This window comes from Vipera berus (genome assembly GCF_964194415.1).
Source record: "Vipera berus genome assembly, chromosome: 13".
Classification (NCBI taxonomy): domain Eukaryota; kingdom Metazoa; phylum Chordata; class Lepidosauria; order Squamata; family Viperidae; genus Vipera; species Vipera berus.
The window spans coordinates 10257094-10327483 of record NC_138216.1 but is presented as its reverse complement, the minus strand read 5'-3'; the positions used below and the strand labels follow the sequence as shown (position 1 = coordinate 10327483).

At 47.3% G+C, this 70390-nt stretch overlaps 4 protein-coding genes across 5 annotated transcripts in view; 3 read left to right on the top strand and 1 right to left on the bottom strand.

Annotated features, from left to right (window-relative positions):
• The window catches only part of RHOT2 (ras homolog family member T2), a 41025-nt gene extending 32929 nt beyond the window's left edge, over positions 1–8096 (top strand). For both annotated transcript variants that reach the window (XM_081337912.1, XM_081337911.1), the window contains one exon: positions 4838–8096. In XM_081337912.1, coding sequence (XP_081194038.1) covers positions 4838–4955 — 118 coding nt within the window. In that variant the 3' untranslated portion in view covers positions 4956–8096. The remainder of the gene's footprint in view (positions 1–4837) is intronic.
• A 9335-nt stretch (positions 8097–17431) lies between these two features.
• On the top strand, positions 17432–40727 carry RHBDL1 (rhomboid like 1; the record flags this gene model as incomplete). The annotated part of the gene is made up of 8 exons (XM_081337914.1): positions 17432–17470; positions 26130–26288; positions 28964–29188; positions 30629–30777; positions 35598–35710; positions 38435–38535; positions 38948–39008; positions 40413–40727. 8 exons carry the CDS (start codon positions 17432–17434, stop codon positions 40682–40684), a joined length of 1119 nt encoding a protein of 372 aa, XP_081194040.1. The 3' UTR covers positions 40685–40727.
• A 16948-nt stretch (positions 40728–57675) lies between these two features.
• LOC308674093 (uncharacterized protein) lies at positions 57676–69373 on the bottom strand. Its single transcript, XM_081338293.1, has 6 exons — positions 69317–69373; positions 66704–66844; positions 65985–66078; positions 62058–62217; positions 60556–60708; positions 57676–58847 (listed from the first exon to the last, which is right to left on the bottom strand). Exons 2-6 carry the CDS (start codon positions 66829–66831, stop codon positions 58678–58680), a joined length of 705 nt encoding a protein of 234 aa, XP_081194419.1. The 5' UTR covers positions 66832–66844; positions 69317–69373; the 3' UTR covers positions 57676–58677.
• A 175-nt stretch (positions 69374–69548) lies between these two features.
• Positions 69549–70390, top strand: part of STUB1 (STIP1 homology and U-box containing protein 1) — a 15591-nt gene continuing 14749 nt past the window's right edge. The window contains exon 1 of the mRNA XM_081338610.1: positions 69549–69847. Within this exon, the coding sequence (XP_081194736.1) occupies positions 69656–69847 (192 nt within the window). The 5' untranslated portion in view covers positions 69549–69655. The remainder of the gene's footprint in view (positions 69848–70390) is intronic.

The window sequence follows — 70390 nt, the reverse complement described above, 5'->3', positions numbered from 1 at the left end:
GTGGAAACATATCACAGCTTGGGCAGTAACATCCGCACAGATGCCAAAAGCGAGGTGGTCCATAAAGACCACACAGGTAGTCCTCGACTTACGGCCACAACTGAGCCCAAAATTTCTGCTGCTAAGGGAGGCATTGGCTGAGTGAATTTTGTCCCATTTTACGACCTTTCTTGCCACAGTTCTTAAGTTAGTTGACACAGTTGTTAGATGAAACTGGCTTCTCCGTTGACTCTGCTCATCAGAAAGTCACAAAAGGGGAAATCGTGTGTCCCCGGGACACTGCGACCGTCGTAAATACGAGCCAAGCTTCTGAATTTTGATCACTGACCATAAGGGGTGCTGCCACGGTCGTAAGTGTGAAAAACGATCTTAAATCACTTTCCTCAGGGCCGTCGTAACTTCAGTGGATCACAGGGCTTTCCCCCTCCCCACAAACCTAATGATTTTTGATCCAAAATCTCAGGGATCTAGTCTGTCTCCTTGGGTTGGTGCTTGAGATAGGGAGCAGACCCTGTAGGCGGGAAAGTGCCGTCCAGAGAAATGGCAGCCAGTGAGACATAGAAGCCATCCTTTCCCATTTCACCTACTGTAAATAAAATATAAAATATAAGGGACGCGGTAGCTCAGTGGGTTAGGACGCTGAGCTTGTCGATCGGCAGTTTGGTGGGTCGAATCCCGAGTGCCGCGTAACAGAGTGAGCGCCTGTTACTCATCCCAGCTTCTGCCAACCTAGCAGTTCGAAAGCATGTAAAAAATGCAAGAAGAAAAATAGGGACCATTACGGTGGGAAGGTAACAGCGTTCCGTGCGCCTTTGGCGTCTAGTCATGCCGGCCACATGACCATGGAGACGTCCTCGGACAAGCGCTGGCTCTTCGGCTTTGAAACGGAGATGAGCACCAGCCGCTAGAGTTGGAAACGACTAGCACGCTTGTACGGGGGAACCTTTACCTTTTTAAAATAAAATATCCTTATTTAGAGGAGACACGGCCTCCAGATACAAATGCTCTATTTGGCTCTCATTTTCCATTTCCATCCAGTGGACCCAGTCTTTTCTAGTCCTCCTTGCCTTTGTCTGTTCTTTTAAGGCCATTAAGCGTCACAAAACAGGGCATTGACCTGAATAAGTTACAAAGCTTGGAAGTGAATAAAATCCTGGAGACAAAGATCTGCAGGAACGCTGCTTTTCCATTGCTGCTGGGGTCTTCTGAACAAGGGCAGTGAGTCACCTCTTTACCATTAAGTTGGTTGCCTCAAAGGTGCTATTTTGGGGGGGGGGGTTAATTCAAAAGGCAACCAGACTGTTTTTTCTTGAGGAAGAAGAAGAAATTGTTTCGCTTCTCATCCAAGAAGCTTCATTAGTTCTGACGGTGGGGAGATGGAAGGATAGGTACTGACAGTTGAGACTGGGTGGTAGGGGGATGGAAGGATTGTAAATCTTTGCAGTCATCTGGTCGTTAGTACTCTCTGAGAGCTGTTGAGGCCACTTGGGGGTCTATCTGTGTCCTTAGGGTCATTGAATCGGGTCCAATTGCTTGTGGAATCTTCTTGGAACTGCTTCAAGGGCTGCGTTGTAAACTGGAGATGTTGTTGTTGTTGTTGTTGTTAGCTGCGAAGTCGTGTCCGACCCATCGCGACCCTATGGACAACGTTCCTCCAGGCCTTCCTGTCCTCTACCATCTTCTGGAGTCCATTTAGGCTCACGCCTACTGCTTCAGGGACTCCATCCAGCCACCTCATTCTCTGTCATCCCCTTCTTCTCTTGCCTTCAATCTTTCCCAGCATTAGGCTCTTCTCCAGTGAGTCCTTCCTTCTCATTAGGTGGCCAAAGTATTTGAGTTTCAACTTCAGGATCTGGCCTTCTAAAGAGCAGTCAGGGTTGATCTCCTCTAGGACTGACCGGTTTGATCGCCTTGCGGTCCAAGGGACTCGCAAGAGTCTTCTCCAGCACCAGAGTTCAAAGGCCTCAATTTTTTGGCACTTAGCCAACTTTCACAGCCATACATTGCAACTGGGAAGACCATGGCCTTGACTATATGCACTTTTGTTGACAGGGTGATATCTCTGCTTTAAACCCTAGGGAGAGTACCAAAAGGCAAAACTGGAAATAGGCAGTGTCTTATTCTTCCCTCTCTGTTGAGGGAGGAGGGCTGTTCAGTTCTAGCATCGATGGATTCTTTTACCCCTCTTTCAAACGAATGGTCCGCTTTCTCCAAAATGTGGGCATTGCTGGCTTCAAAAGCTGTCTTTCAAAAGTTGGTTGCCTTTAAAGTGGGATGAGATAAATTCATGGAGGACAGGTTTGTCAAGGACTACGGGTTTTGAAGTCTTAATGCTATGTCTGGGTCAGAGGCCCTCGCCTCCAAAGAGAGCCTGTAGGGGACCTGTAGTAAAAGAGGAGGTCTGGATCTTCTGCTGGTGTCCCCAGAGACCTGTGGGACCAAGATGGGGGGGCCTGATCCAGCATAGACGTTCTAATGCGTTGAAGATGTGAAGGCCACTAACCTTTCAAAGTAGGCTAGCTCAGGTAAATAGCTTCCACCAGGTCTACTAAAACTCTTACTTCATTGGTGTCGGGTGTAATACAGAACAAGGAAAGCCGACCAGAGTTTCTTACACTAAACAGAATCAACAGAAGACAGTCATCTTGTTTCTTTCTCATACTTCCCACTTTTCCTTGGACCAGGGGTAGGCAACCTCGGCTCTTTTATGACTCATGGTCTTCAACTCCCAGAATTCCTGAGCCAGCTTGGCTGGCTCAGGAATTCTGGGAGTTGAAGTCCATGAGTCATAAAAGAGCCGAGGTTGCCTACCCCTGCCTTGGACCATACTGCGTTTCTTTCCTTAGCAGGTCCTCCATTCCTTCATCAAGGTGGACTCTTACATTCCTTTCAAAGGGGGCTGGATAACTTAAGGGTCTTAAGACGCCCAGGGTCTTAAGACGCCCAGGTCTTAAGACGCCCAGGGTCTTCAGAGTCAGGTTAACCCTGAGTTGCAGCAACTTGGCTCCAAATGCCAGTTGCAGGAAGCAGTAGTAAGGAAGGAGGAGGTGCCGGTCTTTTGCTTCTGCCATGTTTCCCCAAAAATAATAATAATATTTCCCAACCGGAAAATAAGCCCTAGCATGGTTTTTCAGGCTGCTCCTAATACAAGCCCTACCCCCAAAATAAGCCCCAGTTTACATTAGTGTTGTGGTTGCCGGGGGTGTGCGTGACCAGCTCGATGTTGCTCACGTTGGGAGGTGCCTGTGGGGGCCTGGGCAGGGCTGGGGGGTGATCCAGAGGTCCCCAGCGGAGGGCGGTGGGACCAGAGCGGGCTTCCCTGGGTGGTGGGTGCCTGGCCCAGTCCAGCCCTCGAGCTTCTGGGGTGCTGGGATTCCCCCCACCTAGCAACCATAATACTAACATATGCGCCCATCGGCCCCCTGCGCTGGCTGCCGCCTCTACATGAAAACATAAGACATCGCCCCAAAATAAGCCTTAATGGTTCTTTTAGAGCAAAAAATAAATATAAGACCCGGTCTTATTTTTGGGGAAACAACAGTAGTGTCCTTTATTGGCTTTCCTCAGTCACTTTGTTTGACAAGATCTTTTCTTACAGTTTTGTGTTCAAAAAAATCCCACAACACTTAACCTGTGCCTCAGATCCGCTCCGAGGTTCCCCTTCAGAAACAAAGAGTGGTATGAGGGATCGAGTTCTTTTTATTATTATTATTATAGGTAAAGGTAAAGGTTCCCCCGCACATGCGTGCTAGTCGTTTCCGACTCTAGGGGCCGGTGCTCATCTCCGTTTCAAAGCCGAAGAGCCAGCGCTTGTCCGAGGACGTCTCGGTGGTCATGTGGCCGGCATGACTAGACGCCAAAGGCGCATGGAACGCTGTTACCTTCCCACCGTAGTGGTCCCTATTTTTCTACTTGCATTTTTACATGCTTTCGAACTGCTAGGTTGGCAGAAGCTGGGACGAGTAACAGGCGCTCAGTCTGTTACGCGGCACTCGGGATTCGACCCGCCAAACTGCCGACCTTCTGATCGACAAGCTCAGCGTCCTAACCCACTGAGCCACCGCGTCCCTTTAATCTCTTATTATTATAAGTTTTACTAATTTTATACTGTTTCCATTCCATTCAAATATTTGTGAAGCAATATGGTGGTTGGGTAATCAAAAGTAAACAATATCAAATAACAGGTTATTTGTACATAGCTCAAGTTACATCCACAAAAATTCCCTCTCCGCTTCCCTTAGTTATAACATAGTCAAATTAATCAAATTAATACGTTTCTAATTGTGGTAGATCGAGTTCTTGACAGGCTCCGTCAGGCTGCCCCCAACTTGCTCCCAGAGCAAGGACGACCTTTGACCCCATAGCTGTTAGAAAAGGTACTTTTACTAGGGGCGTTTGGAGGGCAGCCTGAGCGAGGCAGGCTCTGAAGGTGAACCACACAAAAATCGTATCTTGAAAGCAAACCCCAATGTCCCTCCTGGGGGAGCAGTGCAATCGGGTCCCATTCCGATGTTTTGGAAACGTGGTGCCTCCGGCACCGCCGTAGCAGATTCCTTTCCCAGGGCCATTGTCCTTGAAAAGGAGGAAGACGGGTTGGTTTAGCACCTCCAGTTCCTGTCAATGTCCTTATAACACACACACACACACACACACACACACACACACACCCAATTTCCCACAAGATTCCTTCACACCTCCAGCTCTCTTCCCATCCCCCGTTGGTTATGGCAGTTGCTCCCGGCCTTCTTAATTGTGACCTTGGATGTCACAGTTAGGATGTGGAAGGCGTAATTCCCTCCCAGGTCCTCAAGCCACATCTCCTCCCTTTCTCTTGCAGGCATCTGAACGACATCGAGTTGGGTGCTTCGTCCTTCTGGATCCGGATTGCCTTGGGAGCTGCAGTAGCCACCCTAGTGGGAATCAGTCTCTACAAAGCAGTGATGAAGAACAAGTAGAGGACGGCGAGGACGTGGCGCTCTCTCTTTTGTGTCCCTCCTCTCTGCTCTAGGTTTTGTTTTGTTTTTTCCACCCGTGTCCAGGAAACCAACTTCATTTGCCCCGAGCGTGTTGCAAGGCAAGACCCGAAAGAAGTGTGCCAGGGGAAGACAGGAGGCCATCTGAAGGACATTCCACCCCTCTTGGCTTCTCCCGGTTGGGTGGGTGGGTGTTGCAGATGGGGCTGGACGACCAGCGTTGCACCAGCATCAGCAGAAACCCATCACAGTCACCTAGCTGGCATGGACAAGACTTGCATTTTTCTCACTCAGGGAATGTCCCCAGTCCTGCAAGCCATAGCGTCAGATATCTTCTGGGACGTTCAGCTCCTACAAATATCTTACTTTCCCCCCAGGTTTTTCTTTTGTTTGTTTGTTTGTTAATTTTTAACCCCTTTTGGCTGTTCGTCAGAAGCTGAAGCTCCTGCAGTCTGGTCAGTGTTTTTAAATAGACGTGTCTTGGGGAGAGCTGAGACTGCTGGCCCTCTGCGGTGCCACTGGACCTTCTACTTCATCTGCTTGGAAGGATGCCTTTGAGCTCCTGGGGGGCGCGGGGGGACACTACGAAGGTTTCTGGGACTTCCTGAACCCTTTTTCTAAAACGGAATTTCACCCAGGTCCTCTTCTCGGGGGCGGATCAAACACGGAAGGAAGGCATCTCCATGGATAGGGAAGGATGGAGGACTATGATTGACCTTCTCTCTTGATAACGAACATTAATCTTATTGCACACCCGTGGTAAGGCACCTGTGTGGTCAGCTTGGGAACTTCTTTCTGTCACTCACACTGACTAGTTCGGGATCTGGGGAGTCGTGGGAGGTTGTCTGCTCCAGCAGCGGGAGCCAGTTGAGGAAGCAACCGGGACCTGCCTCCCTTACCACAAGTATTCTTGGATCCATTATAGGAACACCCCCTCTTCATGTCTTCAGCAGTGCAGCACATGGGAAAGTAATAGGCGATGGGGGTGGGTTTTTTTCCCCCCTACCACTTCTTTTCCACACTCCAGGATTCTTCCTGTATCTTAAATTCTTGCTTGGAGATAGGAGGGGAGGGGTATCAATGAGCACCCCCCCCCCTCTGCTAATGGATCTCTGCCATGGTGGTCTAGCAGGTTAGGGCTCCCTCAGAGCCATCTTCCAAACTTTTTAACTTTGCTTTTGGCTCCAAAACTGAGCTGGATAAATATGTTCACAATTCAAAAGGGTGGGTGGGTGGGTGGTGTGTGAAACCCAGGTTTTACGCCGTCCCATAAACATCTCAGAAAGGACTTAAAAAGAGAAAAGTTTTCACTTTGCAATTCTTGCACACTTTAACAATTGGTCCTTTTTTGTGTGTGTGATGGGTGGGGTTTGTTTTTTTTTTCTCTTTTCTTTCTTCTGAATCCCTTCTCTGCGCTTGCAACCTGGAGCTTCCCATTCTCGGCCAGACCGTCGTTGGTTTTAAGATGGCCGCCTTCTGTTGCTTTGATGGAGCTCTGTTAAGTCCAGGCTGCCCCACGGTAGATTCCTTCTGCAGGCCAGAAATGCGGGGGGTGGGGTGGGGGTGGGCTACTATGCAGCAGACCACGTGTGGGGAAGCAGAAGGCATCCACGTCCACGGTCGTGGCTTCTGCCGCCAAGTCTGTGAACTGAAATAAATCGAAAACTTTGCAGCTCGGGTTGCATCTCTTATAATCCCTAAGCTCATGTTCACTTTTCCTTGGAGGGTGGTTTTAAGGTAGGTTAATGTACTTAAGGGAAGCTCTGCTATCGGTCTTAATGCCAAGGAAATAAGTCCCATCAGTATTCTGCTCCCATTCTTGACCTCGTGTTTTTCTACATAACTTAAAAGAAGTATCTACCCTGCCACTGTTTTTAGATCCTCACCTTTCCCCTCTCTACAGGGATCAATAATTCAGGTAGTTGCATAAAAGACTTGGAATGGGACGCAATCAAAATATGCTTTGGGAATTCTTGTTTGCATTTATTGTCCTTTTTTAAAAAAAAAAAAGCTTTTCACGTTGCCAGCAGCTGGAAAGTCTAAACCAGGGGTGTCCAACCTTGGCCAGTTGAAAACCTGTGGACTTTTTAACTCCCAGAATTCCCCAGCCAGCCACCCTGGCTGGGGAATTCTGGAAATTGAAGTCCACAAGTCTTCAACTGGCGAAGATGGGATGCCTCTGGTCTAAACCATTGTTCAACCAGTACGTCATGTAACCAATGGAGAAAAAAACTGTGGAAACAGAACTGGAGGCCCCCCCCCCCCCCGTGGGCAGCCTCTCTGGGTGGTTACTAGCCTTGAATCTTGCTTTTTGAAAAAGACCTGATCTTAATGCTTTTTAAAAAGGATCTAATCTGGATCTTTCATTCTGATGAGCAGAAAGATAACCAGATAGGGACCGTGAAACAAGGTGTTGAATATTTATGGTAAATATTGGTAGGGTGGGGACGGCCACACCTGGAAAGCCAGCACATTAGGAGAGACTTAGAGCGTCTTCTGCAGAGCATTAAAATAAAAATTGGGTGGGGGGTCCCTCAAATATTTACCTCTTGCACTGGAAAGTGGCCTGGACTAGGCCAACATTATGACCTTTGGCTCTGGGACCTCAACTCTTAACATATAGCCAGTTTCAAAACAAAGGGTCCTTAACCCTCGCTGACCTGAGTGGCATAGTCTAGTTCAGGGGTAGGCAACCTCGGCTCTTTTATGACTCATGGACTTCAACTCCCAGAATTCCTGAGCCAGCAGCATTGCTCAGCTTGGAAACCTCTCCCTTTCCCCTCAGCATAGCTGACTCAGGAATTCTGGGAGTTGAAGTCCACGAGTCATAAAAGAACCAAGGTTGCCTACCCCTGGTCTAGTTGTATGCAGAGATGAACTCGAGGTAAATTTTAATATTTTCATCTTTTCCTCCTCCATCACCACCACCGCATTTGTGGATTCACTACCTGGAGTAAATCCTCAACAGCTAGCTTTGCAGGGAAAGCCCCTTCACCGAGCGATGGGGGGTGTGGGGTTCTCCCCCAAGGGGTCCCCTTAACCTACATCTCCATTCAGTCGTACGAGTTTCAACTCGCTGCTGTGAACCTGAATAAATTTTTATGCACCAGATGGTTGCAGACAAAAGACAAATCTTCGTGTCTGCTTTCTTGGGGGCTTTTGGTTTGGTGGGAGGGGGGGAAGACGAGGAAAGGGCTGTCTCAGGATATTTACAGCTTTCATAAATAATGCCCATCTGTACCGGCCAGCCTGCTGTTCTATGTCTAAAATGGAGCGTGGATTCAGTGGAATTCAAATTCCAAGCCCGTTAAGGATTTAAAAATAGAAAACTCAAAATGGATAGCTTTACCGTTAGCTTTCTTGAAAGGAAGACGACCTTTTTAAGAGACGCATGTAGGCCAATCAAGGATTTGAAGACCAAGCAGCCTGACCCACCAGGTCACGATAAAAGCGAAAGGGAGAGCTTTTATGTCTTTGCGTTCCTAAGTTTGAAATGTGTTTTGAGGTTTTCGTTTGGATCAAAAAGCGCTGGTGGAAAGACATATGCCCAGATTTAAAACAGCATCTAAAATTAAGTGGCTCTAGGCAGATTAAAAAACCAATGAGTTGTTTTGCTCTGGTGAATCCATCCATGGTTTTACGCTGGCAAAGATCCAAGAGAGGAGAGAAAGTAGAGAAAAATCAAGCAGAGGTTGAGACAGCCATTTTTCTTAGAGCTACTTTGAGAAAAGAGATGTATAGGTACACAAACTCACTTTAGAGTAGGGGTGTCCACCCTTGACAACTTTAAGACCTGTGGACTTCAACTCCCAGACTCCTGAGAGTTGCAAGTCCACAAGTCTTAAAAGTTGCCAAGGTTGCTTTCAAATTGTTCTTAAGCCATGGGTTCTTGAAACCAAGACTTGTAACGTAAGGTATAATGGCTTAGTGTGCTGTGCTAAATCAACCTATGATTTCCACACCAGTCCCTACTGTATGCAAAGCCTCTAAAGCTTGCAGCTTAGTGGGATCCCTGAATGGAACCTTAGATTAAATTAAATCTTAAATGAAGGAGGCTCTTAAATAAGGATCACCTCTTTTTTTGATCATACTTGCTTACATGTTTGATTGGGAGTTGCCCAGAGTTGATTAGAGATGGGCAGCTATGTAAATAGTTTTTTAAATCACGCCTTCCTTTTCAACAACCAGCTCATGGTGGCTTTTCAACTGCGTCTTTTCTCTACCAACTATTTTGGGGGGTTTCTGTCTCTATAACCACTCACTTGAATAGAAATTGTCCAGTGTGGACAAATTAGCTTGGCAAGATTTGCATTCCAGGTGGAACCAAGGCAAAAACCTCTCTCTGCCTTCCTTAATCCCATTAAAGTGCAATTCAAAGGACCTAAATTAAACACAGCTCGCGTTCTCGCGCCCTCTCTTTAATTCTCCCTTGTATTGCATAGTGGGATTCAGGAGTGACACTCAAAGAGGTTTTGAAGGCCGCCTCAAAAGCTTTTGAGCCTGGTGCGTATTCCATCCAGTTTTTAATACAAAGGTGCCACTTTGTTGTGCGGTTACAAATGTCACAAAAGCTCCAACTTGCATTTTAAAAAAAATTGCCTCCAGATTTCTGGGTGAAAGTTGTAATTACTCTTGCTCTGCTTAATGATTCTTGCTCTGCGTAATGATTCTTTTTTTTTCTGGGCATAAACTTGGTAGAGGGAGGAGAGGAAAGCACAGATTTATTTCAGATTTTACTTTGAGATGTGAACTGGGTTTAGGACTTCCTGAACTCTAAACTTTGGCTAACAAAAGTCAGTTGAAATAAATTGATGTAGGCTGCTAGACTGTATGGGGTTGGGTTAATAATACAACATAGAAGAGAAAGAACTGGAGAAAATCACAAAATACAAAGATCTGCAAATAGAAATGGAACAACTGTGGCAAAAAAGCAAATATAGTGCCAGTAGTAATAGGCACCTTGGGACCAATCCCAAAACATCTGGAACAGTCCTTGAGCACCTTCGGCACTGGCAAAATCCTCATCAGTCACTTGCAGAAGGCAGCTTGACTTGGAATAGATTACATCCTGCGATGATACCTTTAATATTCTTAAAACAACATCTGCCTGTCCCAGGTCCTTGGGAAGGACACGATAGGTGGACAAAAATGCCAAATCCAGTCTAAACATCTGGCTGACCTTGCAACAAACAACAACAATAATAACTAAAAAAGAACTAAATAATAATAACTAATAATAAATAAGAATTAAAAGCAATGTATAGGAAGACCAGAAAAATAATGACAATGAATCATGCCCTTCATCCACACAGTGACATTGACAGACTCTTATCTACCAAGGCAAATAGGTGGGCGTGGAACATTGCAAGTACATCAGATGGTTGAAGAAAAAATGGCTTTGGAAGAATATCTGAAGGACAATGATGAAGATGCACTGAAGTTAGTATATCAGGAAGACTTACTGACTACTGGAGAGACCAAACTGGCCTACAAGAAAGACCAAATGAAGAACAGAATAGAGGCATGGGAAGACAAAGCACTACATGGCCAGTACATTAAAAAAAATAGCTGGGAAAGCAGATAATAACAAGACCTGGCAATGGCTAAGAGCAGGAAAGTTGAAGAAAGAGACCGAGGGACTAATTTTGGCTGCACAAGACCAAGCCTTAAGGACAAATGCATACAAAGTCAAAATTGAGAAGACAGCAACAGACAGTAAGTTCCACCTATGCAAAGAAGCTGAAGAAATAGTGGACAACCTGGTAAGCTGCTGCAAGAAGATCGCACAGACTGTCTACAAGCAGCAGCATGACAAAGTAGCAACAATGGTGTGTTGGAAGATCTGCAAGAAATATCATTTGCCTGTAAGCAAGAACTGATGGGATCATAAAATAGAGAAAGTCATAGAAAATGATAAAGTTAAACTGCTCTGGGACTTCAGAATTCAAACAAACAAACACCTGCAACATAACACTTCGGACTTAACAGTTGTCGATAAGAAAGACAAAAAAGTCTGGATAGTGGACGTGGCAGTGCCTGGAGATAGACGAGAAAGAATTGGAGAAGATAACAAAATACAAAGACCTACAAATAGAAATAGAAAGACTGTGGCAAAGGCAAGCAAGGGTAGTACAAATAGTAATAGGCGTCTTGGGTGCAATCCCAAAACAACTGGAGCACCACTTGGACACCATTACAGGCATCGACAAATTCGCCATCAGTCAATTGCAAAAGGCGGCCTTGCTAGGAACTGCTTCCATCCTGCGACGAGATCTGTAATACCATCAAACATCCACATCTGCCTATCTCAGGTCCTTGGTAAGGATTCGACAGGTAGACTAAAATGCCAAATCCAGTCTGAGCATCTGGCTGACTGTGTGATGATCAACAACAATACAATTGCATCAATAAACATCCCAACCCATGGGTTATATAGCAATGTACTGTTGTCAGCTGTGTAACAAAATAGCAAACAATAATTAATCAGCGTAATTTAAAATTGAGCAAATTATTGCATCATTTGTAATACCATCCGTTGTAAGGAAACAGCATCTCCAGGTGTTTGCATCATTTTTAATATTGTTAGCTGCCCAGGGTCATGTATATGAGGTTAGTGGCCAAATAAATATGATAGACGATAGATGACTTAGCCAGTTAGATGAACCAAGCTATCATATTCAGCCATTACATGGTTTCTTTCCTTAGGTTATCATACATTGTACAGTATTTGATCCCATAAATTATACTTGCTAAAGTAGCCTTAAGATAGAGTGTGTTGTAGGATGCCAGAGATTGTATCACGTCTTCATCCTTTGGTCCCCACCAAAGTGGCTGCTTTCCTCATAGCTCAAAAATGAGAATATCCAGAAACTGATGGTATCAAGCTCTGTGACCAGTCAGGTTCCTTCACCTGGGCCTTCACACCCCATCCCACTAAGTCCTAGGAAAGTGTTCTGAGATGCCTCCAGTGATCCAGAGATTTTTGAAGGCCATTTCAACCAACATCTCTAAAGTTAGAGGCAGGAGCAGAGAGACCTGTCCTCTTAAAGAAATCTAACCCAAACTTGAACAGAAGAACCCTTTTCTGACCAAATTATGACAGCTTCCCAGTAACTCCAGTTTAGAAATGAGGTTGCTTCTCTTGGCTCTGAAGGCCAGCAGAAGTCGTGTGGTCTCTCTCCAAGGTCCTGAATCTGCCCTAAGTCGGTTCTTATCCGAGCCTTTCTTATTAAAGGACAATGGCAGAGTCAGGAAGCACGGTAATTATAACTACATTAACTATATTCCTAGTTGATAGGTGGAGAAGGAGAACTTCTGCAATCTGAGTTGTTTAATAATTTGTTATGATTACTTGGGTGGCTGAGCTCCTGGCAAGCACAAAGAATCAGAATCGTTTGTAATGTTGCAGAAGAGAAGATTTATTCAAACCTCTATACAAGAATCCACCCAGCACTAAATTGCCACTAGATGAGGGTTAAAAGAAGTCAAGAAGAGCTAGACTTAAATCTCTCGTGGCAATGCAAGCATTCTAAACTAATGACACATTTCACTCTGCCCCCGGGATGTGTCTGCTCCTCTCCTACAGCTCCTGGGAAAGAAAGCTTACTTGACTCATTTTTTTTCAGGTCAACTGACAGGTTCAATACTGTCTAACCCCATGAACTAGGTTCATGAAATGTGCTATCTGGAGCTGGTTACATCGTGATTTAGTTATTCCAATGCAAAGAGCTCTGTTATTGTACCATGGTTGGCCATGCTCCATGTTTGGTTAGGAGGGGTCAACATTTATAATCCTCACCCTCAGCCACCCAAGGGAAAAAGAAGAAGGATTTGCAGCAGCCATGATTTCATGGTGGCTACTCTCTTTAATGTTGGTTCTGCCTGAGCAAATCAAGTTTCCATCAGGGTGTGATGTGGGCCCTACACATAATGGCATGCAAAGGGGCAGTGATGTTTGAAGGAGGCCATGAAATTTGGCTGCCTTCCCAGCCAGCCATCAAACCACTGCTGGCAATAATGAATGTTTTTCAAGAGTCAAGCAAAAGTCATTTTCTCCTGGGTAGTTGGCAAGCTTTTTTCAGCTACCTGCTGTTCTGACATCCATTAAGTAGTTACAGAATAGAGTTGGAATGGACCTTGGAGGTCTTCTAGTCCAGCCCCCTGCTCAAGCAGGAGACTCTATGCCATTTCAGACAAGTGGCTGTCCAGTCTCTTCTTAAAAACCTCCAGTGACGGAGCGTCCACAACTTAATAATAATAATAATAAGTTGGAAGGGACCTTGGAGGTCATCTAGTCCAACCCCCTGCTCAGGCAGGAAACCCTATACCATTTCAGGCAAATGGCTGTCCAGTCTCTTCTTAAAAACTTCCAGTGTTGGAGCATTCAACACCTCTGGAGGCAGGTTGTTCCACTGGTTAATTGTTCTAACTGTCAGGAAGTTTCTCCTTAGTTCTAGGTTGCTTCTCTCCTTGACTAGTTTCCATCTATTGCTTCTTGTCCTGCTTTCAGGTGCTTTGGAGAATAGCTTGACTCCCTCTTTTTTGGGGCAGCCCCTGAGATATTGGAACACTGCTATCATGTCACCCCTCACCCTTCTCTTCATTAAACTACACATACCCAATTCCAGCAACCGTTCCCTATATGTTTTAGCCTCCAGTCCCCCAATCATCTTTGTTGCTCTTCTCTGTACCCTTTCTAGAGTCTCGACATTTTTTTTACATCGTGGTGACCAAAACTGGATGCAGTATTCCAAGTGTGGCCTTACCAAATCATTGTAAAGTGGTATTAGTACTTCATTTGATCTTGATTCTATCCCTCTGTTAATGCAGCCTAGCACTGTGTTGGCTTTTTTGGCAGCTGCAGCACACTGCTGGCTCATATTTAAGTGATTGTCCACTAGGACTCCGAGATCCCTCTCACAGTTACTACTATTGAGCAAGCTACCACCTATACTATACCTGTGCATTTGATTTTTCCTGCCTAAATGTAGAACCTTACTTTTTTCACCATTGAATTTCATTTTGTTAGATAGCGCCCAGTGTTCGAGTCTGTCCAGATCCTCCTGTATTTTAAGCCTATCTTCTGGAGTATTGGCTATTCCTGCCAGCTTGGTGTCATCTGCAAATTTGATGAGTTCCCCATCTATCCCCTCATCCAAATCGCTAATGAAGATATTGAAGAGCACTGGGCCCAGAACAGAGCCCTGAGGCACCCCACTACACACTTCCTTCCATGTAGATGCAGTTCCATTGAGGACCACACGCTGAGTACGGCCTGTCAGCCAGCTACAAATCCATCTGGTAGTGATGCTATCTAACCCACATTTTTCTATCTTATGAAGTAGTAGTTTGCGATCTAATTTATCAAATGCCTTACTGAAGTCCAAGTAAATTATATCTACAGCATTCCTCTGGTCCACTAATTTTGTCACTTGGTCAAAGAATGCAATAAGATTTGTCTGGCATGATCTGTTTTTGACAAACCCATGTTGACTTTTAGTGATGACTTTGTTTGCATCAAGGTGTTCGCTGATTTGTTGTTTGATTATCTCAGTGCTTTTTTTGTAAAAGAAAAAGGTGCCGGAACTCACACATGTCATACAACCCGCCTTGCCTACCCTACAAGGTTCCATCCAAAAAAGGTGCCGGAACTCCGTTCTGAGCGTTCTATGAGAAAAAAAACCCTGAATTATCTTTTCCAGAATCTTCCCAGGTATTGAGGTCAGGCTGATAGGTCTGTAGTTTTCAGGATCTATTTTTTTCCCTTTTTTGAAGATGGGAACTACATCAGCTCTCTTCCAGTCCTCTGGTAGTTCCCCAGTGCTCCAGGATCTTTGAAAAATATAGTTCAGTGGTTCTGAGATCACGTCTGCCAGTTCCTTGAGAACTTTGTGATGTAATCCATCTGGTCCTGGTGATTTGAACTTGTCTAGGCTGGACAGGTGTTCACTTACCATTTTTTTGCCTATCTTAACTTGCATTTCTATTGTTTTTTATGGCATTGGTTTTGGTAGGTTGGACTGTTTTTTCCCTTTGTGTAAAGACAGATGCAAAAAACGAGTTAAATAGTTCTGCTTTCTCCCTATTGCTTGTCACCTTCTTGCCACTTTCCCCCACTAATGGACCAATCATTTCCTTAACTTCTGAAGGCAACTTCCACTCCACTGGTTAATTATTCTGTTAGGAAGTTTCTCCTTGGTTCTAGAAAGAGAACTCTCACCCAGAAATTTATTGTGCATATGCGTGCAAACCCGAAGCATTTTATTGCCTCCTCCATGTGTTTGCGATCTTCCAGAAGAAGAATGACAACAGAATTTTTCTTCTCCATCAGCACCCCACTTCCCAAACTGCTAATTTCCTGGAGCATGTGAATATGCACGGAGCAATATGAATATTCAGACTCAGCTTTACAGGCTTTGAATCAGCTGCTGGAAGCCACGGTCTCTCCCTATCTCCATTTCACAGATGAATGTTAACCAGCTAGGAACATTCACCCACTTGCTAAGCTGGGCTTCTCAACATCCCAGCGAAGTGCTGCAAACTCTGCCTTTCGCAGATATAAGCAGGTTAGACAGCTGTGATCTCAGACTGCTGAAGGGACTAAATCAAGCCAAGTTTGAGTTTGCTAAAGAAGTATCTCTTGATAGCACTACAGAGTAAATCAGTGGTTCTCAACCGGTGGTCCGGAAACAACTGGGGCGGGGTCACAATGTCACAGGAGGGCCTGTGAAGGCTTGGAGAAATGTTACAATTTAAGTCTTGAGTGAAGTCTTAGTAGTCCATGGCCCATGGTCACAAAAGATAATTAAAGGGGGTCCATGGTGAAGAACAGGTTGAAAGCCGTTGCAGTAAACCATCATCGGTCAAAACCCAGCACTGCACTGTGCTTAATGAAGTATGCAAGCTAGCCATGGTAATTGGCAAGTTGTTGTTTGTGGTTAGGTGAGTAGCACCAACTTCTTTAAGGGTGGCTTATTTGGCAGTCCATGGTTAAATCCACTGCAAGCCAGGATTAAGCATATCAGGCAGCATGGCAAAGTGAGGGACAGCAAGGGACAAGCAACTGCCCAATAGTTTTCTTGAGCTTCTGGAGCAGTGTGTCTCAATTTGAAAAAGGGCGGACTTTGACTCCCAGAATTCCCCAGCCAGCATGCATCCTTCATCTTTCGACTCCTGCCGTCAGGAACACGCTGGCTGGGGAATCCTGGAATTGAAGTCCACCCACCTTCAAGTTTCACGAGGATGTTGCTGGAGATTAGTCATTAAAGGTCTCCTTTGGAAGATCTGACTGGCAGTGGAAGCAGAAGGCTTTCCAGAGATAAATTATTCTGATTCTAACCTTGAAAAGACCTTCTAAGCTCAAAAGATAGTCTGATTATTATTATTTTTTCCTCCCAGATCTCAGGAGGCTTTATCCAAAGAAATGAATAAAATACCTCTTGCATGGAGAAGAGAATTACAGCTCCCTAATCCCCTTGGGATTCATGTACTGAGCAGAAGCATGGTTACTCCCCAGCTATGCCTGGAGATCTTGGACTCTACTAGGCCGGTTCCTGACTGGGGAACTTAGCAGAAAAGCGTTTGGCTTTGCAAGGGGTCTCAGGTGAGGGAGGGTAGACCTCTCCTCTGATCAGCTGGGGGGGGGAACAACCTGAACCTCCAGGGAGAAAGTCCAGTTTACGGGATAGCAAGCAGTGGATCTGGCTGACCTCATCTCGGATTGGAAGAGAAGCAGGGTAAGGCCCAGTTTATATCGGACGGGAGACCACGAGGAAATCCCAGCACACCGGGAAGCTGAACGTTCTCCTCAAAGACTGGCAAGCCATTTCGGACTCACAGTGCATCAAATCTTGCCCCGGTCCCCGGAAGCCTCCTCGTATTTCAAACCCCGCCACGCTGACAAGGCTCAACTGGGCTGAGACTGGACCAGCTGCTGCCCCCCCCTCCTCCTCCTCCTCCTCCTCCTCCTCCTCCAGGGGCAGCGGATCCAGCAAGCTGGAGGCTTCACAAAAGAGACCGGACAGCCATTTGTCTGACACGAGGTAGGGTCTCCTGTCTGAGCAGAGGGTTGGACTAGAAGACCTCTAAGGTCCCTTTCTGAGCTTCTCTGATTCTCTTGAGCTCCCCCGCCCGCCCCGTCCGCCCGGCTCGGGGGAGGAGCCAAGCGCTCCCCCGGCCCTGCGCAACGCCCTCCCCGGCCCCGCCCGCCAGCTGCCGTAGCCTCCCCTCCCGTCCCCTCCCTCCCTCCCCTCCCGCCCGGCTGCCACTCACGTTGGAGCCCCGGCCGCCGCCGCCGCTGCTGCTGCTGCTGCCAGGACTGGCTCTGGATCACCTGCCCGGCGGCAGCGGCGGCGGCAGCGGCGGAGAAGGTACCAACCCGGGCGCCTTCCTCTTCTTCCTCCTCCTCCTCCTCCTCCTCCTCCTCCTCCTCGGCCGCCTGCGCCCCCAGCTGCGGGTATATGGAGAGGAGCTCGCTGCGGCAGCTCATCCAAGAGCAGGTGAGCCCGCGCAAGGGAACCGGTGCAAGGAGGAGGCGGCCGGCCCGGCTTGCGTCGCAATCGGGGCTGGGGGGGGGCTCGGGCTGAGTCGGGGGCGGGCTGCCAGGTGAGGGTCTCCAGCCGAGCCAAAGGCGTGCCGTGGCCGATCCTCAACGGGAACTGGGGCGAGGGAGGGCGGGCGGGCGGGGGTCCGGCTTCCCTGCCCGGCTGCGCGGATCCATCGTGGATCCGCGCAGCCGGGCAAGGAAGCCGGACCCCCCCCCCTTCCTTCCTCCCTCCCTCTCTCCGGGTGTGCCTTCGGCACGCCTTGAGCTCGGGTGGAGCGTCGCGCAAGTCGGGCGCGAGTTGGGCGGTTGGATCGGGCGCAGGGCGTTTGCCCTGCATGGATAGGGAGGAGGGGGGCATGCATAAGCTTGTATTTGCTCCAATGGCGGGCCGGGGGGGGGGTCCGGGAGAGTTCCTCCGAGCCTGGGGGAGCCGGTGCGAAGGGAGAGGCGCCGGCTGCTACTCGCTGCCCTCCGGGGTCGTGCCTGGAGCCGGTGGCTAAGCGCGGGGCAACGTGCAGCACGCCGTGTCCATCACCTGCCGTGCTCGGCCTGAATCCCAAAATAAGAGACGCCCAAGGTTCGGGGTGGGGGGGTGGGGGGGTGTTGGGGGAAAACCAGGTTGGGGGGGGAGGGGTTGACACCAAAGGCCTCCAAGGGTGGGCTTCGGGGTCCCCAGAAGTGCATTTACTAAGAGCCCCCCCCTCCTTGGCAGAATCAGACCAGCGGCTTGGGATGCCTTCACCCCCACACTGAGAACCATCTCTGTGCCAGAGAAGAGCTGTTTCTTCTGGTTTGGGCACCGACCAAGAGGGCGAATTTGTCCCATCCTGGGATTGTCAGCCTGGGAAGGGGGGGGGGGGTTGAATGAACCTGGCACCCTCCCGCCCCCCCCCCCTCTCTTGAAACTAGCCTCTGATGGAAAAAATCTGGTTTTTTCCAGAATTTCAGGGATAGCCCAGGTAGAGTGTGCCATGCTCTCTGGTCCATTTTTATTTCATCCAGGCTCCTTTGGGCCAACCTTGGACCGCCCTAATAACTAGGAATAATAATAATAATACCAGCCTACTCTGCAGGACTCTGGTACAGATTTTAGTTATTTGTCTATTTATTAAATTGATCTAGCCGTTCATCTGGCGAATGTGACTCTGGACCGCACAGAATAAAACGAAGCGAGGAAAAACACATCTTAAAAAGCCATTAAAAACAAATATACTCTAGTCTAACCAAACCATCAGAGGGTGTTTTGAAGACTCACACATCATGAAACCCTCTTGGGCGACCCTTTTTCAGGGGATCCTGAGGTCTGCTGGAAAAACTACACTTGGAGAGATTTCCAAAAGGTCAATAAGGGTTCCTGCCAAAGTACTAGGAATCCTTGAAGCTCTTACTTAGCAACCGAAATCTTGGACTGAGGCTCAGATGAAGTTGCAGCTTTTGAGTCTGCTGGCTGAATCCACACGCAACACATTCGTCCAGTGTTTCTCAACCATGGCAACTTTTAAGATGTGGCTGGAGCATTCTGGAAGTTGAAGTCCGCACATCTTAAAACCCCCAAAGGTTGCCTTTTTGAAAAGGCAACTGGACTTTTGTTTTTCCTTGAAGACGTTTCGCTTCTCATCCAAGAAACTTCTGAAGTAACTTCTTGGATGAGAAGCGAAACGTCTTCAAGGAAAAACAAAAGTCCAGTTTGCCTTTTCAAAAAGCGCCTTTTGGGACAACCATGTCCTGGATGATTGAGAATCTCTGTAGAACATCTCTTAAAAGTTGCCGCGGCTCAGAAACACTGCATTAATCTAACCAAAATGGGAGATGAGTGGGTTGTAGCTCAGCCTACTCCTTGTCCTGGCTTATTGTACTGTATGAACTGGGAAGTTATGGATATTTTCTAACTTTGAGCTGTGTGAATGTAGCGCTTGTGTTCTGTTTATCAGGGTTTAGGGATTGTGTGAACCCAGCCATGAGGTCCTAATAGCAAAAAAGCACTATTTGTGGCTCTAGACACAAATAGTGTCTGTGAGGAGTAGATGAGTTCAACAGGCATAAGCCCAAAACCTGGAAGAAGTTTGAGAGATGAAATTTCAACTCTCCATTGGTTTTTGCTGCAATCCTGTTAATGTTTACTCAGCAGCGAACTTCTCCGCTGGATAGCTCAATAAAGTGAGTAAATCTGTGTGCCTTTCCTCAGAAATGAATCCCTCCAGACCCAATTAAGCTTACTCTCCTGTAAGCGTACTCAACTTCACAGACTGGACATGTAGCTTTTAGGAAGCTCATAGGGTGTCAGTCTCCCCATTCCCTTCTGTGACATGGAGAGAGGAGTAACATTTCCTTGATGTAAGACAGCCTTGTTGAGTTCAAAATTCAGCTTGCCTGCTTGTTTTTCTGGAGATTCCTACTTGCTTGTAAATTAGCTCAGCTTCCGGAAACATAGCATACCTCTGTGAGCCTATAATGCAGCTTGGCTCTCTTGCTAGAGACGCCTGCCATGAATTGGATTCTTTGGTGTTGCCTGCTGCATGCTACTTTTGTGACGGTAGACTTTGATTTGCACTGTAGGAAAAGACTGGCATGGGCGTTCTTCTCAAAATAATGCAACCGTACCTTGGCAGTTTTATTGCACACTCAAGAACAGAGTGTGTGCACCGCATCAGGTTTTTTGCACATGTCAGAGCAGGGTGTTCAACAAATGCCTGCTTCGTGTTGTTGCTAGGGGAGCAACAGATACTATAATTTCCGATGCATATGTGTAGACGTAAATGTAAGAAAGGAATTGGCAAGGAAGAGTTGCTGGTTCCCTGGCTAGGAAGACCTGCACGGTCAACATGGATCCTTGTGCTCCCACGAGAATAGTCAAGGATCTGTTGGTACTGAGATATAGAAGGAAACATCCTCACATTTAAACTCTGGAGCACAAACCTGGTCCAAAAGTTGTAACATCTGGATTTTGCAGTGGACAGATATCCTGTGTATATGATTCCCTTTTAATCGGCAGGAGATTTGTTGGTGTGAATTTTTTGCTGGGTGAGCCGCTTTCTGAATAAGAATCAAAGTTTTATTTTAGGAGCCTGTTTGGCGTAGTGGTGAAGGTGCTGGCCTTGAAACCAGGAGACAGTGAGTTCTAGTGCCACCTTAGGCATGAAAGCTGGCTGGGTGACTTTAGGCCAATCAACAGGAGATGGTGAGTTCTAGTCCTGCCTTAGCCATGAAAGCCAGCTGCGTGATTTGGGGCCAATCTCTCTCTCTCTCTTTCAGCTGAACCCACCTCACTGGGTTGTTGTTGGGGGGAAAATAGGAGGAAGAAATATTACTTATTTTCACTACCTTGAGTTATTAATAAAGTAATAAAGGTTGGATCAAAATCTAATGGATAGATAACTTCCAGCGTAGCTTGAGATTTGCAGCTGGGCAGGTGAGAGAAATGCATTTGATCATAAATGCATCTGTAATGCTTTGATGCGTGCAAGACCACACTTTCCAAAAGAGGTGGGTTTTTTCCCCTGTGTGTTCTCTGTGTTTATTGGACTGTTTGAGAAAGGAGGATCAGGTTGTCTGAAAGAGGACAGAACAGATATTCTCTATCTCTCCAACTCTGGCTCCATCTGTCACTCAGTTTGGCCGTGCAACCTGCAGCCTTTTAAACAATTTTTTCCCACCAAACAGAATAACAGAGTTGGAAGGGACCTTGGAGGTCATCTAGTCCTACCCCCTGCTCAAGGAGGAGACCTTATACCATTTCAGACAAATGGCTGTCCAGTCTCTTCTTCAGAACCACCAGTGATGGAGAACCCAAAGCCTCTGATTTATTGTTCCCACTGTCAGGGAATTTTTCCTTATTTTTAGGCTGGATCTCTCCCAAGCAATGCAGCCATGGTAGAAAACCCAGTTCTCCCATTATTTCCCCTGTCATGTGCTGAGCATCTGTGCTGATAAATGGGCTGCCTTTTCCTATCACCCCCGTGTCTGGTCCTTGATGCGTTTGAGGCTGCGCTGGTGCTGGGGAAGAACTCACAAAAGAATCTGCTTCTGTAAATGGGCAACCTAATTCATCTCCAGGAAAAACTTTGCTTCTCTCCCACCGACTTGCTAAGGGAGAGTGGAAGAGCAGCTGTGCCGAGTAGTGAAGCTTTAATTGTAATCCTTCTGGTATTTACCAAGAGAGGGTTGCACCCACGTCTGCCCACATCTAAGTTTTGGGTTTTCACTTCTCTGCTGAATCAGGATCTATGACGTCTGGCGCTCCCAAATTTTCCATGTTTTATACTGTCATGCAGGTAGTCCTCAGCTTTGGATCACAATCAAGCCCAACATTTGTGTTGCTCAGCAAGGCAGTTAAGTGAGTTTTGCCCCATTTTGCAACCTTTCCTGCCTCAGCTGTTAAGGCAACCACCGCAGTTGTTAAATTAGTAACTTGGTAAGTGAATCTGACTTCCCCATTGCTTGTTAGAAGGTCGCAAAAAGGGATCACACAAATTGTGGGACAATGCAACTGTCATAAACGAGTCAGTTGCCAGCTGTCTGAATTTTGACCACGTGACTGTGGGGATACTGGTCGTAAGTGTGAAAAATGGTCATAAGTCGCTTTTTTCAGTGACATAACTTAGAGCGGTCACTAAATGAGCTGTATATTTCCCACCAACCCAGGGATGAGCAACTGCGGCAACTTTACGACCTGTGGACTTCAACTCCCAGAATTCTGCTGGCTCAGGAATTCTGGGAGTTGAAGTCCCCAGGAGGTAAAGTTGCCATAGTTGCCGATTCCTGCTCTGCCCATACTTACTCCCTTAAAACTCTGTTCCTCAAACTTGGCAACTTGAAGATGGGTGGACTTCAACTCCCAGAATTCCCCAGCCATCTTAGAATCCACAAGGATTGAGGGGAGAGATAAACTGCACGCATAAATTAATACCAGCCCTTCAATGTTTCTCAACCTGGACAACTTTAAAATATCTGGACTTCAACTCCCAGAATTCATGGTGGCTGGGGCATAACGGGAGTTGAAGTCTAGAGATGTTTAAATTGCAAAAGGTTGAGAAACCAGCCGGAAAACATGAATTTTGGTCTAACCGTACCTTGTTTTATTGCAGTTTATTGTGCTTAGTTATTTTTACAAGACCCTCCACCAGCAAAAACAATTACAACTCCTTGACGCCTCCAAGGAGGTTTAGCACTTTTTAGCAATAAAGTATTTTTTTACTTAAGACCTGTACATTAAAAAACAACAACAACCAAATGCTATTGCATGTTTTAACAGACTAGAGTATAGCATAAACAACATTTTTATATGAAGTGCAAAATCAAAACATTCGTCTGACTCCCTTGATTGCAATATTCACTTTATCGAATTGGTTGGTTCAGACCCAAACCAGCAAGATCTCGGATATAAGCCTGTATTTTTGTTCTTGTCCCAATTGGAGGATTAATGTTAGATTAGATGAGCTTGGTCCAGCTCTTACGTTCTTAAATACTAGGGTGATACGATTGAAGAAGGCATGCTGCCAATAAGATAATAAGAAAACATGTGGAGGAGTGTTTTTTGGGGAGGGGTTGGAATAAAAAAAATAGAGGGTTTACAATGCTGTCTTTAGTCGGGGCATAAAAAAAAGATGTTGAGACTCTGGAAAGAGGGCAGAGAAGAGCAACAAAGATGATTAGGGGGACTGGAGGCTAAAACATATGAAGAACAGTTGCAGGAATTGGGTATGTGTAGTTTAATGAAGAGAAGGGTGAGGGGTGACATGATAGCAGTGTTCCAATATCTCAGGGGCTGCAACAAAAAAAGAGGGAGTCAAGCTATTCTCCAAAGCACCTGAAGGCAGGACAAGAAGCAACGGATGGAAACTGATCAAGGAGAGAAGCAACCTAGAACTAAAGGAGAAATTTCCTGACGGTGAGAACAATTAACCAGTGGAACAACTTGCCTCCAGAAGTTATGGGTGCTCCATCACTGGAGGTCTTTAAGAAGAGACTGGGCAACCCTTTGTCTGAAATGGTGTAGGGTTTCCTGCCTGAGCAGGGGGGTTGACTAGAAGACCTCCAAGGTCCCTTCTAACACTGTTATTCTGTTAAATTCCCCTTAAGCCACCATTCCTGAGAAGTAGACAGTGCTTCTTCCTGATATGCAATTCGCAGGAAGTGTGTGGGTGGGGACGGGGTATGTAGTTATTGATCGATTGATTGATTTGACTTGCTTGCTGCCCATTTCACCTAGAGGTGACTCTGGGCAGCTTCGAAACATTAAAATGCACTAAAACATTGAAGCCATAAATAATCTTCATCAAAGTAATAATTTACAGCAAAAAGATAACAACAACAATAATAATGAAGTTGGGAGGGACCTTGGAGGTCATCCAGTCCAACCCCCTGCTCAGGCAGAAAACCCTGTACCATTTCAGACAAATGGATGGGGAGGAAGGGAGCAGGACATGAAAGGCGGGAGGAGATGGGATCTTGTCTTAATCCAATAGCCACCTCCAGCATGATGCGCCCCCACTGAGCCTTGGTGGCACAGTGGCGAGAATGCAGTACTGCAGGCTAACTCTGCCCACTGCCAGCAGTTCGATCCTGACCGGCTCAAGGTTGACTCAGCCTTCCACCCTTCCGAGATCAGTAAAATGAGGACCCAGATTGTTGGGGGCAAGAGGCTGACTCTGTAAACTGCTGAGAGAGGGCTGAATATAAGTATATAAGTCTAAGTGCTGTTGCTATTGGGACTCCAGGCCAAGTCACAGAGACAGGTCTTCAGGCCCTTATGGAAGGACAGAAAAGTCGGTACGGAACTCACCTGGTTTTGGGGTGTGTGTGAGAGAGAGATGTTCCAAAGAGTGGGAGCCACAGCAGAAAAGGCCCTTCTCCTGGACCCCACCAGCCGAAATTCTTTGACTGACAAGGTCTGTAGCACGTCGCCTCTGTTGGCACAGGTGAGGCGGGCCGATTTCATTGGGTGAGGCAGTCCTTCAAATAACCTGGACATGCAGAGCTTTAAAGGTGATAACTTAACACCTTGAATTGGACTCCCGAAGCAGCTTGGTGTAACCTGGCCCACCCTAAGGGCCTCGCCAAAAGCTGGAAATCTCCCCAAGGTTTCCAACTTGCAGAAAGCCTGCTGAAAGATTTCACATCCCCCAGCTCCCACCCCTACCCCACCGTCTGCAGATTCACCTCCTAGAAAAAAAATTACCCTCTGCACGAATGGGTGGCTGTAGGCACATTGCTGAAGACTTCTAACCCCTCGTAACCATCTGAGTGTCGAGGTTTGCTCAGGAGTGAACTCCAGGATCTGGTGGGCGAGACGAAGTGATAAGTTGCCTGCAGCTGGAGATGACTTTCGTTCTACATGCTTCTCTTTCTCACCAGCCTTCCAAAGCCTCCTTTGCCCTCCCTGTTCCAAACATCGTGAAGTTTTCTTCCCTGGAGATAATAAGTGTGTGTTTGTGTGTGTGTGTGTGTGTGTGTGTGTGTGTGTGTGTGTACTAGTTCTGCCACATCTAGAAATCCTTGGTGATTGGGTGCCATCAGCTAGGTGTCGCAATCCTTTTAGGGCATTGCAGCCTTGGCAACACACAAACACACAAAACACACACACACACACACACAGAGAGAGAGAGAGAGAGAGAGAGAGACAGAGCAGAGGCTGCATGTTTATTAAGGCAAAAGTGCTGGTCTTCATCCAACATTCATCAAAGCCCCCTCGCTTCCTATTTCACAGCCTCCCCGTGGTCCAGCTGCTCCCTGTCTTACCAAGAATGGTCTAAAAATAAAAATAAAAATGGGTTTCTTCAACCTTTAGCATTGCTTGAAATCTCTATTTAGCAGAGAGAGTTTTGGGGGGCTGCTGAGCCCCAAGGATGTTAGGAAACTTCTCAAAGGGTCAAGACTTTCCAGTGGAGAAAGGAAATTCCTGTGACATGTTAAGATATTTTCGGTACTGCACAGGAAAGGGAAGCACGGTTGAGAACAAATAAGGTCACCTGGCTTGGGCAGGGGGGATGGACTAGAAGACCTCCAAGGTCCCTTCCAGCCCTGAGATTCTATTCTGTCCTGTCTTCAGTTGCATTCAATTGACAGTTAACTTCTGTAACTCATCCAGGCTGGTCCCTTAGAGGTAGCCCTTAATTTACAAACACAACTGGGGACAGAATTTCCATTGCTAAGCAAGGCAGTTGTTAAATGAGTCGCATCCGGTTTTACAGACTTTTTTTGTTAGGGTCGTTAAGCAAATCACTGCAGTTGTTAAATGAAACGTGTGGTTGTCAAAAGCCAGCTGGTGCAAAGCACCCAGGTTTTGAATACATGATCGTGGAGATGCTTGGACGTTCATAAGTGTGCGGACCGGTTGGAAATCCTTTTTTCCAGTGCTTTTGTAACTCTGAAGGGTCACTGAGTGAATGGTTGTAAGTCAAGGACTACCTTGTGGTTGCAAATGTATCTCACACCTGATTTATTAAAAACCCTGCTCGGTCCTCAACTTTGCTTAGGAGCTTGGCTTTTCAGCTCGCATTTGTGCAGAACAAGTGGCGCAGCTTCTGAGATGGATCAGAACTCGCGGTGGAAACGAATCCTTTGCAGCGAAGGGCAGGATGGCCACCAGAGCTGATTCTCCTCTCCTTTGACAGCTTGATCCCAAAAACACCGGTTTCGTCGGGGTGGAGACCTTCGCCAGCCTGGTACACAGTCATGAGCTGCCTCTGGATCCTGCCAAACTGGAAATGCTGGTGGCCTTGGCACAGAGCAACGATGAGGGTCAGATCTGTTATCAGGAGCTGGTAGATCTGGTCAGTGGCGTGAGTACCGGCAGCTGTAAGGGGGGGGGGCTGGATCGGTCTCTGAACAATGGAGGGGCTGTATTTTTCATTTCTGCGCACTTCAGAGCATCCTTTCTCAACTTCAGCGTCTTTGAGATCTGTGAACTTCCAATTCTCAGCGTTCTCCCCATTTCTTAAAGCTGCGGAGGTTGAAAAATGCTGCTTTAGGTTGTTGGTTTTCTTGCAGGCATTTCATTGCCTAACTAGGGATCATCAGGGCTAGAAGACGGCTAAACCCCTTTCTAGCACTGATGATGTTGCCTGGTTGGGTAATGAAATGTCTGCGAGATCAGTCAAAGTTGCCTAGGAGTGTCTACTGTACTTGTGGTGATCGTTCTGGAGATGTAGCGTCCACTTTTCTACACTTGGTCAAGAACAGGTAGTTCAGGACCTGGAAGAGCTCCCACAACCCATGAGCCTCCCTCCTATGCGCCCAACTCGCCACGACCAATTCACTCACCGCAGGACAAATCACTGCAGGAGAAGAGTTACACTAATATCAAAGAAATAGCGGAATAGAATCATTGAAGAAAGGATGCAAAAGGAGGGACAGAACGAAATGTGAAGGACAAAAATTAAAATATTTTTTTATTTATTTTAAGTAATTAAGTAGAATTGTTAAATTGTTCTGCAGTGAATTGTCCCATGATGAGTTGGTGGTGGTGAGTTGTCCTGCAGCGAGCGGGTGGTGGTGAGTTGGCTATGGCAAGTTGGCTGTGGCGTATTGGCCATGGAGAGTTGGCCGCAGCGAGTTGGCTGTGGCTAGGTGTCCCATTCCATCCAGAAAACAAGTCACCTGAAAGAAAGCTGGGACAGGTTGAAAAATGAAGAAGCAGAGTTATCCTTTAGTCTCCTCCTGACCAGTGAAGCAAAGATGGACCATATTTATGGTCAGTTGTAAAGACAGCGTGTGTAGTGGTTAAGGTATTTAAATATGGATATCCAAGTTTAGGTCACCCCTCAACTATAGAAATTCATAAAGCTTGACCCATTGCTCTGTCCACCCCACCCACATCACGTGGGGGTGGTTGTCAAAGAGACCCCCTATGAAAGGAACACGAGTGAGAAAAAGTGGGATATAAATCTAACAAATAAGTTGAACGTTCTTTTGCCGTTGCCCGTTTGGCTAGAGAAACGGTGGTCCAAATTTCAGAGTGCGACTTCGCCCTTCACCGATATGTCTGAAGCTCATCTGAGTTCCTGTCAGATGACACTGGGCTTCATTCCTTTCAGGTCCAGCCGGATCCACAAATCTATTGCAGGCAACCTTAGAGCTACAATCTGCTTTGATCTATGCTGGCGGCTTTTCTGCAGTTAAAAAAAGGCAGACTTGGTTTCCTACTAGTTTCTTGGAGGAAGGAATGAGCAAGGCATTGCTGATGGGACCCCACACAGGTCGGGGTAGGGTTGGGTCCCCCCCCTCTTTTTATAGCACTTGTGAGGGAATTGTGAGGATGGATGGTCATTTCAGTGGACCTAAGACTATTAGAGGAAGCTCAAAGTATTTTTTTTTTCATCCATTTAAAAATTCTTATTGAGGGATTGGCCTAGGCCCGTGATGGCGAACCTATGGCACGCGTGCCGAAGGTGGCACACAGAACCCTCTCTGTGGGCACGTGCACCGTCGCCCCAGTCCTAGGCCTTCAGCTGGGTTTTATAAAACCTTTTTGCTCTAGGCCTCCGCCTCTGTGTGCAAAAAAAATATGTTCAATCAATCAATTTCAACTTCTCGCGGGGAAAAAAAATCTCGCAAAGTTGGAATTGATTGATTGAACTTTTTAGTCCCACCCAGTCTGCCGTTACCACTGCAGCCACGCCCACCCAATGGGCCACGCTCACTCGACACCCAACGATACATAAATGGGTTTTGGATTGCAGTTTGGGCACTCGGTCTCTAAAAGGTTCGCCATCACTGGCCTAGGCCCTTTATGAAGCCTACTAACCCTGCCTTAGGCAAACCCTGAGCAGTGACTGGTCAGTTGCCTTAACTGGTCCTCTTCTCCAGATTCATGGATTTAGGGACATCAGTCAAGGAGATATTGTCAGACAAATGTCTATGGAGATTCTCACTCATCCATGTCATGGTTCTCCCAAAGGTGCTTTTCCCCCCAAAAAACAACTGGACTTTCTTAGTGTTTCCCGTGAAAACATTTCGCTTCCTATCCAAAGAAGCCACTTCTGAAGAACTGAAGAGTTTTCTTGGGCGAGAAGTGAAACAAGAAAATCCAGGTGCCTTTTGGAAAAAGCACCTTTGGGATATTGTCAGGCGCAAACAACCAGGAGCATTTGTTGAGTTCCAAATGCAGAACAGTTTATTATTGTGACCTGTAATACAAGAATCAACTAACAGTCAAAGCTAAATTGGCGTTAGATAAAAATGGAATTCATGGGAAGCAGAGCTTGGGGTTTTTTTGTGTGTGTGTGTGTGGCAACACAATTGATTCCAAACTGATGACATGTTTAACCCCACCTTCCAGCTCAGCCTGCTGTTCTCCTCTACATATCCTGCCAGGAAGATATTCTTCGCTCAAAGGCAGGGTTGGGAATGGAGGGGGGATCTCGGGGTCTCTAGGAGGCAGTTCCTCATGAAGGATACAGTGGTGATTTTCCTGCTGTTGGGGGGGTGTCACTCTTTCTCCTTGCAGATCAGCAGCAAACGCTCCAGCAGTTTCAAGCGGGCCATTGCCAACGGACAGAGGGCCCTTCCTCAGGATGGTCTACTGGACGAGACTGGCCTGGGCTTCTACAAACGCTTTGTGCGCTACGTGGCCTATGAGATCCTCCCATGTGAGATGCACCGACGGTGGTACTTCTACCAACACCGGGCCTGTCCTCCGCCAGTCTTCATGGCTGTGGTCACACTCACTCAGGTGTGCAGAGGAGATGCTTGCCAAGGGTTGGAGTGCGCCACAACACACTCGTGGGGTGGGGTGGGGGGAAGGAGTGCCTTAAAAGCAGAAGTGTCAGCTCTCCAATTTTTTGACTTGGGTACATGTTGATTTCTAGGTCAGAAGCATCTGCACAATCTGACACTTTGGTCAAGGTGATGAAAGCATCTCTGTGCCTGTGTGTGTTGGAAGGTTTAAATACAGTTAGTCGTCAACGTACAATAACACCTGGGAGCAGAATTTGCATTGCTAAGTGAAGCAGGAGAGGGGCATGATGGCTCAGCTCTTAAGACCCTGAGCTTGTCAGCTGGAGTGCTGGCAGCCCAGGTTGAAGACCAGAACGCCGTGCGATGGGGTGAGCTCCCATTCCTTGCTCCAGCTCCTGCCCGCCTAGCTGTTGTGATTTAGCGTCAGCCTGTGGTACCGGCAGCTGAGTCTGATGATTCTGAAGAGGAGGAGGAGGAGGGGTTTGCTGAGCCTTTGGTGTCAGAGGGAGGCTCTGATGCACTGCAGGACTCTCAGCCTGGCCCCTCCTGTCATGTTCCTCATCAGACTCAGCCATGTGAGCACAAGGCATTGGACGTAGATGATTCACAGCTGGATCTATTCAGGGATGCTAGGAGCAGGAGGCAATCCAGCAGAGCAGAACAGAGAAAAGCAATGAGGCAACTCGGTGAGAGGAGGAGAAGGCAATGAGAAGCCACGCCTTGGGACTGCTGATAAAAGGGGAAGGTGTGGGAGGTGCTGGTTGCTGAAGGCAACCGTTTGAAGATCATCTGCTAGAATCCTGGTCTGTTATTCCTGTTTAACTCTTGTTTGAACTTTTGGTTTAACTCTTATTTGAACTTTTTATTTCTTTGTAAATAAATTTGGTTGGGTTTTTTCCAGCCTGTTGACTATAAAAAAGGGTTGTCCCTGACATTCAAACAGGGCCAGTCGTAGGCTGGAACAGAACACTAGCAGTCTGAAAGCATGCACGTGCGAGTAGATAATTTGCTCAGAATGTAACAGCATTCCGTGCACCTCAGTGTATAGGCATGCCAGCCACCTAATCACAGAAGCGTCTTCGGACAACCATGGCTCCCTTGGCTAAGAAACAGAGATGAACACCACCCTCTAGAGTCGGATACCACTGGACAGGGGAAACAGGGCGAGGCAGTTGTTAAATGAGTCACACCCAATTGTACAATACTTTCACCATCACTGCAATTGTCATTAAGTGAATCACTGGGTCATTAAGTGAATCTGGCTTCCCCACTGACTTTTGCTGGCTGGTCTCCTGTAGGACTTCAACTTGGCCAGAACCCAGAGATTCTGCAGATCCTAGACCTCAGCACTGCTAGCGGGGCCTTTGGTCCAATATGCTTGAAGGACATCAACTTACAGAAGACCATCACAGTAACTTTTTCTCCTTTCTACCAGATCATAGTTTTCCTTTGCTATGGAGCACGGCTGAACAAGTGGGTGTTACAAACCTATCATCCAGAGTACATGAAAAGCCCTTTGGTCTACCATCCTGGACATCGCGCTCGGGCCTGGAGGTTTCTCACATACATGTTCATGCATGTAGGGTAAGTGTCTACAATATCTTCTCCTACTCCTTTCCTGTGTGTAGTACAGCAGGAATGGAGGAAGCTGGTTTGCTGGCCACACCTGGTCCAATGTGCTGGTCTGTTAGGGCCTCGAGAAACAGCAACCTTGTGTTACACCAGGGGTCTTCAAACCTGACCCTTATATGACTTGTGGACTTCAACTCCCAGAATTCCTCAGCCAGTGTGCCTGGCTGAGGAATCCTGGGAGCTGGTCCACAAGTCATAAAAGGGCCAAGTTTGAAGACCCCTGGTGTAACACCTTGTGTAATTTTATCTGGCTTCTGGGTGGAATTGCGTCAAAGCATCTGCAAGCTAAATGGTGACCTGCTTTACTTTGGAAGTTCCAAATGTCAGCAAGTCCAGGTCACTGATGATGTTATGTTTGGGTCATGAAACATCTGCAAGAAAACAACCAAGCTCAGAGAGCACCAAGGAACCCACAGTCCCAGTCCCCTTCCCACCCACCCACCCCTTTTAGCACTGATGTTCTTACCTGGTTTGGGTAATGAAATGTCTGCAAGAAAACGAGCAAGCTCAGAAAGCACCAAGCACCAAGTCCTCCTCCTCCTCCTCCTCCTCCTCCTCCTCCTCCTCTCCACAACCCCACTCCCTTCTAGCACTGATGATGTTATCTAGCTTGGTAATGAAACATCTACAAGGAAACAACTAAGCAACCAAGCTCAGAGTCCTCCTCCTCCTCCTCCTCCTCCTCCTCCTCCTCCTCCTCCTCCTCCTCCAAGACCACTCCCTTCTAGCACTGAGGATGTTACCTAGCTTGGATAATGAAACATCTGCAAGAAAACAACCAAGCCATCTTGCCACTCCTCATCCGAGTGCAAAGCAAGTGTGTTTGGAACAGGTGTGTACAAGCACTCGGATTACCTGCCCACCACCTGAGGTGGCTCCGTGTCCTGAAAAGTCAGCTTTTGCTGGTGATTGTAAGTAACAGAAGGAGACGAATCTTCTCCAAGACTTGGTGGGCCAAATCCAGCCTGATGGCAAAGCTTTTAGCTGTCCGTTAGGATGGGATTGGATTGGCAGAGCGAACTTTTTCTGTTAATTTTCCACAACCCCCTTTTCTCTTGCCTCGAGTAGGGAATTAGATGCAATCTTTTTTATATGTCAGAATGTTGGAGAAGCGGATGTAGATTTTTAGGACTTGCTGACGAGCGGCATCTGTCCACGTTGCCACCAGCTGTTGAGTATGTTTCTTTTCTATCTGTTCCGCTGTGCGATGTTTGTTTCTCTTTCTTCTCTCTCCACTGTACAAAGCTCTTTCTGTTCATTTCTCCCCCCACCCCCCCACCCCGGAATAAAACAGATCTGTTGCTGGAGCTGCTAAAAGCAGCTCACTGGAACGGAATTGAATCCCTGGGTTTTATTGCATTTCCGTGGGGATGGGGGGAAACGGGAGAAATTTCTGAGCACGCTAGGCAGAAACCCAAAGCTGTGGGAAAACGGAAGAGCAAATACTGGGTATTTAGTAAGCGAACGGTGGAGGAGATTCTATTTAGAATGCAGGTGGCCTTCGACTTACGGCGCCCGTTTCTGTTGCTAAGCGAAACGTTTGTGAAGTGAACTGGCCCCGTTTCACCACCTTTCTTGCCACAGTTGTTCAAGGTTTTTTTAAAAAAATACATTTTATAAGATTACAGAGTAAAATGCAGAGTACAAAGCAAAGAGTAGGACCCAGTAGGGAGGGGAAAAGGGCAGAAAGTTGAGGGGGAGAAGGGGGAAAAAAAATGACATGGACTTCCGCCTCCTTCTGTTGCAGTAAAACAAAGCATTAAGTCGTTAATAAAACACGCTCATTAAGAGAATCTGGCTTGCCCATTGACTTTGCTCTCAAGAAGATCGCAAAAGGGGATCACGTGACCCCTGGGACCGTCATAAATACGAGTCGGTTGCCAAACCTCTGAATTTTGATCACGTGACCAATGGGATGCTGCGACGGTCGTAAGGCTGAGAAACGGTTCTAAGTCGCTTTTCCCACCACCGTCGTAAGTTTGAACGGTCGCTCAGTGAACCGTTATAAGACGTGGACCTCCTGTAGTTCTTTCCCTCTGAGGCAAAAGTACAGGTAATCCTCAACGTAACAGCCATTCATTTAGCAACCATTTGGAATTACGGCGGAGCGGAACGATGTGACTTACGACTAGTCCTCACACTTACGACTGTGGCAGCATCCCCGTGGTGATGCGATTAAAATTGGGACACTTGGCTGCTGGCACATCGTTATGACGGTGGCCGTACCCCGGGGTCAAGTAATCGCCATTTGCGACCACCTCAGCGGGCTTCTGACAAGCAAAGCTAATGGGGGAAGCCAAATTCGCTTAACAACCTCACGATTTAACAACTGCAGTGATTCACTTAGCAACCATAGCAAAAAAAAAAAAAGGTCACAAAATCATGTGCAACTCGCAACAAAAATTCTCATTCCCACTGAAGTCGTAAGTGGAGGACTATCTGTACCGTTGCTAGAGAAGAGCACTTTTGCAGTTCTGGAACAACTTTACTTATTAATTTTATTGGCCCCAAGTCACACACTTCTGTCTTCTTTCTAATTAAAAAAAATATATAAATCCTGACAGGTTTTAAGCATCTATTTTTATTTTTTTATTTCCTAAAGGCAGCTAGTAGGGAATGTTGAAAAGAACAGATGTAAAGTTTACAAATTGGGTAGGTGGCAGACCAGAAATATCGTGGGAAGAGGAAGTTTGGCAGACAAAAAAAAAAAAAAAATCTGACTGCCAGGCAAATGGCCAAACTTGATTATTTCACATAATTAGGAGAAGAATTGTGCCTTTCAACCCCCCTCTTTTCCCCCCTGTAACTATTTCCCCCCAATATGTGTGGTGCATGAATATGTGGGGAGAGGGGGGGGGGAAGGATCAATAGGCACCAAAACCAGCTGCAAGGATTTTGATCCGAAGGTGCTGCTGGCAAAGGGATGCAATGGTGGATAGGGCAGATTCTTTTGCAGTGATGAGGACTAGGAACTTGGGTTTTTTTTAAAAAAAAAGTTAAATGACTCTCAAGCTGGCCGATTTGGTATCTGCTTTTTATTTCTATGGAAACAGGACTGGGAGGGGTGGGGGTGGGGGGGTGGGGAGGCAAGGCACCAGACTGCAGTTAAATAATTGCAAATGTAAGGTTTCCTGAAAGCAAAAGACAGATTAGACCTAGGGGGCAATTATTTCATTTTTTAAAAAATCCCATTTATATCCCGCCCTTCTCCGAAGACTCAGGGCGGCTTACAATCTAAGAAGCACAAATCAATGTGCTTAGCAATAGCCTTCATTCTATGTATATGCCTGCTTATTAGGGCTTTCACACACACCCCCAAGCGGCATTATTACAAAGTCAGCTTAATTGCCCCCAACAATCTGGGTCCTCATTTTACCTACCTCGGAAGGATGGAAGGCTGAGTCAACCTTGAGCCTGGTGGGACGCGAACCTGCACTAATTGCAGGCAGCTGGTGTTACTTAAGGAGGCATTAGCCCACTGCTCCACCAAGGCTCTTCATTGTGGTGGTGGGGGTTGTTGGCATTTAAAGTAAAATTCAATATTTCAAGTGACCCAATGGAAGGCTTACCAGCAATCAAATCAGAAGGATATGGTATGAATCCAAAGTCAAAGTTGTTAATATTTTGAGTTTCGCCCTAGATTTAAGGCGTCGTTGACTTTAGTGTGGGGGGTGCGATGGTTCAGCGGTTAAAGACCCTGAGCTTGTCACCTGGAGAGCGGAAAGCCCAGGTTGGAGACCCAAGTGCCTTGCGACAGGGCGAGCTCCCGTTCTTTTCCCAGCTCCTGCCCACCTAAGCAGTTAGAAAGCACGCAAATGTGAGTAGACCAATAGGTACCACTTTTGGCAGCTGCACTGACAGGTTCAGAGTGTGTGGGAAAATCGAGGTGAAGTTGGTTGGCTTTGAGGATTTCAAGATACATCTCAAGGTTCTGGTCCTCGTGACAAGTAGCCTTTTCTCTAAAGCAAGGCTTTTCAACTTTTTCACCCATTGTACCACTTTTAGGATATGGCAACATCCAAGTACCACCAGTGGCCTAGCAAGGTGTCAAAAACGTGATGGCAAAAAAAAGGAAAAAAGTGATGAAGTACAGGTAGTCCTCGACTTACAACAGTTCACTTAGTGACTGTTCAAAGTTACAATGGCACTGAAAAAGTGCCCCCCAAGCCACAGCCGAGCAAGACATCTGCCTGCCCGCCCGGCGGCGCTCTTCCTCCTGTCCGAGGTTTTCATTGTGAGCATTTCTGTTGAGGATTGGCAGCGGGGGTGGGGTGGGGGCGTGTTTGGTTTTTATTCCCCCCCGTCTGCTGGGTGGTTGCGGCAGGTTTTGGTCACTTCACATGACCCTGGGACACTGTGACCGTCATAAATATGAATCAGTTGCCAAGCATCTGAATGTAAATCACAAGACCCTGGAGATGCTGCAACATTCCAGCTGATTGGCACTTCTTCTGGGCTCAGAAGCACCAGGATTAGCACTGAGCTCCAGCTGGAGCCTGGCGCCGATCCTGGCGCTTCCGCTGAGCCCTGACAGCCCTGCAGCTCCAGCCGTCTCTCGCTCAGGCTTGTGCGGTACTGCCACCAGTTCAGCTCATTCCCCTCCCCCCGCTACCACTTTTCTAGGATGGTCGCGTACCACCTGCCAGGTGCTGATGTACCACAGGTGGTACCCGTACCACTGCTTGAAAAGCCCTGGTCTAAAGCACCGATGAGGTGGACCTTATGGAGGGTTTCGCCTATGGAACCCCTTTCCTCCCTTCTCTCTTTTCCAGGTTAGAACAGCTGGGGTTCAACGCGCTCCTGCAGCTGATGATCGGGGTGCCCCTGGAGATGGTCCACGGAGTCCTTCGCATCAGCTTCCTCTACCTCGCAGGAGTCCTGGCAGGTGAGTCGAGGACCCCAGCTCTTTTGGCAAGCACGCCTGTCTCTTTCTCTTCCGGCTCAGCTACCCAGTTGGATTTATCTGGATTTATTACAAGAGGTCAGCAACACAGGCCCAAGTAGTCAGAGCTCAACCATACATGTCGAGGTTCTTTTTGAAAAAACACGGATGTAGCGCTCAGGAATCACTCTCTACCTCAGTGATGGCGAACCTTTTAGAGACTGAGTGCCCAAACTGCAACCCAAAACCCACTTATGTATGGTTGGGTGTTGGGTGGGCGTGGCCCATTGGGTGGGTGTGGCCCATTGAGTGGGCGTGGCTGCGGTGGTAACGCCAGACTGGGTGGGCCTAAAAAGTTCAATCAATCAGTTCTAACTTTGTAAGATTTTTTTTCCCCGTGATAAGTCGAAATTGATTGATTGATTGATTGAACCTTTTTTTTGCACACGGCGACGGAGGCCTAAAGCCAAAAGGTTTTATAAAACCCAGCTGAAGGCCTGGGACTGGGGCAACGGCGCACATGCCCACAGAGAGGGCTCTGCGTGTCACCTGTGGCACGCATGCCATAGGTTCGCCACCACGGCTCTACCTGATCCTTTAAAAAAAAACACCCACTAAAGAACTGCTGAAGCCGCTTTCCTGAACCTGATGCCTGCAAAGGTGGGTGGGACTACAACATCCATAAGCCACGAGCACTCGGATCATGGAGAATTGGAAGGTTCCCCCAATCTCTGGAGAACTGAGTCTTTTTTTTTTCTTTCACTAACCTTCATTTCTCCAAAATGTCCGGGGTGTTTGGATGAAAAAAAAAATCTGCTTTTTATTACTCTTAATTCAAGAAAAAGGAAAAAAAAAAGTGTGATTTTTCACCAGGTAGGTAATGGACGAGCAGAACGCTACCTTTGAAGAAGTAAAGGAAGGTGTTTTGTTTTGTTTTTTAGCTCAGCAAGAGACAGGCTTATTTTTACGCAGAAAGCTACGGTTTAATCCTTGGCAATGTTTGACTACGAGGCCATTTCGTCCGTTTCTAGGGAAAGGAGGGGTTCGTAAGGTAGACAAGGATGTGTGCAGTGGAACAGCTTATACCACCCCCACCCCCAGAAATCGTGGGCGCTCCATCGCTGGAAGTTTTTTTAAAATGAGACTGGACAAGCACCTGACTGAGATGGTATATAGGTTCTCCTGCTTGAGCAGGGGGCTGGACTAGAAGACCTCCAGGGTTCCTCCCAACTCTGTTCTATTCTAGAACATCTGCAGATGGGGAGTCAAATAACAACAGAGTTAGAAGGGACCTTGGAGGTCTTCTAGTCCAACCCGCTGTCCAAGCAGTAGACCCTAAACCAGGGGTAGGCAACCTTGGCTCTTTTATGACTCGTGGACTTCAAATCCCAGAATTCCTGAGGCAGCCACGCTGAGGGGAAAGAGAGAAGTTTCCAAGCTGAACCATGCTGGCTCAGGAATTCTGGGAGTTGTAGTCCACAAGTCATGAAGGGGCCATAGTTCCCCCATGCTGGCTCAGGAATTCTGGGAGTTGCAGTCCACAAGTCATGAAGGGGCCATAGTTCCCCCATGCTGGCTCAGGAATTCAGGGAGTTGAAGTCCACGAGTCATGAAGGGGCCATAGTTCCCCCATGCTGGCTCAGGAATTCTGGGAGTTGAAGTCCACGAGTCATGAAGGGGCCATAGTTCCCCCTATGCTGGCTCAGGAATTCTGGGAGTTGAAGTCCACGAGTCATGAAGGGGCCATAGTTCCCCCATGCTGGCTCAGGAATTCTGGGAGTTGTAGTCCACAAGTCATGAAGGGGCCATAGTTCCCCCATGCTGGCTCAGGAATTCAGGGAGTTGAAGTCCACGAGTCATGAAGGGGCCATAGTTCCCCCATGCTGGCTCAGGAATTCTGGGAGTTGAAGTCCACGAGTCATGAAGGGGCCATAGTTCCCCCTATGCTGGCTCAGGAATTCTGGGAGTTGAAGTCCACGAGTCATGAAGGGGCCATAGTTCCCCCATGCTGGCTCAGGAATTCTGGGAGTTGTAGTCCACAAGTCATGAAGGGGCCATAGTTCCCCCTATGCTGGCTCAGGAATTCTGGGAGTTGAAGTCCACGAGTCATGAAGGGGCCATAGTTCCCCCTCTGCTGGCTCAGGAATTCTGGGAGTTCTAGTCCACAAGTCATGAAGGGGGCATAGTTCCCCGTATGCTGGCTCAGGAATTCTGGGAGTTGAAGTCCACGAGTCATAAAAGAGCCAAGGTTGCCTTCCCCTGCACTATTCTGGGCAAATGGTTGTCCAGTCTCTTCCTAATAACCTCCAGTGATGGAGCTCCCACGATAAGAGAAAAACAGTTAGAAGGGACCTTGAAGGTCTTCTAAACAAACCTTGTGCTGAAGTAGAGACTCTATACCATTTCGGACAAAAAAATTGTTCAGTCTCTTCTTAAAAAGCTCCAGTGATGGATGTCCCACAAGGTCCGGAAGGCCATTCCACTGTTAAATTGTTCTGATTCTCGGGAAATTTCTCCTTGCTTCTAGGTTGGTTCTCTCCTTAATTAATTTCCACCCATTACTTCTTCTCGTGCCAAACGGTGCTTTGGCGAATAAGTCGAGCCCCTCAAAGTGGGGTCTGGATTGGGCAGCGCTCAGCCAAATTAAGAGAATAGTGGTTTTGCTTAAACAGGATGTCGTTTCGTTCCTCCTTTTCTCTCATCTCCCCGTCCTCCATTTTCTCGCAGGTTCGCTGACCGTCTCCATCACCGATATGAGAGCACCCCTAGTTGGCGGTTCGGGGGGGGTCTACGCCCTTTGCTCGGCACATCTGGCCAACGTCGTCATGGTGAGACTTGGGGGAACTGCAGCTGTTCTTTGGAAATAGACGGTTGCTGAATTTGCAGATCCTCGCCAACGTTTTGATGGCAAGTCAGAAGAGTGGGGATAAAAATATTCCAGATGGAAGCGCCGTCCCCCCTGGGCCCTGGCCAGATCTAAAGTGGAGGAATCTGAGGTGTCTTCAAAGCCAACTTGGTTAATTTGGCACCAGCATTCCAGGGTAGTAGCCAAGTTAAATCAGGAAAAGTAGGCGAAACTCCACAGCTGTGACAGCTGAGAACGAGGCAGACTTATTTTCACAATTCCTGGAGGCTGAGTTGGGGACATGGGCGCGAGGCCGGTTTGAAGGTGCAGAGGGGAGAGGGTGGAAGGGGAAACTGAGTCACTGAGGCATTCTTTTCTTTTCTCTCCCTCTGCAGAATTGGGCTGGAATGCGTTGTCCATATAAATTGCTCCGTATGGTGCTGGCCCTGGTTTGCAGTAAGTGCGGCTGCCTCATTCATTTTTTTCCCTCTGACAGATTGATGAGTTTCACGGAGCATGACAAACCATGGGTTAACCATCGTTTATTAAAGAAGCTACAACTGGCCGGGTTTCTACAATCCCATATCCTAATTTGCAAAGTACAAAAAGCATTCATTTGGAGACCGGGTGATTCTCCAGATAAAAGCAGTCCTTGCTTAAAGACCGAAAACAAAGATACGACGGACAGCCCCTTCCCCAGAAGTACTTATTACCTGATTTTGAAGTTCTGACAGCTGCGCACACACACACACACACACACACACACACACACACACCCAAAGTCACAGGACTGCATTGGGGCATTTGACAACCAGCTTTTATTTATGGTTGTTTATATAGCATCCCGCAATCATGCAGTCACAATTTTTGATATTTATTGCCAGTTTCTGCATTTATTTCTGGTTTCCGGCAAAAAAATGGCATCGCATTCATTCATTCATTCAATTTATTTGCCACCCAACTCACCGAGCGGCTTAACCACCACCACGTTTGCCTAAAGACCGGCACAGAAAAGATTGTAAAATTAGCCGTGGTCACCTGGTAACCCACTTAACAACTGCAATCACTGACAACTGTAATTCCAGGCTTAATGACGGTCATAAGTCAAGGACTACCTGCCCTGTTAAATGACCTCTCTTAGCATCAAGGCCATTTGCATAGTTTATACAGTTTAGCGCTGCCAATTTACCCATCCTTGTGTAAATTCAACAGCAACCACAACGATAGCAACGTGGTTTGGCAAGCTAGGGGAACCAGATCTACGGCATTCCCTTTCCTCTGACATCGCTTCTCGTTGCGCTGTTCCTGGACGTGCAGCTGAAGGATGCAAGCCCCGCCCTCTTTTTTCCACCCATAGCATCCACCATCTGGACCTTTTTGACCCCTGGCAGCCCCATGGATACTCCCTCTTTATTCCTTTCTTTTTTTTCCTTCCTTTCCTCCTTGGCTCACTAGCATGAAAGGTAACCAAGGCAGAGGTTTTGTGGCGAGAGAGGCCCTGAGGACTAGAAAGTTGACCTTCAACCCATATTCTCTGTTTCTCTCTCGTTCACTTTCTCTTTCTCTTTTCTCTCTCTCTCTTTTTCTCTCTTTCTCTTTTTGTTTCTTTCTGTTTCTCTGTTTCTGTGTGTTTCTCTGTGTGTCTGTGTGTGTTTCTTTCTCTTTCTTTCTCTTTGTCTTTCTTTTGTTCTCTTTCTGTCTCTTTCTCTTTCTCCTTCTTGTTTCTCTCTGTGTGTTTCTGTGTGTTTCCCTTTCTATTTTTCTCTCTCTTCTGTTTCTCTGTTTCTGTGTCTTTCTCTCTCTCTCTCTCTCTCTCTCTCTCTCTCTCTCTCTCTCTCTCCTTCTCCCTTCCACCTGCAGTGAGTTCCGAAGTGGGCCGTGCCGTCTGGCTGCGTTTCTCCCCGCCGTTGCCCTCCGCCGGCCCTCAGCCCAGTTTCATGGCCCACTTGGCGGGGGCCATTGTGGGCGTCAGCATGGGGCTGACCATCCTTCGCAGCTATGAGGAAAACCTGCAGGATCAGTGCGGCTGGTGGGTGATGCTCCTCTCCTACGCCACTTTCCTGGTTTTTGCCATCTTCTGGAACATCTTCGCCTACGACCTGCTGGGCACGCAGATCCCGCTGCCCCCGTAACCCTCGGCCCAGCCCTGCTTCTCTTGACATCTGCTAACCCTGGAAGTGCCCAAACTTGCAGGGGTCCAAAACCGGGTGGGGGAAAAGGGGCTGGGCTGATACCCTTAAGCGGGGCCATCCGTACCGTCCGTCGCTCACCTGGCGCAGCAGAGCGCTGATCCCATCGGATGCTGAAGGGCAAAGCCAGGCTAGAGGCCTGCGGAGGCAGGATGGCCAGGAGGCGTGGGGGGGGGGAGTGCCGGGGAGGGAGGGAGAGACCCAGCTTGACTCGGCGTCCTCCGTGCCCTTGACCAGGCCTGCAGAACGGGGCGCTTGTCTCCCTGAAAAGAAAGAAAAATCCTTCGTAGTGTGCACTGGGCTACTCTTTTCGAGCCATGAGGCTCTATAGGGCTTTGAGGGGGAGGAGGGAGACTACTTGCCCCTTCATCCTGGCCATTGGAGGGAAGGAGATGTTCCTGTCCATGACCAGGCCGAGTCCAGCCTTGGTGACCCGCTTCTCTCGCGAGGCTGTAGGAGAGACCCTCAGCCAATTCCTTGGGCTGTTCTTGTTTGCTTTGCCTTCTCCTCTCCTTCCCATTCTCCTTGTCCCTCCTCTTCCTCCTCCTCCTCCTCCTCCTTCTACTTCCCATTCTCCCTGTCTCTTCTCCTCCTCCTCCTCCTTCTACTTCCCATTCTCCCTGTCTCCTCCTCCTCCTTCTTCTCCTTCCCCTTCTCCTTGTCTCCTTTCTCCTTCTCCTGTCTCTCTCCTTCTTCCTTTTTTGCTTCTACAGTCCTTCTTCTCTCCCTTCTCCTTTCCTTTCCTTTCCTTTCCTTTCCTTTCCTTTCCTTTCCTTTCCTTTCCTTTCCTTTCCTTTCCTTTCCTTTCCTTTCCTTTCCTTTCCTTCCCTTCCCTTCCCTTCCCTTCCCTTCCCTTTCTGATAAAACTCTCAGCTTGGCCTCTCCAGATCTCTGGGGGAGACTGAGGGGGACCCCTGTCTGCAACCCTAACCCAGAAATCTTGGCTCAACATAAGGCATCCAATATTTCCAAGTATGCTCCATAGCCTGATTTACCACAAGGATACTCCTGGTATTAGCTCATGCTCTCCACGGTTCTAACTCTAAGCTCAGTTCTCCGATGGAAGTCTCATCAGTCCAAAGGCCCTGGCTCTGGTATTTGCCCCAACCTCACAGTGCCCTTCCCCCCTCCTGCAAAACTCACCACTGAGCCCTCACCACGGTTCGATCCCGACACGGAATAATGATGGAGCAATTGTTCCTGGGCAGGCTAGGAATTTAGCTTGCATCGACCGCTTTCAGAATCAGGGTTTAGTCTCAATCAGGGATAGCCAATTTCTAGATTTTTTTTCCTGGGGTGGGGGGGGGGGAGAGAGAACAGTATAGGTAGGTGGGTGATGTTCTCCAAGGAGTTGGAAAGGAGCTTGTCTAAAGTGTTATTTATTTATGTATTTATTTCCGTATGAATTCTCCCCTTATTGACAATCTGGCTTTAAGAGAGCACAAGCACTTTGTTGGAAGGAGAAGACACCAGAGCTGAAGAGTTTGGCTTGAACCTAAAGACCAGGCCTCCTTCAAGCCCTCCCAATCATGTCGATCTCCTCCTGATCTTTGGCGCATAACAGGGTTAGGGCCACACTGTCTCCCAGTGGCCACCTTCTCCTTGACCTAAATGGCCTTCAGATCCATAGGGAAGGCTTGTAGCAATGCTGCGGGCAGGGCCCATCCTGCAGAGACATCGGCAGCACTTCTAACTTTCTCCCTGGATGGAAACGCAACTTGTTGTGATAGGCAGAGTTTGTCCATGCTGGGCCGCTGCTAATAACATCTCCAAGCCAGCAAGTTAAACTCGGTGGCCCTGCTAAGATATGGAATGACTTCTGGGCTTTTAAGTCACAGGCTGGCTTCAAACCCAATTTGGGCACACCTGCCCTGGAGTCATTGGGGCAGTGTGAAGTCCAGGACGAGGCTGGCACTTATATTGGCAAATGTGTACTACGTCAGCAGTCCCCAACTTTTTTTTGGCACCAGGGACCGGTTTTGTGAAGACGAACTTTCCATGGATGGGGGTGGGGGAGGCATGCACGATCTAGATCCCTTGCATGCACAGTTTACAATAGGGTTTGTGGCCCGGTTCCTAACAGTCCATGGGCCAGTCTCATCCACTGCCCCGGGGGGGGTTGGGGACCCCTGCTCTACGTTGTCCACCCTCTTTGCTTTTTATTCCATAGCTGGCTCTTGCAAACCTTGTCTGTCTTGGTGAGCCGGTGGACAAGCGGACAAGGGTGAACAGTTGGTGGAAGAAATGGAGGGGAAGGGAAGGGCCTGGGGGGGGGGGGAAGGGAGAAGTTGTTAAAGCAATGCACTAATCCAGATTAAAAATGTGACTGGGGGTGGAGAGAAAGATGTATGTACGAATAAATATTTTGCACACCATCTGCCTGTTTGTTTTCTTGTCACTCCTAAATTTCCAAAGCTGGCTAAATGGATGGGTTACTCATAGTGAAACGGCAACAGATGGTTCCGAAACACATTTCTTCTTCCAAAAAAGGGATGGGGAAAATATATAAATATATTGGCCCAAGAATCCAGGGCCAATACCACTCTTTTCAATACTGCTACATTCAACTGCTTAATTCATCCATTTGCACAAAACCTTGGTAACTTTAGCAACTTTAAGATATCACCCAGAATTCCCCAGCCAACTTTAAGATGGGTGGACTTCAGTTCCCAGAATGCTGGGGAATTCTGGAAGTTGATCCATGCATCTTCAGGTGGTCAAGGTTGATAAATGCTGCTCTGGGCCATAACTTTGACTAGCTGGCATCAGGCAGCCTGATGCAGCCAGCAGGGGATTGAGGCGCACAGTCAAACCTTTATGCCAGGGGTGTCAAACTCAATTTCATTGAGGGCCGCATCAGCATTGCGGTTGCCCTCGGGGGGGGGGCCGGGTGTGTGTGGCCTGGGTGGGCGTGGCCTACTGGGTGGGCGTGGCTAGAGTGCATATGGCCTACTGGGTGGGCGTGGCCAGCTCTACATCATTCACATCAAGGGTGCCTATGGGGGCCTGGGCAGGATTGGGACAGATCTGAGGGTCTCTGGCAGAAGGAGGATCTCTGGGCCAGGGCCAAGGCAGTGGGGGCCGTTCCCTCACTGTTTCCAGGATGGCTTCGCAGGCCACATGAAACCTCTTCCAAACTGGGATTGAAGCGTAGGAAAAAGATTTATGGTGTTTGAAGATGATGGGCATTGGAATACCCCAATAGGAACCTGCATGCTTCAAATTGCAAAGATATATGATCAACAAGCAAGAACATGGCCTTCATGCCACTGTGGTTTCATTGATTATGTGGGAGGACAGCAATGCACATTTGTGCATATTCACACACCCTGCCTGCCTGCTTGTCTCTCAATATGTGCATCTCAAATTATAGCTTATTTTTGTGTTATTGTAGGCGGTTGTAGTAAGATAATGGGGCAGACAATGTGGGTTTCGAGAGATTCTTAGTGACTGGTAGTAATTGCACAAGGCTGGGCTTCACTCAGCACCCACAAAATATTTGTCAATAGAGGCCAAACGTGTTTAGATCCAGCACAAGGCTGGGCTTCACTCAGCACCCACAAAATATTTGTCAGTCGAGGCCAAACGTGTTTGGATCCAGCAGTTTGTGCTATATTAACTGTGACGGGACCTTTAACAGTGGAAACGATGAAAGAAACCAGCCCATCCTCAATTATTAAGAAGGTTGAAACCAAATTATTATTATTTCATCCTGTGTACAGAACTATGGAAAGACATTACAAAGACTACAAATCTCACTCATCATAAAATGTTTTTCACATTCGAGGAAAGAGAGAGAGAGAGAGAGAAAAGAGAAAGAAAGAAAGAAAGAAAGAGAAAAAGAGAAAGAAAAGAGAAAAAAGAAAGAAAGAAAAAGAAAATGGGGAGGAAAGGAAGGAAAGAACATGAGAAAAGGAAGAAAATGAGAAAAGAAAGAAAAGAGAATGAGAAAAGAAAGGAAAGAGAAAGAAAGAAAGAAAGAAAGAAAGAAAGAAAGAAAGAAAGAAAGAAAGAAAGAAAAAGAAAGAAAAGAGAAAAAAGAAAGAAAGAAAAAAATGGGGAGGAAAGGAAGGAAAGAACAAATGAGAAAAGGAAGAAAATGAGAAAAGAAAGAAATGACAGAATGAGAAAAGAAAGGAAAGAGAAAGAAAGAAAGAAAGAAAAAGAAAGAAAGAAAGAAAGAAAGAAAAGAGAAAGAAAGAAAGAAAAGAGAAAGAAAGAATGAAAGAATGAAAGAAAGAAAGAGAAGAGAAAGAAAGAAAGGAAAGAGAAAGAAAGAAAGAAAGAAAGAAAGAAAGAAAGAAAGAAAGAAAGAGAAAGAAAAGAGAAAGAGAAAGAAAGAAAGAGAAGAGAAGGAAAGAAAGGAAAGAGAAAGAAAGAAAGAAAGAAAGAAAGAAAGAAAGAAAAGAGAAAGAAAGAAAGAAAGAAAGAAAGAAAGAAAGAAAGAAAGAAAGAAAGAAAGAAAAGAGAAAGAGAAAGAAAGAAAGAGAAGAGAAGGAAAGAAAGGAAAGAGAAAGAAAGAAAGAAAAGAGAAAGAAAGAAAGAAAGGAAAGAGAAAGAAAGAAAGAAAGAAAGAAAGAAAGAAAGGAAAGAGAAAGAAAGAAAGGAAAGAGAAAGAAAGAAAGAAAGAAAGAAAGAAAGAAAGAGAAAGAAAGAAAAGAGAAAAAAGAAAGAAAGAAAAAAATGGGGAGGAAAGGAAGGAAAGAACAAATGAGAAAAGGAAGAAAATGAGAAAAGAAAGAAATGACAGAATGAGAAAAGAAAGGAAAGAGAAAGAAAGAAAGAAAGAAAGAAAAAGAAAGAAAGAAAGAAAGAAAGAAAGAAAGAAAGAAAAAGAAAGAAAGGAAAGAGAAAGAAAGAAAGAAAGGAAAGAGAAAGAAAGAAAGAAAGAAAAGAGAAAGAAAGGAAAGAGAAAGAAAAAGAAAGAAAAGAAAAGAAAGAAAGAAAGAAAGAAAGAAGAAAGAAAGAAAGAAAGAAAGAAAGAAAGAAAGAAAGAAAGAAAGAAAGAAAGAAAGAAAGAAAGAAAGAAAGAAAGAAAGAAAGAAAGAAAGAAAAGTCTCCGGCTTGAGCAGGCAGTGGGACTAGCAGACCTCAAAGTACTGTTTCAGGACTGTTACTGAAAGCTAATTTCTCAAAATATCCCAGCCCATATTTCAACAATCTTATCTTTCCACCAAGACCAACATTTCCACAGATGCACTGAGAGGTTGAAAACCTGATCTTTAATAATACATGGAATTTTGGGTCCTTTCCGTCTTTTGCTGGCTTCCCGCTGCTTCCTCATCACTCAAACTCAGCCAACATCAGCATTGTTTATTTTCGGCTGCTTTTCCTCCTTCCCTCCCTCCCTCCCTTCCTCCCTCCCTCTTTAGAAAATTAGTCAACGATTCTGTTTTGAAGGGCTTAAAATATAGCCCAACGGTTTGCAAGTCCTCTTTTTTTTCTTTTCAAACTGCAGCTGGGTAGAGACACAACCAACGTATTTTTAACCTCTGAAGCTGTTTTTTTTTTAAAAAAAAATACACAAAAAATAAGAAATGGCAGATCGTGATAACCTTCCCTTCCTTGAACACCCTTATTTCTTCCTAGAACTTTTCTCCCCCACCATCAACCGAGAGAGGATTTCATGTTCTTTAGGAGCCTCTCTTGAGAGGTTCTGCAGGGGGGACCAATCTTGCAGAAACGGCAGCGGGAGCTGGAAAGCACTTCGCCTTGTGTGACTTATCCTATCCCAGGTACCTTTAAGACGCTTCAATCAGGCAAATCTGAAGTGGCTTGAAACTCAAAACAGGATGCATGTAGCTAACACCAACCCTCTTGCGATGTAAATGAAGCCTCATTCAATCAGAACATCATCTTGGTAGAAGCACCTGCTCTGCACGTTCAAGGTAGCTCAGGGTAACTCCTTAACGTGGCCTTTATCCCCATTAAATACAGGTAGTTCTTGACTTACAACCACAGTTGTGCCCTAAAGTTGCACTGCTAAGCAAGGCAGTTGTTAAGTGAGATTGGTATGGCTAGTCTAGAGGGGGGGAAAACAACTAGGGGTGAACATGATAGCAGTATTTCAGTATTTGAGGGGGTGCCACAAAGAAGAGGGGGTCAACTTATTTTCCAAAGCACCAGAAGACAAGACAAGAAACAACGGATGGAAACTAATCAAGGAGAGAAGCAACCTGGAATTAAGGAGAAACCTCCTAACAGTGAGAACAATTAACAAGTGGAACTGCTTGCCTCCAGAAAGTGGTGGGTGCTTCAATCCTTGGGGATTGATATCAACCACTTGGGGAACTCTGGTCCAAGGTAACTGCAACATTCTGAGAGATGACCTAGCTGCTTTAAAGAGCTGCAGGGAAGGAATTTGAAAACAGTTTAATAAATACTACTTTAATAGTACTATAAATAACAACAACAAAAGTAACAATAATGGATAGTCCCATCAACCCTTGGGGGTCGATATTCAGCCACTCTGGTCTAAGGTAACTGCATCATCCTGAGAAATGACTTAGCTGCTTTAAAGAGGTGCAGGGAAGGAATGTGAAGATAGTTTAATAAATGCTGCTTTAACGGTACTATGAATAATGACAACAAAAATAACAATAATGGACAGTCCCATCAACCCTTGGGGGGGTCGATATTGACCACTTGCATCGTCCTGAGAGATAACTTAGCTGTTTTAAAAAGGTGCAGGGGAGGATTATTGCTCAGGTCCCTCTGTCTACTGAAAACCGATAGCGTTGGTCTCGTTAATGTAATTAATAAATCCATGAAACGGTCTCTTAATTCCTCTTATTAAAGTGATTGTTCCATGGGAAACAGGGTAATTGGTTCCAGCTTGATGGAGATAGATGACTCCACGGTAGGCGATCTTGCAGTTTGCACTGAAGATGTTACCCAGCTGGGTAGCGAAACGTCTGCCAGGAAACAAGCAAGCTCAGAGAGCACCAAAAGTTATTAAGTTAGACCTTAATTGACAGATCTGCCCTATCCAGGCTCATTAGGAACCTACCCAGCCCCCAGGATTATTAAGCAACATCTTATAATAATAATAATAATAATAAGTGGGAAGGGACCTTGGAGGTCATCTAGTCCAACCCCCTGCTCAGGCAGGAAACCCTATACCATTTCAGACAAATGGCTGTCCAGTCTCTTCTTAAAAACTCCCAGTGTTGGAGCATTCACCACTTCTGGAGGCAGGTTGTTCCACTGGTTAATTGTTCTAACTGTCAGGAAGTTTCTCCTTAGTTCTAGGTTGCTTCTCTCCTTGACTAGTTTTCATCCATTGCTTCTTGTCCTGCTTTGAGGTGCTTTGGAGAATAGCTTGGCTCCCTCTTCTTTGGGGCAGCCCCTGAGATATTGGAACACTGCTATCATGTCACCCCTCACCCTTCTCTTCATTAAACTACACATACCCAATTCCAGCAACCGTTCCCTATATGTTTTAGCCTCCAGTCCCCCAATCATCTTTGTTGCTCTTCTCTGTACCCTTTCTAGAGTCTCGACATCTTTTTTACATCGTGGTGACCAAAACTGGATGCAGTATTCCAGGTGTGGCCTTACCAAGGCATTGTAAAGTGGTATTAGTACTTCACTTGATCTTGATTCTATCCCTCTGTTAATGCAGCCTAGCACTGTGTTGGCTTTTTTGGCAGCTGCAGCACACGGCTGGCTCATATTTAAGTGATTGTCCACCAGGACTCCGAGATCCTTCTCACAGTTACTACTATTGAGCAAGGTACCACCTATACTATACCTGTGCATTTGATTTTTCCTGCCTAAATGGAGAACCTTGTAGAATCTTCAGGTTGGAGTGAGCAGTTTTGCCGTTCACGCACACCTGCCCACATCTGGAAGCAGTGCACGTCTCTGTAATGGGCAATAAATGAATCAGTGATCTCTCTCCCAGCAGCGTTAATGCCAGGGAGCTAGCAATGGCAGCCTCCTTGGGGGAAAAGACAGAGGCAGGGTAATTGAAGCCTATCAATACCCAATCGATGTTCACCTCCTTAACAAGGAGTAGATGAAGATGGACAGGAGACGCTTTGTGTCAGCCTCCTCCTGCAAAGTAGCAAGCCAAACGGATCGATGCAAATGCTAACAAACGGCGCCACAATCTGTTTTCTCCTCCCCTCCCCTCTCCCTTCCCCTTCCCCATATAACCCCAAACGTCTTTTGTTAATGGGCGGGTGGCTCTCTTTTAAAATGTTTTTAAAAGGCGGGCGAGCGAGTGGAAGTTTAGAAACTTTTAAACAACAGCCAGGTAAGTCATATTTTAAAAGAGCAGAAAGCAGTGATACAAATAGTCCTACTGTATATATCATCCCTTGGCAAGACCACCCCTTGGAATCTTGCATCCAGTTTTGGTCGCCACAATATATATATATATATATAAAAAGATGTGGAGACTCTGGAAAGAGTGCAGAGAAGAGCAACCAAGACGATGAAGGGGCTGGAGGTTACTGAAATTGGGTATGTCTAGTCTGGGCGAAAGAAGGACTAGGGGTGACCTGATAGCAGTCTTCCAATATTTGAAGGGTTGCTGCAAAGAAGAGGGGGGCGAGGGGTCAGCCTATTCCCCAAAGCAGCAGAAGGCAGGACAAGAAGCAATGGATAGAAACCAACTAAGGAGAGAACCAACCTATTACTAAGGAGAAAATTTCCTGACTTGCCTCCAGAAGCTGTAGGAGCCTCATCACTGGAGGTTTTTAAGGAGAGATTGGACAGCCACTCGTCCAGAATAGTATAACAATGGTCCCCAACCTTTCCAGCTTGGCAAACCAGCAGAGGCCATGGCAGAGGGCCGGGGGAGATAGGAGATGTGGCATTTGTGAAAGTGGCACTCACGCATGCCTCACCCACCCTTTCCACAGCCTGGTTTTGAACCAGCTACTGCCCAGCACCAGGTTGGGGACCCCTGTATCCAGCAGTGGGATTCAGCCAGTTCGTGCCACTTTGGCAGAACCGGTAGCTAATTTTTGGTTGCCCGGGCCCAGAATGGACTTCCGGAAGCGGCGTCCACGCGGAGAACCAGTTGTTCCCTTATTTCAGTGGTGTCAAATTCAATTTCATTGAGGGCCATATCAGCATTGTGGTTGCCCTCGGGGGGCCAGGGGAGGTATGGCCTGGGTGGGCGTGGCCTTCTGGGTGGGCGTGGCTGGAGTGCGTATGGCCTACTGGGTGGGCGTGGCCAGTTCTACATCGTTTGCATCAAGGGTGCCTATGGGGGCCCGGGCAGGAGTGGGACAGATCTGAGGGTCTCTGGCAGAAGGAGGGTCTCTGGGCCAGGGCCAAGGCAGCGGGAGCCGTTCCCTCACTGTTTCCAGGATGGCTTTGCGGGCCACATGAAACCACTTCGCGGGCTGGATCTGGCCCCACATGTCTTGTGTTTGACATGTCTGCCCTATTTGAATCCCACCACTGCCTGTATCTAGGGTTTCCTGCTTGAGCAGAGAGTTGCAAAAGAAGACCTCCAGTCCTTTCCAACTCTATTATTCAGTTAATTCTCAATTTACCATTAGAATTTCCATTGCAAGGAGACGTTAAGTGAGCCGGGCCTGATTTTATGACTTTTCTGGCCACCGTGGTTAAGCCAATCGCTGCACTTAAGTAAATCACACAATTGTTAAATGAATCCAGCTTTTTCCATTGACTTTACTTGTGGGAAGCTGGATGGGAAGGTCATAAATGGCGATCACGTGACCCTGGGATGCTGCAATTGTCAGAAATACATGCCAGTCACCGAGCGCCTGAATTTTTATCCTATGACTCTAGGGAATGCTGCAATGATTATAAGGGTGAGGGCCAGCCATTAGTCACTTTTTTTTAGTGCCATTTTAACTTTGTGCAGTCACTAAGATGCTGGCTGAGGGATTCTGGGGATGGAAGTCCACGTGTCTTCAAGTGGCCAACACCTGAGGAGTCCCAAGAATGGATGTTTCCAAAATTTTGCTTCTATCTTTTTGGTTGCACCAACAAAGTAATCTAGCAATTCTTTCAGCCCTAAAGTATCTTTCTGGGGAGATTAGCACACATTTAGAAGGGTCAGTTTAAAATCTGATATAAATATGTTGCGATAATGCAGAGGATCATTAGTCCATAAGGGTTCAAATTCCCAATTGCCTGTATCCAGAAGATGATGTTTGTTTACTACCTAGCAGCGGATGCCTAAATAATTTACTGAAATATAAGCATATACGTTTTGTAAGTTCTTCACTCTACTGTAAATAACATTAAGATTTTAACATTAAGATTTTATTTTAACATTAAGATTTTATTTTCCCCAAGGGACTCCTAGGTGAAAATTTAAAGGGATGCCTACAGTTTTTGGAACATAAGGAGCAGACTTAGAAAAGATCTGGGAGGAGGTTCGGAAAAGCAGGACAAAGAATTCACAATACCCAAGAATAAATGTGCCATAATTATAATAAAGACAAAAACTAGGCCAGCGCCTCTTCTGCGAGGGAGAAAAATGCCCCAATCGCTGTATGAATTTTACCCAGGCAGTTTTCCCCGTGCCCAGGTATGCTCCTTCTGCATCCAGCTGCAGCTCACGAAAGCTGCTGCTTTTTATGAAATTTGCTGTTCATAAGGGATGCGGTGGCTCATTGGGTTAGGACGCTGAGCTTGTCGATGTGTATATATGTGTATATATGTGTATATGTATGTATATATATATATATGTATGTATATGTGTATGTGTGTATATATGTGTGTGTGTGTGTGTACGCGGGGGCTCAGTGGGTTAGGACGCTGAGCTTGTCGATCAGAAGATCGGCAGTTTGGCGGGTCGAATCCCGAGTGCCGCGTAGCAGAGTGAGCGCCTGTTACTCGTCCCAGCTTCTGCCAACCTAGCAGTTCGAAAGCACGTAAAAATGCAAGTAGAAAAATAGGGACCACTACGGTGGGAAGGTAACAGCGTTCTGTGCGCCTTTGGCGTCTAGTCATGCCGGCCAAATGACCACGGAGACGTCCTCGGACAAGCGCTGGCTCTTCGGCTTTGAAACGGAGATGAGCACCGGCCCCTAGAGTCGGAAACAACTAGCACGCATGTGTGGGGGAACCTTTACCTTTACCTTTATTCATAAGGTAGGGAATTGCAATGGTAGTGTGTGAACAGCCTTGGGAGAGCTAAGGCAGGGCCACAGCCAGGGAAAAGAGGCAGCCAAGCCTACCCAAAGCATGGGACTCTCCCTAGTTTCTTAGGCTGTAAGAGAGAGGGGGGGAGAGGGACTTTCAGACTTGCAAGAATCTATTTATAGCAATAGAATGAAGGCTATTGCTAAGCACATTGATTTCTGCTTAGATTGTAAGCCGCCCTGAGTCTTCGGAGAAGGGCGGGATATAAATGGGATTTTTTTTAAAAAATAGCAATATCACTTAGACTTATATACGGCCCCAATAGTGCTTTACATCCCTCTCTGAGCGGTTTACGGAGTCAGCCTCTTGCCCCACAATGATCTGGGTCCTCATTTTACCCACCTCAGAAGGATGGAAGGCTGAGTCAACCTTGAGCCGGTCAGGATCAAACTCCTGGCAGTGGGCAGACTCAGCCTGCAATGCTGCATTCTAACCATTGCACCACCAGGGCTCCTAATGTGACATCCAATCAGCTACAGCAATAGCCAATAGACTTGTATACCGCTTCACAGTGCTTTACAGCCCTCTCTAAGCGGTTTACAGAGTCAGCATCTTGCCCCCAACAATATGGGTCCTCATTTTACTGACCTCGGAAGGATGGAAGGCTGAATCAAACTTGAGCCAGTCAGGATCGAACTCCAGGCTGTGGGCAGAATTTGCCTGCAGTATTGCATTCTAACCACTGCACCACCCTTCCTTCCTTCCTTCCTTCCTTCCTTCCTTCCTTCCTTCCTTCCTTCCTTCCTTCCTTCCTTCCGACTTAGCAATAGCACTTAGACTTATATACCGCTTCATAGTGCTTTACAGCCCCCTCTAAGCAGTTTCCAGAGTCAGCATCTTGCCCCCAACAATCTGGGTCCTCATTTTACCGACCTCGGAAGGATGGAAGGCTGAGTCAACCTTGAGCCGGTCAGGATCAAACTCCTGGAAGTGGGGCAGAGTTTGCCTGCAATACTGCCTTCTAACCACAGCGCCACCAGGGCTAACCATACAATTAAGTTAGAGCTAGTCCTTCTGGATGTGCTTCTTGCCTGGATGACATCAATCTTGCAAGTCTGAAAGTACATTTCTCCCCTTAATCTGTCTTTTATTCATCTATTCCCCTGGCTGAAGCTCTTCAACTCCATTCCCACCTACTCTTACCAGCATGCAGGAGAGAATCTTAGATTATGAGGCTGCAAAGTCACAAGGAGACAAGGAAGAACCACCCTCCCTTTGAACAGAGACAACCCCGAACCTTTCAGTAAAATGGACATTGGACCGTTTGAAAAAGTGCGCTGTTTTCCGGGGTGGTGATGGTGGTATTCAACCGAATGACTGCCCTGGTCTCTGACTTTCCTATGGAATTCTGGATCCCACTTAGCCGGGGCTCCATCCTATTCTGGAAGAGGAAAGTTCTTTTAAAGGACTGTGAGAATAACCTTGAAGAACAGGAGGAAAGAGCTGCAGCCGAGGCATCACTCAGATAAGAGAAATCCGAGTCCAGAGCCGGAATGCAATTTGAGAAATCATCTCGGATTCCATGATTCTGTTGAACGTAAAGGCAGGGAGGGCGAGGCGCAGTCAGACTTGCCAGATTCGTTTACTATAACCCTATAGTCAAAGTAGTGTTAGTGCTCAAGACTTTGGGATTCAAATCTGATCTACCTCTAGGAGGCAAGGCTTCCGTATTGGATGCTCTATGTTTAGTTGTCTGTGGAACTGATAGTCCACCTTATCTTAAGCTATCAGAGGGATATGGGTGCCGTGTCTCTCTGTACAAAGGTTTATACAACTTCCAGTGCCCCAAGGAGGGGGGGAATTTCTGCTTTGATAGTGTGAGTCCTGTGTTTTCATTATTTATTAATAATAATATTATTATATGACCACCAGGAGGCAGTACGCAGTCAGTTTCATTCTGTATTAACCAAGTGTTTCTCAACCTCAGCAACTTGAAGATGTGTGGACTTCAACTCCCAGAATTCCCCAGCTAGCACGAAGAAACACTTGGCTGTACAAATTTATATTACTATTATTAAAGACAGGAACAACAATAATAATAATAATAAAATAATAAAATAATAAAATAATAACAACAACAACAACAAAACAACAACAACAATAATAATAATAATAATAATAACAATAATAATAATAATAATAATAATTTAGACGTATATACCACCTGAATCTCAAGGACTCTGTGAAGATCTGACCTGGAAAGTTAACACAACTCAGGTGGCTAGAAAGGCCCAACAGAGGCTTCACTTTCTTAGGGTCTTGCGGAAGAACAGGGTAAAACAACAGCTAATGACCCTCTTTTACCGGTCTACCATAGAGAGCATCCTCTCGTATGGTATTGTGGTTTGGTATGCTGGTCTGACAGCCGCGGATAGGAAAGTATTAGAGAGGGTGGTGAGCACAGCACAAGACATTGTGGGCTGTTCCCTGACACCACTGGATGACCTCGCCAGGGCTCGCTGCCTTGGAAGAGTGAGGAAGATTCTCAGGGATGACTCACACCCTGGACGGTATCTCTTTACTCTCCTACCATCTGGTAGGAGATATAGGAGTATAGCCAGCCGTGCCAACAGGCTGAAAAATAGCTTTTATCCGTGGGCTGTTAGGCTTTTGAATGGGACATAATCTCTGTGAACTTACGCAGAATTGACTTGGGAGGCCGGTGTGTGGTGTAGTTGGTTCATGTGGGGTGGTAGGATGGAGGGTTTGTTGTCACTGTGTGTTGGGGGGAGAGAGCACGGGGGGAGGCTCAGCTAATCTTAATGTACACATGTTGTACTTTGACAATAAAGGTTTATTTATTTATTTTATTTATTTTATTTCATGTTTCCTTCACCAGAGGCTACAAGAAGCTTAGGTGGATCCAATAGGTATGTAAGGATTCCCCTTCCTCATGTTAAAAGTTAATTCCATAACACGCACATACAATCTCCTTCTAGTTTCTTTTTATTAATAAAAACTTATTTTTTTCAAACAAACAAGAATTTGTATCTGGGGGAAATACGATGTCCAAGTTAAATCCAGTTCACCAATGATGAGAAGTAATGGATCTCAGCTCAGATCCTTCAATGGCACATAGCAGGTTTTTTAAAAAAAATAATTATGACCCCATCAAGTTGCTTTCAACCCCTGGCAACCATATGCCGTAGATTTTCTTCCCATGAGAATCTATCCCTAACTTATTCTTTCAGCTCTTCCAAAAATACCCTCATCAATCTTGCTGCTGATCCCTTCTTCTTACCTTTTCTAACACAAGAGCTTTTCAAGAGAGAAACTGGGTCTTCGCACAATGTGTCCAAAGTCGGATAATTTGAGTCTGGTCATTTGTGCCTGGAGTGCGAATTCTGGCTTGATTTCTTTGAGGAGCCGCCCATTTGTCTTCTTGGCTGTTTTCAACTTTTGTCCAACAACAAAGTTCAAAGTTGTCAATATAATATAATAATAGGCTTTGACCTATTCCTTAAAGCAGGGGGTCTCCGACCTTGGCAACTTTTAAGACTTGTGGACTTCAACACCCAGAATTCCTCAGCCAGTTGAAGTCCACGAGTCTTAAAGTTGCCAAGGTTGGAGACCCCCTGCTCTAAAGCACCAGAAGCAATGGATGGAAACTAATCAAGGAGAGATCCAACGTAAAGCTAAGGAGAAATTTCCTGACAAGGAGAACAATTAATCAGTGGAACGGCTTGCCTCCTGGGTTTCTAGGTGCTCTAACACTGGAGGTTTTCAAGAAAAAACTGGACAGTGATGTGTCTGGAATGGTATAGGGTCTTCTGCTTGGATGGGGGGTGGGGCTGAGGTGTTGAATTAGAATACCTCTACCATTCGCAGTGGCTCAGTGGGTTAGGACGCTGAGCTTGTTGATCAGAAGGTCGGCAGTTTGGCGGGTCGAATCCCGAGTGCCGCATAACAAAGTGAGCGCCTGTTACTCGTCCCAGCTTCTGCCAACCTAGCAGTTCGAAAGCATGTAAAAAATGCAAGTAGAAGTGGGAAGGTGGGAAGGTAACAGTGTTCCGTGCGCCCTTGGCGTCTAGTCATGCCGGCCACATGACCACGGAGACGTCCTCGGACAAGCCCCTAGAGTCGGAAACGACTAGCACACATGTGCGGGGGAACCTTTACCTTTACCTTTATACCATTCCAGGAAAATGGCTGTCTAGTCTCTTCTTGAAAACTTCCAGTGTTGTAGCACCCACAACTCCAGGAGGCAAGCCATTTCACTGATTGTTCTCACTGTCAAGAAATTATGCAAGCACAAGCAATAGATCGTAGTCAAACTAGAATTTTGGACTTTAAGAGAGCTAATTTCAATAAGCTTAGAGAGAGCTTGGGAAGGATTCCATGGATGAGAATCCTCAAGGGGAAAACAACTCATGAAGCTTGGGAAATTTTGAAGTGTGAGATTATAAAAGCCCAGTCTAAGCACAACACTAATGAAGAAGAGAAATAGCAGCTCTCAAAAGAAACCAACATGGCTGCATAGAGAACTCTCTGATAAGTTGAAAGACAAAAAAGGACAAGTATAAGAAGTGGAAAGAGGGGCACATAACTGAGGCAGAATATCAGCAAATAGCCCGAGCCTGCAAAGATGAAGTGAGGAAAGCTAAGGCTCAAAATGAACCTAAGGCTTGCGACAAAAGTCAAAAATAACAACAAAAGAAAGCTTCTTCCAACTCTTCTAGTCTGTAATACTCTTCTTATCCTGCTGCTATAAAGTCCAACTTTTGCTTCCATAGAATATCACAAGGAATATCGTGGCTTGCACGATTCTGATCTTTGTAGGTGTAGACACATCACGGCATCTGAGCAACTTGAGGAAAGCTTTCAGATTAATCAGCCGGATAGGAAAGTAGGCAGGCTTTAAGAATTGTTGGAAGTTGGTATCTTGAGACAGAGGCTCCCTCTAGCAATAGAGAAGCATCATGTCATTCCAAGCAGGGTTTCTCAACCTTGGCGACCTGAAGATGCGTGGACTTCAACTCCCAGAATTCTTCAGGCTGCCTGCAGAATTCTGGGAGTTGAAGTCCACCCATCTTCAAGCAGCCGAAGTTGAGAAACAGTGCCCCAGACAATTGAGGGAAAAACCACATAGTTCCCTCTTTGCTCCCACGCCTTTGAAAAACTCAATTTCACTGGAACTGTATTTTGATTACAGGTATTCCTGAACTTAGAACCAAACGTTTGGTGACTTTTTGAAGTTACACTGAAGAAAGTGACTTAGAACCATTTTTTCACACTTAAGGACCTTTGCAGCATCCCTGTGGTCACGTGATCAAAATTCAGCACCCTGGCAACTACCATGTATTTATGACGGGTTGCAGCGTCCCGGGGTCAAGTAATCCCTTTTTGCGACTTTCTGACAAGCAAAGTCAATGGGGAAGCCAGATTCACTTAACAACTGTGTTGCTTGCTTAACAACTGCAGTGATTCCAGGTCGTAAAATGGGGCAAAACTCACTGAACAAACAGTCTTGCTTAGCAATTTTGGGCTCAGATGTGGTTGTAAGTCAAGGACTTACCTGTATTTGAAGAGAGGAACGGGGGATTTGTTAAAGGCAAAGGATGGATTCGGGTTGGGTGTCAGCAGCTGTCATTTGTAATCCTGATGTTGTCATTTCCGATGCTACCTACTGGACTTTTGCAGTTCAACAGGGAGAGACAAGGTTTTAGAGGTGCATTTATGCAAACTGGAGGAAGGTACGGAATAAAGAGATCCTGGCTTTTGTTTTAAGAGATTGTGCCAAGTTCTTAATCTTGATTCTACTGACTGAGGATGGAAGCGGCTATTTCTTTTTTTCCCCCCTATTTTTATCTTGTTCTTTCTTCTTCTTTCCCGCACCTTTTGATGTAGCTTTTTATTTTGTAACTCTTCAAGGTTTACTCGTATCATTTAATCCCTTTTATTGAAAAATAAGAGAGGAAAGCTTAGCTCAACAAAACCCCTGACTTCTATGAAAACTATTTCCACGTATACAGCACATTATCAGCCAGTCAGTTCCATTAAATCTTTAACTCCTAATATGGCAATAACATTTAGACTTATATACTGCTTTCACAATGCTTTAGAGCCCCTCAAAGTGGTTTACAGAATCAGCCTGTTTCCCCCCCCCCCCCAAGAATCTGGATCCGCATTTTACCGACCTCGGAAGGATGGAAGGTTGAGTCAGCCTTGAGCCGGTGAGAATCGAACTGCAGGCAGCTGGCAGGCAGCTGAAGTAGTCTGCAGTACTGCATTCTAACCACTGCGCCACCACGGCTCAACCTATATTAGAGGTAGGCAACCTTGCCTCTTTTATGACTCGTGGACTTCAATTCCCAGAATTCCTGAGCCAGCCACGTTGAGGGGAAAGGGAGAGGTTTCCAAGCTGAACCATGCTGGCTCAGGAATTCTGGGAGTTGAAGTCCACGAGTCATAAAAGAGCCAAGGTTGCCTACCCCTGCCCTATATCAACCAATGGCGCTCTAGATCTAATGGAGTTCCATGCCCCACCAAGCAAGGGAGGTGGGGGCAAGTAAGGTAAGGCTGCTTCTGAGAGAACCATCCATTTCAACATTATTAAAACAGGAACATTTGGACACATCCCTGTTGATCCTTTGAAAGAAGACCAAGCAGGATTTCTAGCACTCTTGTGTCACACAAGCCACATTCTGTTTGTGAGAAAGCTGTGCTGTGGATGGTTGTTGTGGGCTGGTGTGGTTGGTTCCCAAAGCGAGCAAATTTCCCTCGGGTGTGTTGGCTCAACTCTGCCATTCACGTGCCAAGGAGCAGGTGTTGATGCCACAATCGCAGCAGCTGGGAAGCATTCATCTGGTTCTCTGCTTCTTCCGGCCTCGGCCTCCTTGCTCACCACCCTCTCCCTGGTCTTCCTCTTGGCTCACCATCGGCAAAGAGGGCAAACCCAGCTTTTTAGCTAAAGCCCAGGTCCAGAGGCATTTTTCCACCAGGTGAGCCGTCCAGGTTTCTGTGGTGTCACCTAACAAAATACAGAATACAAAATAACAGAGTTGGAAGGGACCTTGGAGATCTTCTAGTCCACCACCCACCCACCCCGCTCAAACAGAAGACCTTATACCAGGAGTAGGCAACCTTGGCTCTTTTATGACTCATGGACTTCAACTCCCAGAATTCCTGAGCCAGCCATGCTGAGGGGAAAGGGAGAGGTTTCCAAGCTGAGCCATGCTGGCTCAGGAATTCTGGGAGTTGAAGTCCACGAGTCATAAAAGAGCCAAGGTTGTCTACCCCTGGCCTAGGCCTAGGCCGCTTTATGACTCGTGGACTTCAACTCCCAGAATTCCTGAGCCAGCCATGCTGAGGGGAAAGGGAGAGGTTTCCAAGCGTTTCATGCTGGTTCAGGAATTCTGGGAGTTGAAGTCCACGAGTCATAAAAGAGCTAAGGTTGCCTACCCCTGCCCTATACCATTTCAGACAAACATCTCTTCTTAAAAGCCTCCTGTCAAGTTTTCAAGTGACTCTGAGGTATTGTTTACCTTAAAAGTCCTTTATTTAGCCTAATACACTGGCAAATGCTTGCTCGAAGGAAGCTGGAATCTGAAATCTCCGCCCCTTGCACAATATATTAAAACACAATTCTCCACCTTTCTAATTTTGTCATTAGTCATATTCTCCAATTAAATTTAAAGAATCAGTTTCCCTTCCGCCAAGTTCTTATCTTCTTTAATTTCAGACGGCCTTGAGGTACAATCCTCCTCCTCCCAGGCTTAACCCTATCTCTTAAAGCAATACACAAGTTTAACATATGAAATAGCTGCTTCTTCATCTCTTGTCAAGCAAGAACATTCGATGTTAGCAGCTGTTAGCAGCGTTGACACCTCCATTGATGGAGCAGCCCCAAGTTCTGGAAGCAAGATTCATTGTTCTCACTGTTAGGCAATTTCCCCTGATTTCTAAGTTGCTTCTCTCCTGGATTATTTTCCATCCATTGCTTCTTGCTCTGCCTTCAGGTGCTTTGGAGAATAGGGTGACACACACACCCCCTCTTCTGTGGGGCAGCCCCTCAAATATTGGCACACTGCTATCATGTCACCCCTGGTCCTTCTCTTCGTTAGTTTAGTTTAGTTTAGTTTTATTTAATTTATATACCGCCCTTCTCCCTAGGGACTCAGGGCGGTTCACAGGGCATATATAAATTACGATACAAAAGTTAAAATAAGATTAAACCAATGCCCAAATAAAACAATAATACAATAATAAAACAACAATTTTAAAAGCCCATATTCCCCCTTCAGGCCAGACCAGCTAATTCGAATAAGTGGGTCTTCAGGCCGCGACGGAAGGTTCGGAGGTCTGATGTCATCCGGAGCTCCACCGGCAGTTGATTCCATAGTGCCGGAGCGCCCACAGAGAAGGCTCTCCCCCTGGGGGCCACCAGTCGGCATTCCCTTACCGGAGGCACCCTGAGGAGGCCCTCTCTGTGGGAACGCACAGGGCGGAGGGGAGTTGACGCCGGCAGCAGGTGGTCCCTGAGGTAACCCGGACCCATGCCATGTAAGGACTTAAAGATCATAACCAAGACCGTTAGACTAGACATCCCCAATTCCTGCAACTGTTCTATGTATGTTTTAACCTCCAGTCCCCTAACCATCCTTGTTGCTCTTCTCCGTACTCTTTCTAGAGCCTCAACATCTTTTTTATAATGGGGAGAACAGAGAAAATGGCCTTGCCTTTATTCAGTTTCTCGGCACAGCTCTGAATCTTGTCCATATAAAGCAGATAACGTTTCAGGGTGTACTGGAGAGGACCCAGGCCTGGAAGGATCTCCATCACTTCATCTGCCATGAATGCAGCCATTTCAGGTGCTCCGGCAGCGAGAATGGCTAAAAACAGAAGCGAAAACACAGAGCTATGGGAGAAATATCTGGGGGGGGGGAGAGAAGTGTTAGTGTGTAAAGTCTCCCTGCCCGATATTCCTATTCTTTTTATTGATTAGATTTAGAATCTGTTTATTCTTTGGACTGCTTCATCTCTGCCTTTCCGCCTTGCATCACGGTGGAAATACACGGACTCAGAGGAAGATGGCTATGAAGAATTGATCCATAGGTATGTCAGAAAACAGCCATCACAGAACGTAGAAAAACGTTATTGAGGAATAAGAGAGTTGGAAGGTGCTGGTAATGACCTATAAAGCTCTCAATGGCTTGGGTCCGGATTATCTAAGGGAGCACCTGCTGCCGGCATCAACTTCCCATCGTCCTGTGCGCTCCCACAGGGAGGGCCTTCTCAGGGTGCCGGCGGTTAAGGAGTGCCGGCGGGTGATCCCCAGGGGAAGGGCGTTCTCTGTGGGCGCGCCTGCCCTTTGGAATGATTTACCGGTGGAACTTCGGACCGCCCCCGATCTGCGTTCATTTCGCCGGGACCTGAAAACCTGGTTTTTTGATTTATCGGGCCTGGACTGAAGGGGTTTTAGCTTTTAATATTGTTTTAATTGTTGGGCTTAAGTAATTTAATCTTTTTTAATTTTATATTATTTTTATATTGTATTTTATGCTGCCCTGTAAAACGCCCTGAGTCCTTCGGGAATAGGGCGGTATAAAAATTTAAATAAATAAATAAATAAACAAACAAACAAACAAACCTTCGAGGTCTTATAGTCCAACCCTCTACAAAAGCAGGAGAGCCTCTATCATTCCAGACAAATGGCTGTCCAATCTCTCCTTGAAAATCTCCATGGATGGAGGGGCTGCCACAGAGAAGAGGGGACTGACCTATTCTCCAAAGCACCTGAGGGCAGGACAAGAAGTAACAGGCAGAAGCTTATCAAAACAGAGATCCAAGCTGGAACTAAAGAGAAACTTCCTGAGAGTAAGAACAATTAACCAGCAGAATGGCTTGCCTCCAGAACTTGTGGGTGCCCCCAACACTGAAGGATTTTAAGAAGTGACTGGACAGCCATTTGTCTGGAATGGTATAGGGTTTCCAGCTTGGGCAGAGGGGTTGGACTAGAAGACCTCCAAGGTCCCTTCCGGCTCTTTGTTATTCTATTCTTGTGGGTGCTCCATCACTGGAGGTTTTTAGGAAGAAATTGGACAGCCACCTTGTCTGAAATGGTATAAGGGTCTCCTTCTTGAGCAGAGGGGTTGGACTAGAAGACCTCCAAGGTCCCTTCCGGCTCTTTGTTATTCTGTATCCTGTAAGTTCCAGATTTGTAACCTTCCTATTTCTGTACCTGAAGCCGTGGCTGGTCCGACGCCCTTCAGGTTGTTCAACTCCTTCACGGCAGCTTCTACATCTGGGAGTTGATGGAAAGCTTTCTGGGTATGTTCCTCCACCTTCTCTCTTGGATTAGCTGCCACCAGCTGCTGCAAGCGAGGCCGAAATTTTCCTCTCTGGAAAGACCAAAAGCAGAAATGATCAGCTTCCGAGTCTGAGCTGCAAATGTTTAGCGTGGTTTCATTCTGCTAACTGTACAATTTCGCCATCGTTTGTCTTTCCTCAGTGCTGGGGTTAAGCCTTCTGTCTCTTCTTCAAACTTCATGTTTCTAGTCTCAATCCTGACATAGGATAGGATAGGATAGGATAGGATAGGGTAGGGTAGGGTAGGGTAGGGTAGGGTAGGGTAGGGTAGGGTAGGGTAGGGTAGAATAGAATAGAATAGAATAGAATAGAATATAGAATAGAATAGAATAGAATAGAATAGAATAGAATAGAATAGAATAGAATAGAATAGAATAGGATAGGATAGGATAGGATAGGATAGGATAGGATAGGATAGGATAGGATAGGATAGGATAGGATAGGATAGGATAGGATAGGATAGGATAGGATAGGATAGGATATTGGGATAGGATAGGATAGGATAGGATAGGATAGGATAGGATAGGATAGGATAGGATAGGATAGGATAGGATAGGATAGGATAGGATAGGATAGGATAGAGAAAATAGAATAAGAATTAGAATTAGAATAGAGCTGGAAGGGACCTTGGAGGTCCTCTAGTCCAACCCCCTGCTCAAGCAGGAGACCCTATACCATCTCAGACCACTGACTGCCCATTAAACAGCATGTATGCTTACGATTGACTATATGCTCTGCAGCCAAAGATGGAGAAGCTCTATACAGTCAGTAAAAACAAGACCAGGAGCTGACTGTGGCTCAGACCATGAGCTTCTCCTTGCAAAGTTTAGGCTTAAACTGAAGAAAGTAGGGAAAAGCACTAGGCCACTCAGGTATGAATTAAATCATATCCCTGTTGAATATACAGTAGAGGTGACAAATAGATTTAAGGAATTAGATCTGATAGACAGAGTGCCTGAAGAACTATGGACAGAGGTTCGCGACATTGTACAAGAGGTAGCAACCAAAACCATCCCAAAGAAAAAGAAATGCAAGAAAGCAAAATGGCTGTCTGAGGAAGCTTTGCAAATAGCTGAGGAAAGGAGGGAAGCGAAAGGCAAGGGAGAAAAAGAAAGATACACCCAATTGAATGCAGAATTCCAGAGAATAGCTAGAAGAGATAAGAATGCCTTCTTAAATGAACAGTGCAAAGAAATAGAAGAAAACAATAGAATAGGGAGGACCAGAGATCTTTTCAAGAAAATTGGAGAAATGAAGGGAACGTTTAATGCAAAAATGGGCATGATAAAGGACCAAAATGGCAGGGACCTAACAGAGGCAGAAGAGATTAAGAAGAGGTGGCAAAATTACACAGAAGAACTATACAAGAATGAGCTTAACGTCCCTGATAATCACAATGAGGTGGTCACTGACCTCGAGCCAGACATCCTAGAATGTGAAGTGAAGTGGGCCTTAGAAAAGCTGAGCAACAACAAAGCTAGTGGAAGTGACAGTATTCCAGCTGAGCTATTCAAAATCTTAAAAGACAATGCAGTAAAAGTGCTACACTCAATTTGCCAGCAAATTTGGAAAACTCAACAATGGCCACAGGATTGGAAAAGATCAGTTTACATTTCAATTCCAAAGAAAGGCAGTGCCAAAGAATGTTCAAACTATCGCACCATTGCACTCATTTCTCATGCTAGTAAAGTCATGCTTAAAATCCTACAAGCTAGACTTCAGCAGTATGTGGATCGAGAACTACCAGAAGTGCAGGCAGGATTTCGAAGAGGCAGAGGAACTAGAGATCAAATTGCCAACATACGCTGGATCATGGAGAAAGCTAGGGAGTTCCAGAAAAACATCTACTTCTGCTTCATTGACTATGCTAAAGCCTTTGATTGTGTGGATCATAACAAACTGTGGCAAGTTCTTAAAGAGATGGGAGTACCAGACCATCTTATTTGTCTCTTGAGAAACCTATATGCGGGCCAAGAAGCAACAGTGAGAACTGGACACGGAACCACTGATTGGTTCAAAATTGGGAAAGGAGTCCGACAAGGCTGTATACTGTCGCCCTGCCTATTTAACTTATATGCAGAGCACATCATGAGAAAGGCAGGGCTAGATGAATCAAAAGCTGGAATTAAGATTGCCGGAAGAAATATCAACAACCTAAGATACGCAGATGATACCACTCTAATGGCAGAAAGTGAAGAAGAACTAAAGAGCCTCTTGTTGCGGGTGAAGAAGGAGAATGCAAAACTTGGGTTGAAACTTAACATTAAGAAAACCAAGATCATGGCATCTGGCCCTCTCTATTCCTGGCAAATAGATGGGGAAGAAATGGAGGTAGTGACAGATTTTATTTTCCTGGGCTCCAAGATCACTGCAGATGGGGACTGTAGCCAAGAAATTAAAAGACGCTTGCTCCTGGGGAGGAAAGCCATGGCAAATCTAGACAGCACACTAAAAAGCAGAGACATCACCCTGTCAACAAAAGTGTGTATAGTCAAGGCTATGGTCTTCCCAGTTGCAATGTATGGCAGTGAAAGTTGGACCATAAGAAAGGCTGAGCGCCAAAGAATTGAGGCCTTTGAACTGTGGTGCTGGAGAAGACTCCTGCGAGTCCCTTGGACCGCAAGGCGATCAAACCGGTCAGTCCTAGAGGAGATCAATCCTGACTGCTCTTTAGAAGGCCAGATCCTGAAGCTAAAACTCAAGTACTTTGGCCACCTAATGAGAAGGAAGGACTCACTGGAGAAGAGCCTAATGCTGGGAAAGATCGAGGGCAATAGAAGAAGGGGACGACAGAGAATGAGGTGGCTGGATGGAGTCACTGAAGCAGTAGGCGTGAGCTTAAATGGACTCCAGAAGATGGTAGAGGACAGGAAGGCCTGGAGGAATGTTGTCCATAGGGTCGCGATGGGTCGGACACGACTTCGCAGCTAACAACAACAACAAATGCTTACGAAGCGAAAGCTGAACCAACCTATTAAGGAGATTGCACTAGTATGCCAATCACATCTACAATATATCCATTAAAGGAGAATATGCGTAGCTCAGGGTTGAAACGAGGGGTCCTTGGTGCTCTCTGACCTTGCTTGTTCTCTTGCAGACAATTCATGACCCAAACTAAATAATTGTTCTGTACCAGCCTGCTACCGGCCCTGCAGAAAAGGCAGGGACAACCCCTTTACAAACGGCAAGAGGCTGGAATTACGCCTGCCAAATTTATAGCTACAAAAACAAACAAGACACGAACCAAGAAACAGGAGCTTTAAGAAACAGGAACTATCCAAGCGGTTGCCTTCAGCAAACCAGCCCTCCCCACACATTCCCCTTATATAGAGTTCAGGGCGTGGCTTCTCTCTGCCGAGAAGCCCCATTGCCTTCCTCTGTTTACTCCTAATTGACTGCCTCCTGCGTCGGGCGTCCTTGAACAGGGCCAGCTGTGGGTCATCTTCATCCACGCTGTCAGGCTCACACAGCTGGGTCTCCGTGGTGACCAAGTGGCAGGGGCCTGGCTGAGGGCTCTCATCAGCAAGATCTTCAACCCCCTCAGCAAGGTCTTCAACACCCCCCTCCTCCTCCAACTGCCGAACCCACAGGCTGACCCTGAATCACAACACTAATATCATCAGTGCACTGATGATGTTAGCTAGTTTGGGTAATGAAATGTCTGCAAAAAAATACATGCAAGCTCACAGAGCACCAAGGAACCTTAATAAACCCATTTTACAGATGGGTTTTGAGACTGAGATGTCACCTGCTGTTGAACTGCTCAAGTCTGTTTAGCACTTCAGAGGGGAATACCTACGGTCAGCTTCCATTGCACGAGTTTCAACAATTCCTCTTTCGTCAAGTATTTTTCCTCGCACCCTGCAAGAATTCTGGGCAACTCCTCTTGATACCTCGAAAGGAGACAAGAAAAATAAAACAGTAAAAACATACAGAGCCATCCTCATTCTCAGAAGGAGATTTTTTTAAGAAGCTTATGGAAATAAGAAAGAGGGTGGTATGTAGGGAAAAGAATTCAGACCCGGGTCGATAGAGATGCTCTGAACCAGCCAGGCAGCCTCGTCTCTCCCAAAAAACCCTGAGCAACTGCCCGCTGAACTTTTATTCACCTCCTTTTTCTGAATACCAAATACAACATTACATAAACCCCATCAATCTCAAAAAAATAGGATACATAGTGATAATTGGATAGGTAGTAAGAACTACTCAGGTGCCTATGAGATCATTACAAAAACAAGATACTAAAAGATATATGTGAAAGCTCTATCATAGCGTTTCCCAAACCTCCCACATGCCATCCTGTGCGAACCAGGAGAGTGTGCTCATCACTGTAATTCACGTAGAGGCCGATAAGAAACGTTTGGGAAAGCTGAAGGTTGGGAAGCCAAAAACTGGCCATTCCCACAGTGGTAGTGCCCAAACCATCTTAAAATGCATTTTTTCCCCTCTTGCACATGGAAAATTGTCTGCTAGGCTGATGCCTTCATTAAACTTCCAAATGACGCATCAGTAATTTACCACTGATCCAAGGCAATTAGTTTCTTCCCCTTGCTTCCCATAGCTGCAATCACATCCTGGTAAATATTCAAAACGGCTTTCCAGGAGGCTGGATCCTCACATGCATAAATTCCCCCTTTCCCTGACATGATTTAAGGCCACCTGGAACAGAGAAAAATCAAAATACAGTATTAGGTAGCTAAGGACAGGGAGGTCGTATTTGCTTTTTATATTTGGTTGTTTAAAACAGCGTTTCTCAACTTGGACAACTTGAAGATGGGTGGACTTCAATTCCCAGAATTCCCCAGCCAGCTTAGCTGGCTGGAGAATTCTGGGAGTTGCAGTCCACCCATCTTCAAGTTGCTAGGCTTGAGAAATACTGGCTATTATATAAACTCTGGCCGAAATTGGAAAGCCAAGTCAATCCTATCTGAGACATTCTAAGCCCAACGCTTGTTTTCTACATCTAAACTTGGTTAATATTTAGGGTACCAGCCACAGACTTTTCAAGAAACTAGCAAGATTTAGCTCAATACAGGATCTTTGCCGCCCTGGTTTGCCACCTGTCATTCAAGCTATAATTGTTCGGTGTAATTGCGGTCTGATTTATCCCAATGCACTGTGATGTGCAGACACGCTAACATACAGCTTTGCCAACTTTGTGGGTTATTTATATTGTATTTTTATATTATTATTATTATTATTATTATTATTATTATTATTATTATTATTATTATTATTATTATTATTATTATTGTGCTTTTCAGCCCACGGTGACTCCTGCTGCCTGACCATACAAGTTCCTTGTCAATGTTTCTGGGAAAAGGTTGTCCTTGCCTGCTTCCTAAGGGCGGAGAGAGAGTGACTGGCCCAAGGTCACTGGCTTGCATGCCCAAGGCAGGACTGGAACTCAGTGCCTCCCAGTTTTTAGCCCTTACAACAAACTAGCACTCATTAAGAATAATAAGTGCCTGAAGTTTTCTTGGCAGTGATTTGCTATTGTTTTCTAGGGTTGTGAGAAAGGGACTGACCCAAGGTCAGAATGTGCAACTTTGGTGAATCGATCAAAATTTAACAGAATAGCAGTGTTGGAAGGGACCTTGGAGGTCTTCTAGTCCATCCCCCTGCTCAAGCAGGAGACCCTATGCCATTCCAGACAAGTGGCTGTCCAGTCTCTACTTAAAAGCCTCCAGGGATGGAACATTAGGATCCAACCTGCACTTTAAACAAACAACCAAGGCTTACTTCGGAAACAGCCCCACCCCCACCCCAGGTCCACCAACCAGGTTAGCCTCAGCAAGCCGGGGTTTGCTTCCCCACCCAAGCTCCGCTTCATCCTTTGAGTCTACCCGCTTCCGACCGACATCTCCCACCCGCCTCTCCGCAGCCCGGGCACAACCGAGCCAAACCCCGCGGGAACCCCCCGTTCCTGCCCAGCGGCGCCCCCCACTCCCCGCGCCCGACCGTTAAGCCAACCGACCGTGCGCAACCAGAGCCGGCTGGGCGCAAAGCGGGGCGGGCAGCGAGGCTGGGCACAGCCACTCCTCGGCGGTGGCAAAGCGAGGTCGCCCGCCCTCCCGCCGGCCGAGCGCTCGCTCAGCGACCCCCTCCCCAGCCACCCACTCAGCCTCCCCCCCCGCTCCTCTGCCCCTGCCTCCGATCCCCCCGCCCGCCTGGCCGCAGGTGAGAAAGTGCGGCCGCAAAGCGAGGTCGCCCGCCCCCCCAGCGCCCCCCAGCCCACCCCCCCAGCGCCCCCCTCCTTTTCTGCCCCGCCTGGCCGTAGTTTCTCCCCAGCGCGCGCTCAGCGACCCCCTCCCCAGCCACCCACTCAGCCTCCCCCCTCCCCTGCCCCTGCCTCCGATCCCCCCGCCCGCCTGGCCGCAGGTGAGAAACTGCGGCCGCAAAGCGAGGTCGCCCGCCTCCCCAGCGCCCCCCAGCCCACCCCCTAGCGCCCCCCTCCTCTGCCCCTGCCCGATCCCCCGCCTGGCCGCAGTTTCTCCCCAGCGCTCGCTCAGCGACCCCCTCCCCAGCCACCCACTCGGCCTCCCCCCTCCCCGCTCCTTTGCCCCTGCCTCCGATCCCCCCGCCCGCCTGGCCGCAGGTGAGAAACTGCGGCCGCAAAGCGAGGTCGCCCGCTCCCCCAGCGCCCCCCAGCCCACCCCCCAGCGCCCCCCTCCTCTGCCCCTGCCCGATCCCCCCTCCTGGCTGCAGTTTCTCCCCAACGCGCGCTCAGCCACCCACTCAGCCTCCCCCTCCCCCGCTTTTCTGCCCCTGCCTCCGATCCCCCGCCCGCCTGGCCGCAGGTGAGAAACTGCGGCCGCAAAGCGAGGTCGCCCGCCCCCCCAGCGCCCCCCCTCCTCTGCCCCTGCCCGATCCCCCCGCCTTGGCCGCAGTTTCTCCCCAGCGCGCCCTCAGCGACCCCCTCCCCAGCCACCCACTCAACCTCCCCCCCTTCCCTGCCCCTGACTCCGATACCCCGCCCGCCTGGCCACAGGTGAGAAACTGCGGCCGCAAAGCGAGGTGACTCGCCCCCCTGCCCACCCCCCCACCCCCAGCGCCCCCCTCCTCTTCCCCTGCCCGATCCCCCCGCCTGGGCCGCAGTTTCTCCCCGGCGCGCGCTCAGCGGCCCCCTACCCATCCATCCAGCCCTCCAGCCGGCGCCCCTCCTGCCCTGCCGGCGGCGGCGTTGCGCCCGGGCGCCGCAGCCGGAGCGCGCCGGTCCCTCCCCTTCCTCCTGCCACGGCAGCGCTCCGCCCGTTCCTCCCGGCGCCGGGCTCCTCCTCCGGCGGCTGCTGCTGCTGCTGCTGCTCCGGGGCCGCTGCGGGCGCTGCTGCGGGCGCTGCTCTCGCGGGCGAGCGGGGCCCGGGCCGGGCTGTGGCGGTGCGTCGGGGCCGGGGCGAGCGGGGCCCGCCGGGCTCCTCCGGGGGCGGCGGCGGCGGCGGCGGCTGCTTCTGCCTGGGCGGCGCGGGCGGCATGAAGGGGAAGGAGGAGAAGGAGAAGGAGGGCGGCGCGGGGCTGCCCGGCGGCGGCTGCGGGGAGGCGGGCGGCGGCGGCGGCGGCAGCCCGGAGAAGACCCGCAGCGCGCAGGAGTACAAGGAGCAGGGCAACCGGCTCTTCGTCAGCCGCAAGTACCCCGAAGCGGCCGCCTGCTACGGACGCGCCATCGTGAGTCGTCGTCGTCGGGCCCGGGTGGGGAAGGGCGAGGGGGTCTCTGGGCCCGGGCAGAGCGCGGCGGAGGCTCCGGAGGGGGCGCCCCGCGGGAAGGAGAGAGGGCCTCGGAGCACGGGCCGAGGGGAGGTCGGCCCCGGGGGAGGAGGAAGCCGAGGACAGGCCGGGTTTCTTAGGGTGCGACGGAAGGGGGTTGCGGAGGGGTGGGAAGGGGGCCTCTGAGCATAGGCAGAGGGCGCTGGGGGTTGGAGCGTTTGGGTTCTGGGATGAGAGGGGGAGAAATGAAGATCTTGCCCCGGTTAAAGTGCATCACCCCCCCCTCCCCATAAAAAGAGGGCAGGGCTAAAAATGCCTCGGGTGTGGTGTTGGTGTGCCTGCGTAAGTGCATGTAAGGGAAGAGGGTGCCTCTGAGGGCAAGCAGAATGCCACTCCTCCTTATTTTGCAGGTCAGTGACATCTCCGCATTGCCGCTTTCTGCACAGACAGAAGGCAAGGGGAAGTGGGCTTGAGTTTTCCTCTGCCCAGCAAAGAGGGAGAGGG

Coding starts and splice junctions, on each gene's coding strand:
- LOC308674093 (XM_081338293.1), bottom strand. CDS start 66,831: ATGTCAGGGAAAGGGGGAATTTATGCATGTGAGGATCCAGCCTCCTGG. Junction 66,079..66,703: donor CTAATTGCCTTGGATCAGTG/GTAAATTACTGA, acceptor TCTCCTTTCGAG/GTATCAAGAGGAGTTGCCCA. Junction 58,848..60,555: donor TGCCGAGAAACTGAATAAAG/GCAAGGCCATTT, acceptor GTATTTTGTTAG/GTGACACCACAGAAACCTGG.